General features: G+C 40.7%; 1 protein-coding gene, 1 long non-coding RNA gene and 1 other non-coding gene across 3 annotated transcripts; 2 read left to right on the top strand and 1 right to left on the bottom strand.

Moving 5' to 3' along the window:
* Window positions 1-42,831: 42,831 nt before the first annotated feature.
* On the bottom strand, window positions 42,832-43,761 carry LOC146717138 (uncharacterized). Its single transcript, XR_014921861.1, has 3 exons — window positions 43,362-43,761; window positions 43,158-43,275; window positions 42,832-43,032 (listed from the first exon to the last, which is right to left on the bottom strand). It is a non-coding gene; the product is annotated as an uncharacterized LOC146717138 (long non-coding RNA).
* Window positions 43,762-44,364: 603 nt separating this feature from the next.
* Window positions 44,365-61,535, top strand: hspa9 (heat shock protein family A (Hsp70) member 9). Its single transcript, XM_085472051.1, has 16 exons — window positions 44,365-44,689; window positions 45,438-45,496; window positions 45,775-45,862; window positions 46,407-46,588; window positions 47,033-47,157; window positions 47,240-47,313; window positions 54,091-54,197; window positions 54,346-54,508; window positions 54,586-54,678; window positions 55,107-55,316; window positions 58,450-58,677; window positions 58,755-58,977; window positions 59,320-59,414; window positions 59,795-59,887; window positions 59,984-60,124; window positions 60,456-61,535. Exons 1-16 carry the CDS (start codon window positions 44,609-44,611, stop codon window positions 60,525-60,527), a joined length of 2,034 nt encoding a protein of 677 aa, XP_085328177.1. The 5' UTR covers window positions 44,365-44,608; the 3' UTR covers window positions 60,528-61,535.
* Window positions 54,830-55,033, top strand: LOC146717137 (small nucleolar RNA SNORA74). Its single transcript, XR_014915850.1, has one exon. It is a non-coding gene; the product is annotated as a small nucleolar RNA SNORA74 (small nucleolar RNA).
* Window positions 61,536-72,089: the final 10,554 nt, after the last annotated feature.

Here is a 72,089-nt window from a genome sequence, read left to right as displayed (position 1 = left end):
GTAACTTTTGATAGAAGACTCAGACAAACATGTTTATGGCTTTATCTTATAGAACTCAATATCCCCGTGCTGGGCAAACAGGTTTTGCAGCCGTTTGAGCTAAGATTTTAAAATTATTCACATAATGAAAACCTATACTTTGTTTCAGACGAGTTTCCCATTCAAATGCATGTAACAGTGAGAAATACACTGTCTTGGCGAAATAAAGCGTTTTTCAACCACTTCATATAAATCGCTGTAACTTTTGATAGAAGACTCAGACAAACATATTTATGGCTTTATCTTATAGAACTCAATATCCCCGTGCTGGGCAAACAGGTTTTGCAGCCGTTTGAGCTAAGATTTTAAAATTATTCACATAATGAAAACCTATACTTTGTTTCAGGCGAGTTTCCCATTCAAATGCATGTAACAGTGAGAAACGCATTGTCTTGGCGAAATAAAGCGTTTTTGAACAACTTCATATAAATCGCTGTAACTTTTGATAGAAGACTCAGACAAACATGTTTATGGCTTTATCTTATAGAACTCAATATCCCCGTGCTGGGCAAACAGAACAGGTTTTGCAGCCGTTTGAGCTAAGATTTTAAAATTATTCACATAATGAAAACCTATACTTTGTTTCAGGCGAGTTTCCCATTCAAATGCATGTAACAGTGAGAAACGCATTGTCTTGGCGAAATAAAGCGTTTTTGAACAACTTCATATAAATCGCTGTAACTTTTGATAGAAGACTCAGACAAACATGTTTATGGCTTTATCTTATAGAACTCAATATCCCCGTGCTGGGCAAACAGGTTTTGCAGCCGTTTGAGCTAAGATTTTAAAATTATTCACATAATGAAAACCTATACTTTGTTTCAGGCGAGTTTCCCATTCAAATGCATGTAACAGTGAGAAATACACTGTCTTGGCGAAATAAAGCGTTTTTCAACCACTTCATATAAATCGCTGTAACTTTTGATAGAAGACTCAGACAAACATATTTATGGCTTTATCTTATAGAACTCAATATCCCCGTGCTGGGCAAACAGGTTTTGCAGCCGTTTGAGCTAAGATTTTAAAATTATTCACATAATGAAAACCTATACTTTGTCTCGGGTGAGTTTCCCATTCAAATGCATGTAACAGTGAGAAACACACTGTCTTGGCGAAATAAAGCGTTTTTGTACAACTTCATATAAATCGCTGTAACTTTTGATAGAAGACTCAGACAAACATGTTTATGGCTTTATCTTATAGAACTCAATATCCCCGTGCTGGGCAAACAGAACAGGTTTTGCAGCCGTTTGAGCTAAGATTTTAAAATTATTCACATAATGAAAACCTATACTTTGTCTCGGGTGAGTTTCCCATTCAAATGCATGTAACAGTGAGAAACACACTGTCTTGGCGAAATAAAGCGTTTTCGTACAACTTCATATAAATCGCTGTAACTTTTGATAGAAGACTCAGACAAACATGTTTATGGCTTTATCTTATAGAACTCAATATCCCCGTGCTGGGCAAACAGGTTTTGCAGCCGTTTGAGCTAAGATTTTAAAATTATTCACATAATGAAAACCTATACTTTGTCTCGGGTGAGTTTCCCATTCAAATGCATGTAACAGTGAGAAACACACTGTCTTGGCGAAATAAAGCGTTTTTGTACAACTTCATATAAATCGCTGTAACTTTTGATAGAAGACTCAGACAAACATGTTTATGGCTTTATCTTATAGAACTCAATATCCCCGTGCTGGGCAAACAGAACAGGTTTTGCAGCCGTTTGAGCTAAGATTTTAAAATTATTCACATAATGAAAACCTATACTTTGTTTCAGGCGAGTTTCCCATTCAAATGCATGTAACAGTGAGAAATACACTGTCTTGGCGAAATAAAGCGTTTTTGTACAACCACTTCATATAAATCGCTGTAACTTTTGATAGAAGACTCAGACAAACATATTTATGGCTTTATCTTATAGAACTCAATATCCCCGTGCTGGGCAAACAGGTTTTGCAGCCGTTTGAGCTAAGATTTTAAAATTATTCACATAATGAAAACCTATACTTTGTCTCGGGTGAGTTTCCCATTCAAATGCATGTAACAGTGAGAAACACACTGTCTTGGCGAAATAAAGCGTTTTTGTACAACTTCATATAAATCGCTGTAACTTTTGATAGAAGACTCAGACAAAGATGTTTATGGCTTTATCTTATAGAACTCAATATCCCCGTGCTGGGCAAACAGAACAGGTTTTGCAGCCGTTTGAGCTAAGATTTTAAAATTATTCACATAATGAAAACCTATACTTTGTTTCAGGCGAGTTTCCCATTCAAATGCATGTAACAGTGAGAAATACACTGTCTTGGCGAAATAAAGCGTTTTCGTACAACCACTTCATATAAATCGCTGTAACTTTTGATAGAAGACTCAGACAAACATGTTTATGGCTTTATCTTATAGAACTCAATATCCCCGTGCTGGGCAAACAGGTTTTGCAGCCGTTTGAGCTAAGATTTTAAAATTATTCACATAATGAAAACCTATACTTTGTTTCAGTCGAGTTTCCCATTCAAATGCATGTAACAGTGAGAAATACACTGTCTTGGCGAAATAAAGCGTTTTTCAACCACTTCATATAAATCGCTGTAACTTTTGATAGAAGACTCAGACAAACATGTTTATGGCTTTATCTTATAGAACTCAATATCCCCGTGCTGGGCAAACAGGTTTTGCAGCCGTTTGAGCTAAGATTTTAAAATTATTCACATAATGAAAACCTATACTTTGTCTCGGGTGAGTTTCCCATTCAAATGCATGTAACAGTGAGAAACACACTGTCTTGGCGAAATAAAGCGTTTTTGTACAACTTCACATAAATCGCTGTAACTTTTGATAGAAGACTCAGACAAACATGTTTATGGCTTTATCTTATAGAACTCAATATCCCCGTGCTGGGCAAACAGAACAGGTTTTGCAGCCGTTTGAGCTAAGATTTTAAAATTATTCACATAATGAAAACCTATACTTTGTCTCGGGTGAGTTTCCCATTCAAATGCATGTAACAGTGAGAAACGCATTGTCTTGGCGAAATAAAGCGTTTTTGAACAACTTCATATAAATCGCTGTAACTTTTGATAGAAGACTCAGACAAACATGTTTATGGCTTTATCTTATAGAACTCAATATCCCCGTGCTGGGCAAACAGAACAGGTTTTGCAGCCGTTTGAGCTAAGATTTTAAAATTATTCACATAATGAAAACCTATACTTTGTTTCAGTCGAGTTTCCCATTCAAATGCATGTAACAGTGAGAAATACACTGTCTTGGCGAAATAAAGCGTTTTTCAACCACTTCATATAAATCGCTGTAACGTTTGATAGAAGACTCAGACAAACATATTTATGGCTTTATCTTATAGAACTTAATATCCCCGTGCTAGGCAAACAGGTTTTGCAGCCGTTTGAGCTAAGATTTTAAAATTATTCACATAATGAAAACCTATACTTTGTTTCAGGCGAGTTTCCCATTCAAATGCATGTAACAGTGAGAAACGCATTGTCTTGGCGAAATAAAGCGTTTTTGAACAACTTCATATAAATCGCTGTAACTTTTGATAGAAGACTCAGACAAACATGTTTATGGCTTTATCTTATAGAACTCAATATCCCCGTGCTGGGCAAACAGAACAGGTTTTGCAGCCGTTTGAGCTAAGATTTTAAAATTATTCACATAATGAAAACCTATACTTTGTTTCAGTCGAGTTTCCCATTCAAATGCATGTAACAGTGAGAAATACACTGTCTTGGCGAAATAAAGCGTTTTTCAACCACTTCATATAAATCGCTGTAACGTTTGATAGAAGACTCAGACAAACATATTTATGGCTTTATCTTATAGAACTTAATATCCCCGTGCTAGGCAAACAGGTTTTGCAGCCGTTTGAGCTAAGATTTTAAAATTATTCACATAATGAAAACCTATACTTTGTTTCAGGCGAGTTTCCCATTCAAATGCATGTAACAGTGAGAAACGCATTGTCTTGGCGAAATAAAGCGTTTTCGTACAACTTCATATAAATCGCTGTAACTTTTGATAGAAGACTCAGACAAACATGTTTATGGCTTTATCTTATAGAACTCAATATCCCCGTGCTAGGCAAACAGAACAGGTTTTGCAGCCGTTTGAGCTAAGATTTTAAAATTATTCACATAATGAAAACCTATACTTTGTTTCAGGCGAGTTTCCCATTCAAATGCATGTAACAGTGAGAAACGCATTGTCTTGGCGAAATAAAGCGTTTTCGTACAACTTCATATAAATCGCTGTAACTTTTGATAGAAGACTCAGACAAACATGTTTATGGCTTTATCTTATAGAACTCAATATCCCCGTGCTGGGCAAACAGGTTTTGCAGCCGTTTGAGCTAAGATTTTAAAATTATTCACATAATGAAAACCTATACTTTGTCTCGGGTGAGTTTCCCATTCAAATGCATGTAACAGTGAGAAACGCATTGTCTTGGCGAAATAAAGCGTTTTCGTACAACTTCATATAAATCGCTGTAACTTTTGATAGAAGACTCAGACAAACATGTTTATGGCTTTATCTTATAGAACTCAATATCCCCGTGCTGGGCAAACAGAACAGGTTTTGCAGCCGTTTGAGCTAAGATTTTAAAATTATTCACATAATGAAAACCTATACTTTGTTTCAGTCGAGTTTCCCATTCAAATGCATGTAACAGTGAGAAATACACTGTCTTGGCGAAATAAAGCGTTTTTCAACCACTTCATATAAATCGCTGTAACGTTTGATAGAAGACTCAGACAAACATATTTATGGCTTTATCTTATAGAACTTAATATCCCCGTGCTGGGCAAACAGGTTTTGCAGCCGTTTGAGCTAAGATTTTAAAATTATTCACATAATGAAAACCTATACTTTGTTTCAGGCGAGTTTCCCATTCAAATGCATGTAACAGTGAGAAACGCATTGTCTTGGCGAAATAAAGCGTTTTCGTACAACTTCATATAAATCGCTGTAACTTTTGATAGAAGACTCAGACAAACATGTTTATGGCTTTATCTTATAGAACTCAATATCCCCGTGCTGGGCAAACAGAACAGGTTTTGCAGCCGTTTGAGCTAAGATTTTAAAATTATTCACATAATGAAAACCTATACTTTGTTTCAGGCGAGTTTCCCATTCAAATGCATGTAACAGTGAGAAACGCATTGTCTTGGCGAAATAAAGCGTTTTCGTACAACTTCATATAAATCGCTGTAACTTTTGATAGAAGACTCAGACAAACATGTTTATGGCTTTATCTTATAGAACTCAATATCCCCGTGCTGGGCAAACAGAACAGGTTTTGCAGCCGTTTGAGCTAAGATTTTAAAATTATTCACATAATGAAAACCTATACTTTGTTTCAGGCGAGTTTCCCATTCAAATGCATGTAACAGTGAGAAATACACTGTCTTGGCGAAATAAAGCGTTTTTCAACCACTTCATATAAATCGCTGTAACTTTTGATAGAAGACTCAGACAAACATGTTTATGGCTTTATCTTATAGAACTCAATATCCCCGTGCTGGGCAAACAGGTTTTGCAGCCGTTTGAGCTAAGATTTTAAAATTATTCACATAATGAAAACCTATACTTTGTTTCAGGCGAGTTTCCCATTCAAATGCATGTAACAGTGAGAAATACACTGTCTTGGCGAAATAAAGCGTTTTTCAACCACTTCATATAAATCGCTGTAACTTTTGATAGAAGACTCAGACAAACATGTTTATGGCTTTATCTTATAGAACTCAATATCCCCGTGCTGGGCAAACAGGTTTTGCAGCCGTTTGAGCTAAGATTTTAAAATTTTTCACATAATGAAAACCTATACTTTGTTTCAGGCGAGTTTCCCATTCAAATGCATGTAACAGTGAGAAATACACTGTCTTGGCGAAATAAAGCGTTTTTCAACCACTTCATATAAATCGCTGTAACTTTTGATAGAAGACTCAGACAAACATGTTTATGGCTTTATCTTATAGAACTCAATATCCCCGTGCTGGGCAAACAGGTTTTGCAGCCGTTTGAGCTAAGATTTTAAAATTATTCACATAATGAAAACCTATACTTTGTTTCAGGCGAGTTTCCCATTCAAATGCATGTAACAGTGAGAAACGCATTGTCTTGGCGAAATAAAGCGTTTTTCAACAACTTCATATAAATCGCTGTAACTTTTGATAGAAGACTCAGACAAACATATTTATGGCTTTATCTTATAGAACTCAATATCCCCGTGCTGGGCAAACAGGTTTTGCAGCCGTTTGAGCTAAGATTTTAAAATTATTCACATAATGAAAACCTATACTTTGTCTCGGGTGAGTTTCCCATTCAAATGCATGTAACATTGAGAAACACACTGTCTTGGCGAAATAAAGCGTTTTTGTACAACTTCATATAAATCGCTGTAACTTTTGATAGAAGACTCAGACAAACATGTTTATGGCTTTATCTTATAGAACTCAATATCCCCGTGCTGGGCAAACAGAACAGGTTTTGCAGCCGTTTGAGCTAAGATTTTAAAATTATTCACATAATGAAAACCTATACTTTGTTTCAGGCGAGTTTCCCATTCAAATGCATGTAACAGTGAGAAACGCATTGTCTTGGCGAAATAAAGCGTTTTTGAACAACTTCATATAAATCGCTGTAACTTTTGATAGAAGACTCAGACAAACATGTTTATGGCTTTATCTTATAGAACTCAATATCCCCGTGCTGGGCATACAGGTTTTGCAGCCGTTTGAGCTAAGATTTTAAAATTATTCACATAATGAAAACCTATACTTTGTTTCAGGCGAGTTTCCCATTCAAATGCATGTAACAGTGAGAAACGCATTGTCTTGGCGAAATAAAGCGTTTTTGAACAACTTCATATAAATCGCTGTAACTTTTGATAGAAGACTCAGACAAACATGTTTATGGCTTTATCTTATAGAACTCAATATCCCCGTGCTGGGCAAACAGAACAGGTTTTGCAGCCGTTTGAGCTAAGATTTTAAAATTATTCACATAATGAAAACCTATACTTTGTTTCAGGCGAGTTTCCCATTCAAATGCATGTAACAGTGAGAAATACACTGTCTTGGCGAAATAAAGCGTTTTTGTACAACCACTTCATATAAATCGCTGTAACTTTTGATAGAAGACTCAGACAAACATATTTATGGCTTTATCTTATAGAACTCAATATCCCCGTGCTGGGCAAACAGGTTTTGCAGCCGTTTGAGCTAAGATTTTAAAATTATTCACATAATGAAAACCTATACTTTGTCTCGGGTGAGTTTCCCATTCAAATGCATGTAACAGTGAGAAACACACTGTCTTGGCGATATAAAGCGTTTTTGTACAACTTCATATAAATCGCTGTAACTTTTGATAGAAGACTCAGACAAAGATGTTTATGGCTTTATCTTATAGAACTCAATATCCCCGTGCTGGGCAAACAGAACAGGTTTTGCAGCCGTTTGAGCTAAGATTTTAAAATTATTCACATAATGAAAACCTATACTTTGTTTCAGGCGAGTTTCCCATTCAAATGCATGTAACAGTGAGAAATACACTGTCTTGGCGAAATAAAGCGTTTTCGTACAACCACTTCATATAAATCGCTGTAATTTTTGATAGAAGACTCAGACAAACATGTTTATGGCTTTATCTTATAGAACTCAATATCCCCGTGCTGGGCAAACAGGTTTTGCAGCCGTTTGAGCTAAGATTTTAAAATTATTCACATAATGAAAACCTATACTTTGTCTCGGGTGAGTTTCCCATTCAAATGCATGTAACAGTGAGAAACGCATTGTCTTGGCGAAATAAAGCGTTTTTGAACAACTTCATATAAATCGCTGTAACTTTTGATAGAAGACTCAGACAAACATGTTTATGGCTTTATCTTATAGAACTCAATATCCCCGTGCTGGGCAAACAGGTTTTGCAGCCGTTTGAGCTAAGATTTTAAAATTATTCACATAATGAAAACCTATACTTTGTTTCAGGCGAGTTTCCCATTCAAATGCATGTAACAGTGAGAAACACACTGTCTTGGCGAAATAAAGCGTTTTTGTACAACTTCATATAAATCGCTGTAACTTTTGATAGAAGACTCAGACAAACATGTTTATGGCTTTATCTTATAGAACTCAATATCCCCGTGCTGGGCAAACAGGTTTTGCAGCCGTTTGAGCTAAGATTTTAAAATTATTCACATAATGAAAACCTATACTTTGTTTCAGGCGAGTTTCCCATTCAAATGCATGTAACAGTGAGAAACGCATTGTCTTGGCGAAATAAAGCGTTTTTCAACAACTTCATATAAATCGCTGTAACTTTTGATAGAAGACTCAGACAAACATATTTATGGCTTTATCTTATAGAACTCAATATCCCCGTGCTGGGCAAACAGGTTTTGCAGTCGTTTGAGCTAAGATTTTAAAATTATTCACATAATGAAAACCTATACTTTGTCTCGGGTGAGTTTCCCATTCAAATGCATGTAACATTGAGAAACACACTGTCTTGGCGAAATAAAGCGTTTTTGTACAACTTCATATAAATCGCTGTAACTTTTGATAGAAGACTCAGACAAACATGTTTATGGCTTTATCTTATAGAACTCAATATCCCCGTGCTGGGCAAACAGAACAGGTTTTGCAGCCGTTTGAGCTAAGATTTTAAAATTATTCACATAATGAAAACCTATACTTTGTTTCAGGCGAGTTTCCCATTCAAATGCATGTAACAGTGAGAAACGCATTGTCTTGGCGAAATAAAGCGTTTTTGAACAACTTCATATAAATCGCTGTAACTTTTGATAGAAGACTCAGACAAACATGTTTATGGCTTTATCTTATAGAACTCAATATCCCCGTGCTGGGCATACAGGTTTTGCAGCCGTTTGAGCTAAGATTTTAAAATTATTCACATAATGAAAACCTATACTTTGTTTCAGGCGAGTTTCCCATTCAAATGCATGTAACAGTGAGAAACGCATTGTCCTGGCGAAATAAAGCGTTTTTGAACAACTTCATATAAATCGCTGTAACTTTTGATAGAAGACTCAGACAAACATGTTTATGGCTTTATCTTATAGAACTCAATATCCCCGTGCTGGGCAAACAGAACAGGTTTTGCAGCCGTTTGAGCTAAGATTTTAAAATTATTCACATAATGAAAACCTATACTTTGTCTCGGGTGAGTTTCCCATTCAAATGCATGTAACAGTGAGAAACGCATTGTCTTGGCGAAATAAAGCCTTTTTGAACAACTTCATATAAATCGCTGTAACTTTTGATAGAAGACTCAGACAAACATGTTTATGGCTTTATCTTATAGAACTCAATATCCCCGTGCTGGGCAAACAGGTTTTGCAGCCGTTTGAGCTAAGATTTTAAAATTATTCACATAATGAAAACCTATACTTTGTTTCAGTCGAGTTTCCCATTCAAATGCATGTAACAGTGAGAAACGCATTGTCTTGGCGAAATAAAGCGTTTTTCAACCACTTCATATAAATCGCTGTAACTTTTGATAGAAGACTCAGACAAACATATTTATGGCTTTATCTTATAGAACTCAATATCCCCGTGCTGGGCAAACAGGTTTTGCAGCCGTTTGAGCTAAGATTTTAAAATTATTCACATAATGAAAACCTATACTTTGTTTCAGGCGAGTTTCCCATTCAAATGCATGTAACAGTGAGAAACGCATTGTCTTGGCGAAATAAAGCGTTTTCGTACAACTTCATATAAATCACTGTAACTTTTGATAGAAGACTCAGACAAACATGTTTATGGCTTTATCTTATAGAACTCAATATCCCCGTGCTGGGCAAACAGAACAGGTTTTGCAGCCGTTTGAGCTAAGATTTTAAAATTATTCACATAATGAAAACCTATACTTTGTTTCAGGCGAGTTTCCCATTCAAATGCATGTAACAGTGAGAAATACACTGTCTTGGCGAAATAAAGCGTTTTTCAACCACTTCATATAAATCGCTGTAACTTTTGATAGAAGACTCAGACAAAGATGTTTATGGCTTTATCTTATAGAACTCAATATCCCCGTGCTGGGCAAACAGGTTTTGCAGCCGTTTGAGCTAAGATTTTAAAATTATTCACATAATGAAAACCTATACTTTGTTTCAGGCGAGTTTCCCATTCAAATGCATGTAACAGTGAGAAATACACTGTCTTGGCGAAATAAAGCGTTTTTCAACCACTTCATATAAATCGCTGTAACTTTTGATAGAAGACTCAGACAAACATGTTTATGGCTTTATCTTATAGAACTCAATATCCCCGTGCTGGGCAAACAGGTTTTGCAGCCGTTTGAGCTAAGATTTTAAAATTATTCACATAATGAAAACCTATACTTTGTTTCAGGCGAGTTTCCCATTCAAATGCATGTAACAGTGAGAAACGCATTGTCTTGGGCGAAATAAAGCGTTTTCGTACAACTTCATATAAATCGCTGTAACTTTTGATAGAAGACTCAGACAAACATGTTTATGGCTTTATCTTATAGAACTCAATATCCCCGTGCTGGGCAAACAGAACAGGTTTTGCAGCCGTTTGAGCTAAGATTTTAAAATTATTCACATAATGAAAACCTATACTTTGTTTCAGGCGAGTTTCCCATTCAAATGCATGTAACAGTGAGAAATACATTGTCTTGGCGAAATAAAGCGTTTTTCAACCACTTCATATAAATCGCTGTAACTTTTGATAGAAGACTCAGACAAACATATTTATGGCTTTATCTTATAGAACTCAATATCCCCATGCTGGGCAAACAGGTTTTGCAGCCGTTTGAGCTAAGATTTTAAAATTATTCACATAATGAAAACCTATACTTTGTCTCGGGTGAGTTTCCCATTCAAATGCATGTAACAGTGAGAAACACACTGTCTTGGCGAAATAAAGCTTTTTTGTACAACTTCATATAAATCGCTGTAACTTTTGATAGAAGACTCAGACAAACATGTTTATGGCTTTATCTTATAGAACTCAATATCCCCGTGCTGGGCAAACAGAACAGGTTTTGCAGCCGTTTGAGCTAAGATTTTAAAATTATTCACATAATGAAAACCTATACTTTGTTTCAGGCGAGTTTCCCATTCAAATGCATGTAACAGTGAGAAACGCATTGTCTTGGCGAAATAAAGCGTTTTCGTACAACTTCATATAAATCGCTGTAACTTTTGATAGAAGACTCAGACAAACATGTTTATGGCTTTATCTTATAGAACTCAATATCCCCGTGCTGGGCAAACAGAACAGGTTTTGCAGCCGTTTGAGCTAAGATTTTAAAATTATTCACATAATGAAAACCTATACTTTGTTTCAGGCGAGTTTCCCATTCAAATGCATGTAACAGTGAGAAATACACTGTCTTGGCGAAATAAAGCGTTTTTCAACCACTTCATATAAATCGCTGTAACTTTTGATAGAAGACTCAGACAAACATGTTTATGGCTTTATCTTATAGAACTCAATATCCCCGTGCTGGGCAAACAGAACAGGTTTTGCAGCCGTTTGAGCTAAGATTTTAAAATTATTCACATAATGAAAACCTATACTTTGTTTCAGGCGAGTTTCCCATTCAAATGCATGTAACAGTGAGAAACGCATTGTCTTGGCGAAATAAAGCGTTTTTGAACAACTTCATATAAATCGCTGTAACTTTTGATAGAAGACTCAGACAAACATATTTATGGCTTTATCTTATAGAACTCAATATCCCCGTGCTGGGCAAACAGGTTTTGCAGCCGTTTGAGCTAAGATTTTAAAATTATTCACATAATGAAAACCTATACTTTGTCTCGGGTGAGTTTCCCATTCAAATGCATGTAACAGTGAGAAACACACTGTCTTGGCGAAATAAAGCTTTTTTGTACAACTTCATATAAATCGCTGTAACTTTTGATAGAAGACTCAGACAAACATGTTTATGGCTTTATCTTATAGAACTCAATATCCCCGTGCTGGGCAAACAGAACAGGTTTTGCAGCCGTTTGAGCTAAGATTTTAAAATTATTCACATAATGAAAACCTATACTTTGTTTCAGGCGAGTTTCCCATTCAAATGCATGTAACAGTGAGAAACGCATTGTCTTGGCGAAATAAAGCGTTTTTGAACAACTTCATATAAATCGCTGTAACTTTTGATAGAAGACTCAGACAAACATGTTTATGGCTTTATCTTATAGAACTCAATATCCCCGTGCTTGGCATACAGGTTTTGCAGCCGTTTGAGCTAAGATTTTAAAATTATTCACATAATGAAAACCTATACTTTGTTTCAGGCGAGTTTCCCATTCAAATGCATGTAACAGTGAGAAACGCATTGTCTTGGCGAAATAAAGCGTTTTTGAACAACTTCATATAAATCGCTGTAACTTTTGATAGAAGACTCAGACAAACATGTTTATGGCTTTATCTTATAGAACTCAATATCCCCGTGCTGGGCAAACAGGTTTTGCAGCCGTTTGAGCTAAGATTTTAAAATTATTCACATAATGAAAACCTATACTTTGTCTCGGGTGAGTTCCCCATTCAAATGCATGTAACAGTGAGAAACACACTGTCTTGGCGAAATAAAGCGTTTTTGTACAACTTCATATGAATCGCTGTAACTTTTGATAGAAGACTCAGACAAACATGTTTATGGCTTTATCTTATAGAACTCAATATCCCCGTGCTGGGCAAACAGGTTTTGCAGCCGTTTGAGCTAAGATTTTAAAATTATTCACATAATGAAAACCTATACTTTGTCTCGGGTGAGTTTCCCATTCAAATGCATGTAACAGTGAGAAACACACTGTCTTGGCGAAATAAAGCGTTTTTGTACAACTTCATATGAATCGCTGTAACTTTTGATAGAAGACTCAGACAAACATGTTTATGGCTTTATCTTATAGAACTCAATATCCCCGTGCTGGGCAAACAGAACAGGTTTTGCAGCCGTTTGAGCTAAGATTTTAAAATTATTCACATAATGAAAACCTATACTTTGTCTCGGGTGAGTTTCCCATTCAAATGCGTGTAACAGTGAGAAACACACTGTCTTGGCGAAATAAAGCGTTTTTGTACAACTTCATATGAATCGCTGTAACTTTTGATAGAAGACTCAGACAAACATGTTTATGGCTTTATCTTATAGAACTCAATATCCCCGTGCTGGGCAAACATGTTTTGCAGCCGTTTGAGCTAAGATTTTAAAATTATTCACATAATGAAAACCTATACTTTGTTTCAGGCGAGTTTCCCATTCAAATGCATGTAACAGTGAGAAACGCATTGTCTTGGCGAAATAAAGCGTTTTCGTACAACTTCATATAAATCGCTGTAACTTTTGATAGAAGACTCAGACAAACATGTTTATGGCTTTATCTTATAGAACTCAATATCCCCGTGCTGGGCAAACATGTTTTGCAGCCGTTTGAGCTAAGATTTTAAAATTATTCACATAATGAAAACCTATACTTTGTTTCAGGCGAGTTTCCCATTCAAATGCATGTAACAGTGAGAAACACACTGTCTTGGCGAAATAAAGCGTTTTTGTACAACTTCATATAAATCGCTGTAACTTTTGATAGAAGACTCAGACAAACATATTTATGGCTTTATCTTATAGAACTCAATATCCCCGTGCTGGGCAAACAGAATAGGTTTTGCAGCCGTTTGAGCTTAGATTTTAAAATTATTCACATAATGAAAACCTATACTTTGTTTCAGGCGAGTTTCCCATTCAAATGCATGTAACAGTGAGAAACGCACTAAATGGTGAAATAAAGCGTTTTTAATGGTCTTCATAAAGACAGCTGTAACTTTTGATAGAAGACTCAGAAATACATATTTTTGGCTTTATCTTATAGAATTCAATATCCCCGTGCTGGGCAAACGAGTTTTGCAGCTGTGTGAGCTAAGATTTCCAAGTTATTCACATAATGAAAACCTATACTTTGTTTCGGTCGAGTTCCCCTTTCAAATGCATGTAACAGTGAGAAACGCACTGTCTTGGCGAAAGAAAGCGTTTTTGTACAACTTCATATAAATAGCTGTAACTTTTGATAGAAGACTCAGACAAACATGTTTATGGCTTTATCTTATAGAACTCAATATCCCCGTGCTGGGCAAACAGGTTTTGCAGCCGTTTGAGCTAAGATTTTAAAATTATTCACATAATGAAAACCTATACTTTGTCTCGGGTGAGTTTCCCATTCAAATGCATGTAACAGTGAGAAACACACTGTCTTGGCGAAATAAAGCGTTTTTGTACAACTTCATATGAATCGCTGTAACTTTTGATAGAAGACTCAGACAAACATGTTTATGGCTTTATCTTATAGAACTCAATATCCCCGTGCTGGGCAAACAGGTTTTGCAGCCGTTTGAGCTAAGATTTTAAAATTATTCACATAATGAAAACCTATACTTTGTCTCGGGTGAGTTTCCCATTCAAATGCATGTAACAGTGAGAAACACACTGTCTTGGCGAAATAAAGCGTTTTTGTACAACTTCATATGAATCGCTGTAACTTTTGATAGAAGACTCAGACAAACATGTTTATGGCTTTATCTTATAGAACTCAATATCCCCGTGCTGGGCAAACAGGTTTTGCAGCCGTTTGAGCTAAGATTTTAAAATTATTCACATAATGAAAACCTATACTTTGTCTCCGGTGAGTTTCCCATTCAAATGCATGTAACAGTGAGAAACACACTGTCTTGGCGAAATAAAGCGTTTTTGTACAACTTCATATGAATCGCTGTAACTTTTGATAGAAGACTCAGACAAACATGTTTATGGCTTTATCTTATAGAACTCAATATCCCCATGCTGGGCAAACAGGTTTTGCAGCCGTTTGAGCTAAGATTTTAAAATTATTCACATAATGAAAACCTATACTTTGTTTCAGGCGAGTTTCCCATTCAAATGCATGTAACAGTGAGAAACGCATTGTCTTGGCGAAATAAAGCGTTTTCGAACAACTTCATATAAATCACTGTAACTTTTGATAGAAGACTCAGACAAACATATTTATGGCTTTATCTTATAGAACTCAATATCCCCGTGCTGGGAAAACAGAACAGGTTTTGCAGCCGTTTGAGCTAAGATTTTAAAATTATTCACATAATGAAAACCTATACTTTGTTTCAGGCGAGTTTCCCATTCAAATGCATGTAACAGTGAGAAACGCACTAACTGGTGAAATAAAGCGTTTTAATGGTCTTCATAAAAACAGCTGTAACTTTTGATAGAAGACTCAGAAATATATATTTTTGGCTTTATCTTATAGAATTCAATATCACCGTGCTGGGCAAACAGGTTTTGCAGCTGTTTGAGCTAAGATTTTCAAGTTATTCACATAATGAAAACCTATACTTTGTTTCAGTCGAGTTCCCCATTCAAATGCATGTAACAGTGAGAAACGCACTGTCTTGGCGAAAGAAAGCGTTTTTGTACAACTTCATATAAATAGCTGTAACTTTTGATAGACGTTTCAGATATACGTATTCCTGGATTTATCGTATAGAATTCAATATCACCGTGCTGGGCAAACAGGTTTTGCAGCTGTGTGAGCTAAGATTTTCAAGTTATTCACATAATGAAAACCTATACTTTGTTTCGTGCGAGAACTCCATTCAAATGCATGTAATAGCGAGAAACGCACTAACTGGTGAAATAAAGCGTTTTAATGGTCTTCATAAAAACAGCTGTAACTTTTGATAGAAGACTCAGAAATACATATTTATGGCTTTATCTTATAGAATTCAATATCCCCGTGCTGGGCAAACAGAACAGGTTTTGCAGCCGTTTGAGCTAAGATTTTAAAATTATTCACATAATGAAAACCTATACTTTGTTTCAGGCGAGTTTCCCATTCAAATGCATGTAACAGTGAGAAACGCACTAACTGGTGAAATAAAGCGTTTTAATGGTCTTCATAAAAACAGCTGTAACTTTTGATAGAAGACTCAGAAATCTATATTTATGGCTTTATCTTATAGAATTCAATATCCCCGTGCTGGGCAAACAGGTTTTGCAGCTGTTTGAGCTAAGATTTTCAAGTTATTCACATAATGAAAACCTATACTTTGTTTCGTGCGAGAACTCCATTCAAATGCATGTAATAGCGAGACGCACTAACTGGTGAAATAAAGCGTTTTTAATGGTCTTCATAAAGACAGCTGTAACTTTTGATAGAAGACTCAGAAATACATATTTTTGGCTTTATCTTATAGAATTCAATATCCCTGTGCTGGGCAAACGGGTTTTGCAGCTGTGTGAGCTAAGATTTCCAAGTTATTCACATAATGAAAACCTATACTTTGTTTCGGTCGAGGTCCCCTTTCAAATGCATGTAACAGTGAGAAACGCACTGTCTTGGCGAAAGAAAGCGTTTTTGTACAACTTCATATAAATAGCTGTAACTTTTGATAGACGATTCAGATATACGTATTCCTGGATTTATCGTATAGAATTCAATATCACCGTGCTGGGCAAACAGGTTTTGCAGCTGTGTGAGCTAAGATTTTCAAGTTATTCACATAATGAAAACCTATACTTTGTTTCGTGCGAGAACTCCATTCAAATGCATGTAATAGCGAGAAACGCACTAACTGGTGAAATAAAGCGTTTTTAATGGTCTTCATAAAGACAGCTGTAACTTTTGATAGAAGACTCAGAAATACATATTTATGGCTTCATCTTATAGAATTCAATATCCCCGTGCTGGGCAAACAGGTTTTGCAGCTGTTTGAGCTAAGATTTTCAAGTTATTCACATAATGAAAACCTATACTTTGTGTCGGGTGAGAACTCCATTCAAATGCATGTAATAGCGAGAAACGCACTAACTGGTGAAATAAAGCGTTTTTAATGGTCTTCATAAAGACAGCTGTAACTTTTGATAGAAGACTCAGAAATACATATTTATGGCTTTATCTTATAGAATTCAATATCCCCGTGCTGGGCAAACAGGCTTTGCAGCTGTTTGAGCTAAGATTTTCAAGTTATTCACATAATGAAAACCTATACTTTGTTTCGGACGAGTTCCCCATTCAAATGCATGGAATAGCGAGAAACGCACTAACGTGGTGAAATAAAGCCTTTTTGTACACCTTCATATAAATAGCTGTAACTTTTGATAGACGACTCAGACTCACATATTTATGGCTTTATCTTAAAGAATTCAATATCCCCGTGCTGGGCAAAAAGGTTTTGCAGCTTTTTGAGCTAAGATTTTCAAGTTATTCACATAAAGAAAACCTATACTTTGTTTCAGGCGAGTTCCCCATTCAAATGAATTGAAATCGGCAGAAACGCACTGTCTTGACGAAATAAAGCCTTTTTGTACAACTTCATATAAATAGCTGTAACTTTTGATAGACGACTCAGACTCACATATTTATGGCTTTATCTTATAGAATTCAATATCCCTGTGCTGGGCAAACAGGTTTTTCAGCTGTTTGAGCTAAGATTTTCAAGTTATTAACATAATAAAAACTTGTACTTTGTTTCGTGCGAGTTCCCCATTCAAATGAATTGAAATCGGCAGAAACGCACTGTCCTGACGAAATAAAGCCTTTTTGTACAACTTCATATAAATAGCTGTAACTTTTGATAGACGACTCAGAGTCACATATTTATGGCTTTATCTTATAGAATTCAATATCCCCGTGCTGGGCAAACAGGTTTTGCAGCTGTTTGAGCTAAGATTTTCAAGTTATTCACATAATGAAAACCTATACTTTGTTTTGGACGAGTTCCCCATTCAAATGCATGTAATAGCGAGAAACGCACTAACGTGGTGAAATAAAGCGTTTTCGTACACCTTCATATAAATAGCTGTAACTTTTGATAGACGCCTCAGACTCACATATTTATGGCTTTATCTTATAGAATTCAATATCCCCGTTTTGAGCAAACAGGTTTTGCAGCTGTTTGAGCTAAGATTTTCAAGTTATTCAAAAGATGAAAACTTATACTCTTTTTTTAGTGCGAGAAAAGCACAGGCCGCGGTGTAATGTTGATGGAATCAGCCGGCAACGCAGACCCTGGTGTGGTGAAGATGGCCTCACAGGGAGCAGTGGCCCTGGTGCAATGTGGAAGGCCTAAGCCAGCAACGCAGGCCCTGGTGTGGTGAAGCTGGCCTCACAGGGAGCTCTGGCCCTGGTGTAATGTTTATGGCTTCAGCCATGAACACAGGCCCTGGTGAAATGTAGATGGCCTCATTTAACAACACTGGCGCTAGTGAAACATGGATGGTATTGGTCAGCACCACACACCCTGGTGTAATGTGGATGGCATCAACGAGCAGCACAAGCCCTGGTGTGGTGATTATGGACTCCCAGGAATCAATTGCCGTGATGTAATGTGGATGGTATAAGCCAGCATCACAGGCTCTGGTGTAATGTACATGGCATCAACGAGTAGCACAGGCCCTGGTGAAATGTAGTTGGCCTAAACCAGAAAGACAGGGCCCTGGTGAAATGTGGATGGCCTCAGCCAGCAACGCAGGCCCTGGTGTAATGTGGATGGCATGAGCCAGCAAAGCAGGCCCTGGTGAAATGTGGATGGTATCAGCCAGCAGCACAGGCCCTGGTGTGGTGTATTGAATATGGCCTCACAGGAAGCACTGGCCCTGGTGTATTGTGGATGGCATCAGCCAGCACCACAGGCCCTGGTGAAATGTAGATGGCCTTAGCCAACACCACAGGCCCTGGTGTAATGTGGATGGCCTCAGCCAACACAACTGGCCCTGGTGTGGTGAAGTTGGCCTCACAGGGAGCACTAGCCCTGCTGCAATGTGTATTACATCAGCCAGTACCACACTCCGTTGTGTATTGTGGATGGCCTCAGCCAGCAATACAGGCCCTGATGAAATGTGGAGGGCCTAAGCTAAAACCACTGTCCCTGGTGAAAATGTGCATGATATCGGTCAGCACAACAGGCCCTATAGCAGATGGCATCAACAAGCAGCAGAGGACCTGTTGGGGTGAAGATGGCCTAACAGGAAGCACTGTCCCTGGTGTAATGTGGATGGTAGAAGCCAGCATCACAGTCCCTGGTGAAATGTGGCCTCAGACAGCAGCACTGGCCCTGGTGTAATGTGTATGGGCTTAGCCAACAACAAAGGCCCTGGTGTAATGTGGATGGCATCAGCCAGTAGCACAGGTTCTTGTGTATTGTGGATCACATCAGCCAGTAACACAAGCCCTGGTGAAATGTGGATGTTTTCCGCCAGCACCACAGGCCCTGGTGAAATGTGGATGGAATCAGCCAGCAGCACAAGCCCTGGTCTTTTGAAGCCCTGGTGTGGTGAAGATGGCCTCCCAAGGAGTACTGGCCGTGGTGAAATACGGATGACATCAGCAAGTAGCAGAGGCCCTTGTGTATTGTAGTGTGCCTCAGGCAGCAACACAGGCCCTAGTGAAATGTAGATGGCCTCAGCCAGCAACACAGGCCTTTGTGTATTGTGGATCGCATCAGCCACCAACACAGGCCCTGGTGAAAAGTAGTTGGACTCAAACTGCAACATACGCCCTGGTGAAATTAATTATCCCCGTGCTGGGCAAACAGGTTTTGCAGTTGTTTAAGCTAAGATTTTCAAGTTATTCACATAATGAAAACCTATACTTTGTTTCAGGCGAATTCCCCATTCAAATGCATGTAATCATGTCTTGACGAAATAAAGCGTTTTTGTACAACTTCATATAAATAGCTGTAACTTTTGATAGAAGACTCAGGCACACATATTTATGGCTTTATCTTATAGAATTCAATATCCCCGTGCTGGGCAAACAGGTTTTGATTTTCAAGTTATTCACAAGATGAAAACTGATACTCTTTTTTTCGTGCAAGAAAAGCTGTGGCCATGGTGTATTGTTGATGGAATCAGCCAGTAACGCAGGCCCTGGTGAAATGCAGATGACCTTAGCTAGCAACATACGCCCTGGTGAAATGTAGTTGGCCTCAGCCAGTAGCACAGGCCCTGGTGTATTGTGGATCGCATCAGCCAGCAACACTGGCTCTGTTGAAATGTGCATGATATCGGTGCATGTAACAGTGAGAAACGCACTGTCTTGACGAAATAAAGCGTTTTTGTACAACTTCATATGGTGAAATGTAGTGGGCCTAAGCCATGAACACAGGCGCTGGTGAAGCTGGCATCACAGTCCCTATTGTAATGTGAATGGCCTCAGACAGCAGTACAGGCCCTGGTGAAATGTGGATGGCATCAAGCAGCAACGCAGGCCCTGGTGAAATGTAGAGGGTGTCAGCAAGCAACACAGGCCCTGGTTTGGTGAAGATGGCCTCACAGGGAGAACTGGCCCTGGTGTAATGTGGAAGGCATCAGCCAGTAGCACAGGCCCTGTTATAATGTCGATGGCCTCATCTACCAACACTGGCTCTGGTGAAATGTGCATGATATCGGTGCATGTAACAGTGAGAAACGCATTGTCTTGAATAAAGTGTTTTTGTACAACTTCATATAAATAGCTTGTGAAATGTAGTGGGACTAAGCCATGAACACAGGCGCTGGTGAGATGTAGATGGCCTCAATTGGCAACATACGCCCTGGTGAAATTCAATATCTCTGTGCTGGGCAAACAGGTTTTGCAGTTTTTTGAGTTAAGATTTTCAAGTTATTCACATAATGAAAACCTATACTTTGTGTTGGGCGAGAACTCAATTCAAATACATGGGATCGTATGAAACGCACTGTCTTGGCGAATTAAAGTGTTTTTCATCAACTTCATAAGGATAGCTGTAACTTTTGATAGAAGACTCAGACACACATATTTATGGCTTTGCCTTATAGAATTCAGCATCTCAGTGCTGGGTAAACAGGTTTTGCAGCTGTTTGAGCTAAGATTTTTAAGTTATTCACATAATGAAAACCTGTACCTTGTGTCAGGCGAATTCCCAATTCAAATGCATGTAATCATGTCTTGACGAAATAAAGCGTTTTTGTACAACTTCATATAAATAGCTGTAACTTTTGATAGAAGACTCAGGCACACATATTTATGGCTTTATCTTATAGAATTCAATATCCCCGTGCTGGGCAAACAGGTTTTGATTTTCAAGTTATTCACAAGATGAAAACTGATACTCTTTTTTTCGTGCAAGAAAAGCTGTGGCCATGGTGTATTGTTGATGGAATCAGCCAGTAACGCAGGCCCTGGTGAAATGCAGATGACCTTAGCTAGCAACATACGCCCTGGTGAAATGTAGTTGGCCTCAGCCAGTAGCACAGGCCCTGGTGTATTGTGGATCGCATCAGCCAGCAACACTGGCTCTGTTGAAATGTGCATGATATCGGTGCATGTAACAGTGAGAAACGCACTGTCTTGACGAAATAAAGCGTTTTTGTACAACTTCATATGGTGAAATGTAGTGGGCCTAAGCCATGAACACAGGCGCTGGTGAAGCTGGCATCACAGTCCCTATTGTAATGTGAATGGCCTCAGACAGCAGTACAGGCCCTGGTGAAATGTGGATGGCATCAAGCAGCAACGCAGGCCCTGGTGAAATGTAGAGGGTGTCAGCAAGCAACACAGGCCCTGGTTTGGTGAAGATGGCCTCACAGGGAGAACTGGCCCTGGTGTAATGTGGAAGGCATCAGCCAGTAGCACAGGCCCTGTTATAATGTCGATGGCCTCATCTACCAACACTGGCTCTGGTGAAATGTGCATGATATCGGTGCATGTAACAGTGAGAAACGCATTGTCTTGAATAAAGTGTTTTTGTACAACTTCATATAAATAGCTTGTGAAATGTAGTGGGACTAAGCCATGAACACAGGCGCTGGTGAGATGTAGATGGCCTCAATTGGCAACATACGCCCTGGTGAAATTCAATATCTCTGTGCTGGGCAAACAGGTTTTGCAGTTTTTTGAGTTAAGATTTTCAAGTTATTCACATAATGAAAACCTATACTTTGTGTTGGGCGAGAACTCAATTCAAATACATGGGATCGTAAGAAACGCACTGTCTTGGCGAATTAAAGTGTTTTTCATCAACTTCATAAGGATAGCTGTAACTTTTGATAGAAGACTCAGACACACATATTTATGGCTTTGCCTTATAGAATTCAGCATCTCAGTGCTGGGTAAACAGGTTTTGCAGCTGTTTGAGCTATGATTTTTAAGTTATTCACATAATGAAAACCTGTACCTTGTGTCAGGCGAGAACTCCATTCAAATGCATGGGATCATAACGGTGTGTTCACACCGAACGTGATAGAGTCGGCCAGAGCGTCAGGTTTACATGTAAAGTCAATGGAAAAACGTGATGACACGCGATTGCGGGAATTCGGAATTCGGAAGCAGATTTGCGTCGCGAAAACGCCAAAATGCGGGAAACGCGCGTCAGTGTACCGCGTCTGGCGGGTTTGACTCGCGAAAAAAACCATGTCAGTTTTTGTGTTGCATTTTGTGCAACACAAAAAGTGACCGGCAGCCTCGCCTCTGTCAGTGCGCCCCAGGGCAGCTGTGGCTACAATGTAGCTTGCCATTGCCTGTGTGTGAATGTGTGTGTGAATGGGTGAATGACTGAATGTAGTGTAATGGCGCTTTGGGGTCCTTAGGGACTGAGTCAAGCCCTATACAAAGGCAGGCCATTTACCTTTTCTTTTTTTTTACGGGCGTTTCGGGTCTACCTCTTGAGTTGGAAAAATCTGAACTCCAGCGTCAAATCACGCCACCACAACCAATCAGGAGCGTGGTAACGTGGCTGTGACCTAGGTCAAAGGGGCAGATCCAGCTAAAGCCCTTCATTCTTCAATGGAGGGATGGCTAATCAACGCCGTGGTACGCAGTGTCTATGACTTTTATCATTTTTGAAATATTAATATTTTAGTGAAAAATTTCCCGCGCTTATGTGCCGCACAGTTTTGAGACAAGGGTTACATGTGTTATATCATTTTGTGCATCTGGGTCTGGACTAGAATGCTATGACTTTTGGTGTTTATGACTTTTATAGTTTTTTAAATATTTAGATTTTAGTGCAAATTTTGGCCCATTTCTAGGCCCATGAGAAAGATTCAACTTTTGGCCCCATAGAAACAGATTTCAAACTTCATTTGTGGTGTGTTGGCTCTCTCTAGTGGTATGTCGGGAGTGGTACGGCCTGTCTACCCGTATTTGGATTACCATAATGACGAGAATATCAACGGCGCGCACAGCGTCGCTGCTTTCAGGAACCATTGGAAGTTTTAAGGTTGCGCGAACCATTGAATAGTTACGGTAACCGCAAGGGTGTATGCTTGGTGGAAAACTCCATATCCCACAATTCATAGCACGCCTCTACAGAGTCAAACAATGGCGGCCACCACTTCGTTTTATGTCTTTTATTAGTGTTTCTAGGTCACAAAATAAACTTTTAAGATATTTTCAGGTGAGAAAGTAGGTGTGTAAACTTCAAATATATGCTCGTTTTATCAAGAACTCCCAAATTAGCAACCGTTCTCTTACGTGTTGCTGCTAGCCGGCTAGCTACCTAGCGCGGCTAGTGACCCTTCGCTAAAAAGCACATGGGCTTGGCTTTCAATGAGGCAACTCCTTTCACCCCCGATCGCTCGCAAACAGTCTTTGTCTTAGCTGGACTTATTTTTCGTTTATATGGGCCGATGATGCTGGTCGATGTGGAAAAAATAACTGAGTTGTTTGGTGGTGGCTAACGCAGAGCTACAACAGAGGGCAGCTATTCACCGATGTATGACAGAAAGGTCATCCGGGGAAAGAGACATAAGAGGCGGCCGTCGATCGACCGGTGGTGGCTAACGCGGAGCTCAATCGTGGATAAGGGAAACCGAAGGCAGGAGAAGCAGGCGGTGTTCCAGATCTACTGGCGTTTAGATCAACTGGCGTTAGTCGAACAGATGTGTGGCAGACTTGCGTTTCAGGAGCTGCTACCGACAAACCAGCAAAAAAACGCCAAATGTGTCATCTGTGACACATGTGAGGTTATCTCAAACACACTCCGTCAGTCTTGATGCTGTTGAACAACAAAATGTTTAAAAATGTGGTGAGTTTACCTGGTGATATCCTCACGCGTGACGCGATCGCGAAAACAGCAAACAATTAACACCACGCCGATGTTGTTCACGGGACAGCAAGAGTAAACGATCGGGAGACTCTTGTCGTCGTTATCGTTCCCCTCGCACGTTTTATTTGTCCGGTTTCAGCGTTTTTGCTTCACAACTAAAGCGAGCAGTTTACTTTGTGCACTAACATGGACTCGAGTCAACCAGCGCCACCTCTGGCCAAGTGCCACAGCCTACAGCCAGATCAACTTGTGACACACATCTGCAGCACGTTTGAATTCGTGTCATGCACATTTGTACCTTTCAATTGTGTCTGTTTGTGCGTCATGCAAATAAACCTTTGAAATGAATGAAATGACACTAATATTTCACTAGTGTTGTAACATCACATGTCGTTAGCGTAGTCTGTCTGTGTCTTTACTCTGCGAACAAACATTTTAGAGTTGGCTGTTATATACAGTCTGTTTAAGTGTGGTTAATCCAATGAACATTTGTAAGGAGATGGCAGTTACTGTGAATGTACAGCATTTACACAGTGATTAGTAATAAACAGTCAGACAATGACTCTGACAATCTCATTCAATCTTGCAGACTGAATGCACCTTCTGTGGAAAGTGGTACCACACAGTGTATGTGGACTTTCCCTGTGCAGAAGGCGACTACAAATGTTGTGGGTGCTAAATAAACAGAAACAAATAATCCCTGTTGTCTTTGCTTACTGATTGTTTTCAGTGTTGACAATCCACATTGCTGGCATTGCATCTTTCAACATGTTTGTGGGTAGATTTGGATGTACCAGGGGTTAGTGCAGCCACTCAGCCTCTACTCAATGTGATCATAGCAGCAGGTGCAGATGTGTCACAAGTTAATCTAGTAGTAGGCTATGGTAGTAGTGGACTGACCTCCATTTGAAACTGCTCCAGCTGCTGTGTGATAGTGGATCTGCTACAAATTGAAGATCATATGGAAGTTTTGGAAATTAACCCTTGTATTATGTTGAAAAACAAAAAAGTGACATTGATTTTGTTGCGGGTCATTTTGACCCGTACTGTGTAAATCCACTCAGAATTGTCAAGAAACTGCAATAAACTGCAATAAAACAATAGCAACTTTATTTTCCATTAGATAAACATGTAGTACACAGACATACAACAGTGACTTTCCATAACTATTTTAGGAACAATTTGGTTTTTCGTTCTTACAAACACGTATTTTGAACTTGCCCAACGTTCTCAGTTTTCCAATGCTCAACATTTTCTATTTTGTCCACATGATGGACAGAATGTAACTGTGTGCTTTCTGCAGATGTACTTCTTGCATTTCTCACAAAAAGTGCTTGTTTTCAAACAGGAATCTTCCTAACTAAGATTTAAAACAAAAGATTTCTACGTCTCCTCCAGTCTCACAAACAGATGACAAACCAAGCGACACACCTGAGTCACTGACTTTCTTAAATCCACTCACTCTCACTGGCTGTTTATTACTAATCACTGTGTAACTGCTGTGAATTCAAAGTAACTGCCGTCTCCTTACAAATCTTCATTGGATTAACCACACTTATGCAGACTGTATATAACTACCAACTCTCCAGCCATGTTGATGGATTGCCTATATTGGCTGGAAATATTCATTTCCAGGGAAAAGACACAGACAGACGATGCTTACAGGATGTGATGTGACAACACTAATGAAATATTGATGTGTCATATTTGTCCAAGGTGTATTTCATTGTTATGGAAAAAGAGAATATCAAAATCATGTTCACCAATTGGAGTGGTGATTTCTATGACTTTGTGTATATAATTTGGAATTTTGTACAAATGTAGGCCAATAAGGAATATATGATATCATTTCATTCTTTTCAAAGTTTTATTTGCATGACGCACAAACAGACACAATTGAAAGGTACAAATGTGCATGAAACTAATTCAAACGTGGTGCAGATGTGTGTCACAGGTTGATCTGGCTGTAGGCTGTGGCACTTGGCCAGAGGTGGCGCTGGTTGACTCGAGTCCATGTTAGTGCACAAAGCAAACTGCTCGCTTTAGTTGTGAAGCAAAAACGCTGAATTCAGAGAAACAAACCGTGCGAGGGGGACGATAACGACGACAAGAGTCTCCCGATCGTTTACTCTTGCTGTCCTGTGAACAACATCGGCGTGGTGTTACTTGTTTGCTGTTTTCGCGATCGCGTCGCGCATGAGGATATCACCAGGTAAACTCGCCACATTTTTAAACATTTTGTTGTTCACCAGCATCAAGACTGACGGAGTGTGTTTGAGATAACCTCACAAGTGTCACAGATGACACATTTGGCGTTTTTTTGCTGGTTTGTCGGTAGGAGCTACTGAAACGCAAGACGGTCGAACAGATGTGTGGCAAACGCCAGTTGATCTAAACGCCAGTAGATCTGGAACACCGGCTGCCGATCGGAGCGTGAGGTGAACTGAATTTCAGGTAAGAAGTTATGAACTGCACTCTATTTGGGTCAGATATAAACCGAGTTTAGGTGTCGTTTATTCTCGTTGTGCTGACTTTCTACAATAACTCGTACTGCGTGCTAGCTAGCACGATGCAGTTTCTTTACAGCTGTGTGCGTGCTAAGTTACTGATGTTGAACTTTATGACAGCCTCCCCTGTCATTCTCTCGCCTGTTGCAACTTCAATCATGAAACTGATCAATGATCGGCTTTTCTCTCTTGTTTGTTTATCGCGCTAAACAACAACAGCAGCAGCAGTTTAAGCTTGATCAGCTGCTGTTAGCATTTATTTGATATTAATTTCTAGTATCAGCTGATGTTTGCTGGAGTCACAGCTGTAAAGGCGGGTGGTCGGAACCAGGAGATGTCCTTACTGAATCATTAGAGCTGAACTGGTGATGGAGAAACAGGTGACATGAATGAGTTGAAGGAAAGTTATGAACTGTTTCTGAGAGACAACTGGTAACTGTGCAGGGGCAGATCTAGCAAAGCTTTTGCCAGGGGGCCAGGTAGGGCATTAACAGGAAAAGTGGGGCACAAAGATATACTTTTCTTTCTTACTCTCATATAAAATATTTAGCTTTTATTAAATAGTTATCTGAATCTTATGACCAAAGTTTGTATAATAATACACAAGATTGGCTGTAGACCATTGTTAATCATTCAGAACACTGTGTAAAAATAACAAAAAACAAAAAGTGAATGCAAAAGTGCACAAATATTTATTTTACGTGTTTGATGTGTGTGGCAGGGCGTGGTCTGCAGTGCCGCTGCAGGGGAGGTGGACTCACCTCAGCGACATCTGCAATCACGCCTCTCAGGCGTGCTCTCGGCTGTTTTTTTTGGTATGTGTTGGGCTGTGAGATGAAAAGCTACAGCCGGCTGTGTGGGTACAGCAACCATGTGTGAAAAGTGGTCAATAAAGTAATGCTACAAAGCGTGTTCATGCAAACATTGTCGGGTCTGCCGTGGTACAATGGGACTTCTGCTCATGAAGCTCTGCGCACAGCGTCTGCAAATCGGGGCTGTAAAAAGTCACCTCATCTTTACGCAAAACTGTAAGCTGTCATCTGTGAGGCGTGAGCTGTGTTTGGTTTTACCATAGTTCATGGTGGAGAATGGCTGCTCTGCTGAGTTTTGCTCTCTGTAGCCGTATGAATGGCAAACTACACTGATTAGCAGCGGCATAGGCACACTTAAAATTTCTTCTGAAATTTTCACTTTCTAGTTCATCATATACTTTCTTTTTATACTTTCTTTATTTTTCCACCCCCCCCCCCTTTTTTTTTTTTTTTTTTTAAAACTGTTCGAAGTTTTTGATAAGACTAATCTACCTCAGTCTCAGAGCAGTTAAGGTGATATGTAGATGTCGGATAATTAGTTTCTGTGTCCTTGTTGCTGCTCCCAGTCTGAGAATCCATTCTCAGACTGGAAGGCCCGGGTTCAAATCCCGCTTATGGCAACATTTCTTTCAGTTAACAGTTATACTTTTTAAACTCTTTTCAACACAAATTTGAGCTTTTTCACCCGTTTTCAGCAGAATTTTCTTTTTTTTTCACCACTTTTCAGCACAAATCCAAGCTTTTTCAGCTGTTTTCAGCAAAAAACCTCTTTTCAGCAGAAATTCTGCTGATTGAACTCTTTTCAGCAGATTTTTCAGAATTTTCACCTCTTTTCTGCCCAAATTCTGCTTTTTCACCTCTTCTGAAAAATTTTCAGCCATCTCACCTCTTATCAGCACAATTCTCAGGAGCTTCTGCTCATTTCAGCAGAATTGTCAGTCTCTCCCCCTCTTCTTTGTGAGAATGAGTTTGGCTCAGTGAGATGAGTAGCCGCCTTGAGAGCAGAAGGGCCAGGTTCGAATCCTGCTCAGGGCAACAGCTTTTTTCAGCAGAAATCTTCAGCGTTAAGGTATCCACACAGCATTTTCGCAGGAAATGCAAATTTTTCTAGTCTTTTCTTCATCTTCAAGTTGCTTCCGTACGTTTTTCAGCACTTAACTGCTTCCTCAGTTTTGTACAAAAGTTAAATTGTTATAGCGGTTGTGTTGTTAAGCTTTGGGCATCTGCATAGACATGTTTCTTTTATTTAAAATAACCGTAAACCAGCTTGTATCGCGGGTCCCGCGGTTCTTCATGTACAGGGAGTGCAGAATTATTAGGCAAATGAGTATTTTGTCCACATCATCCTCTTCATGCATGTTGTCTTACTCCAAGCTGTATAGGCTCGAAAGCCTACTACCAATTAAGCATATTAGGTGATGTGCATCTCTGTAATGAGAAGGGGTGTGGTCTAATGACATCAACACCCTATGTCAGGTGTGCATAATTATTAGGCAACGTCCTTTCCTTTGGCAAAATGGGTCAAAAGAAGGACTTGACAGGCTCAGAAAAGTCAAAAATAGTGAGATATCTTGCAGAGGGATGCAGCAGTCTCAAAATTGCAAAGCTTCTGAAGCGTGATCATCCAACAATCAAGCATTTCATTCAAAATAGTCAACAGGGTCGCAAGAAGCGTGTGGGAAAACCAAGGTGCAAAATAACTGCCCATGAACTGAGAAAAGTCAAGCGTGCAGCTGCCAAGATGCCACTTGCCACCAGTTTGGCCATATTTCAGAGCTGCAACATCACTGGAGTGCCCAAGAGCACAAGGTGTGCAATACTCAGAGACATGGCCAAGGTAAGAAAGGCCGAAAGACGACCACCACTGAACAAGACACACAAGCTGAAACGTCAAGACTGGGCCAAGAAATATCTCAAGACTGATTTTTCTAAGGTTTTATGGACTGATGAAATGAGAGTGAGTCTTGATGGGCCAGATGGATGGGCCCGTGGCTGGATTGGTAAAGGGCAGAGAGCTCCAGTCCGACTCAGACGCCAGCAAGGTGGAGGTGGAGTACTGGTTTGGGCTGGTATCATCAAAGATGAGCTTGTGGGGCCTTTTCGGGTTGAGGATGGAGTCAAGCTCAACTCCCAGTCCTACTGCCAGTTTCTGGAAGACACCTTCTTCAAGCAGTGGTACAGGAAGAAGTCTGCATCCTTCAAGAAAAACATGATTTTCATGCAGGACAATGCTCCATCACACGCGTCCAATTACTCCACAGCATGGCTGACAAGAAAGGGTATAAAAGAAGAAAAACTAATGACATGGCCACCTTGTTCACCTGATCTGAACCCCATTGAGAACCTGTGGTCCATCATCAAATGTGAGATTTACAAGCAGGGAAAACAGTACACCTCTCTGAACAGTGTCTGGGAGGCTGTGGTTGCTGCTGCACGCAATGTTGATGGTGAACAGATCAAAACACTTACAGAATCCATGGATGGCAGGCTTTTGAGCAGGGCTGCCCAATCCCAGTCCTCGAGAGCTACTATCCTGCAGCTTTTAGATGCATCCCTACTCCAACACAGCTGAATCAAATGGTTTGATTACCTCTTCAGCATGCCATCATGTTTGGCAAAGGCCTGATAACAAGCCATTCATTTGATTCAGGTGTGTGGGAACAAGGATGCATCTAAAAGCTGCAGGACGGTAGCTCTCGAGAACCGGGATTGGGCACCCCTGCTTTTGAGTGTCCTTGCAAAGAAAGGTGGCTATATTGGTCGCTGATTTGTTTTTGTTTTGTTTTTGAATGTCAGAAATGTATATTTGTGAATGTGGAGGTGTTATATTGGTTTCACTGGTAAAAATAAATAATTGAAATGGGTATATATTTGTTTTTTGTTAAGTTGCCTAATAATTATGCACAGTAATAGTCACCTGCACACACAGATATCCCCCTAAAATAGCTAAAACTAAAAACAAACTAAAAACTACTTCCAAAAACATTAAGCTTTGATATTAATGAGTTTTTTAGGTTCATTGAGAACATGGTTGTTGTTCAATAATAAAGTTATTCCTCAAAAATACAACTTGCCTAATAATTCTGCACTCCCTGTATTGCCGCTTACATACAGCTAATTTAGATTTTTTCGAATTGGTGATATGTTGCGGGGAACAAAGACCAAACGACTTAATTTATTAAAACGCAGAGAAAACGATCACCTCTTCACTGGGGTGAAGAATTGGGCCGCTACGGCCTGGATGTACAAGAATAAATAAATTTACACATCATATTCATATGAGTGCAGTCCTATTAACCCTCATGCTGTACAGCAGCAGTCCCCAACCTTTTTTGCGCCACAGACATATTATGTCAGACACAGAGCGACCTTTAAGGTATCGCGGATGAATACAACCACATAAAATGATCCGACCAAGACAAAAACTGTGGTACTTTGTAAATATAATAATAAACGTGAATGTACTGTGTAATTGTGTAACTTTATTAGCAGCGTCCTCCTGAAAATGCGCCAACATTGACAGTAACATTCTCCTCTCTGCCGCTTCATGCTCTCTGGTCGCTATGGTAACGTGTAAATATTTCTTTCAAAATAAGACACACAGCTACAACAAGGGAAAAGACCCAGGGAAACCGCGTCAACAATAATAACCCAGAAAACCATAAATTTCACAGGCTCGAGCCTCAACTCTCGTGGCCCGGTACCAAACAACTCACGGACCGCTGCTGTACAGAACCTGTGATGTCCAGATGATGTTCTGCTGTAAAAACCTTTGGGTTTAGGGATTAACATAGTTGCCATGGTTTCCTTTCTTCTCTTATTTGTTGTGTGTGATCAGGACAATTCTGGAGAAGATGGGCCTGCAGGGGTAAGTCACCCCCTTGCAGGCCAGAAGACATGAGATAACTTTAAAGAATACAAAGTACGTATTAGAGATGGCACGATACCACTTTTTTATGTCCGATACCGATACCGATATCATAAATTTGGATATCTGCCGATACCGACATGAATCCGATATAGTGTGTTTTAATCAACAAAACTGTTTTTTAAATATCTTGCTGCATTTTGTATAACTTCATACTCAAGTTTAAAACAACAACTACACTTAAGCTATTCTGTTATACCTGTATGCAAAAAAAATTATTTCATAGTTCAGCAATACTGATCAATCTAATAAACTTAAACCTACACCATCCTCCCTATTCTGGTATTTTAAAGAGTACTTAGCATAAATATTAAGCAACCTAACTAATAGGGTTCCAACTCCCAGCAACAACAAAAATAAATAAATAAAAAATAGGGAACCACCCCTCACGCTCCACCTCATGATGCTTAATCGACGTAATCAACCTTAATTTGATGCAGTGTGAAAAAAAATGCACAGAAATCAATTATTTTTCAAGAAATATTAAATAGATTCAACATCTTTCTTCAACAAAATTGCAGACTGCACAGATGGTACCTTCCCAAAGGAAAAAGTACTATAGCTTACTAGGGTATATATATTAGACTTAATAGTTACTATATACAATAATGGACTTCTATTCATTTTGCATCAAATTAAAACTTTGGGTGTCAGATAATTATTTATTAAAAGCTAGACATTTTAAATGAGAATAAGAAAGAAAAGTATGTCTTTGTGCCCCCTTTTCCCTGTTAATGCCCTATCGGCCCCCCTGGCTAAACTTTGCTAGATCCGCCCCTGCACAGTTACCAGCGTCAGCTACGTAGAAAAAGATCCTGGTGTAGGAAGTAATATTAAATAAATTCTAACAACAGATTATCAAGCTTCAACGTGCTGCTGTTGTTCAGCCGCTGGTTTCCTCTTTCTGGTGCAAAGTGGGCCAAAAGCAAACTAGAGACACGGACTCGCACAGAAAAGCCGATCAGCTGATCGTTAAGCAGTTTCATGATTGAAGTAGCAGCAAGAAGACGCAGTCGTTTGTTAAGCTTAACGCAGGAATGCTTTACAAACATTCAGAGATGGACTTACACACTTGCTTTACTTCTCTCGGGATAACTTTGTCAGAGATGAAATGCCGGGTTGGTAGCGAAGCTCCACATGCTATCCAGACCACCAACAGGTCCTGCATGCCACAGCCGCTCTATCACGTGATGCATACTGCTCCGACGTGCTAACGTTCTGAGGTGAGTTACGGCGTGTTGCAAGTTTTGTGAGGTGCTTTCGTGATATTTAATGGATCGGCTTACATTTTTTATTTTTCTCCGATATCCGATCCAGTAATTTAGGTCAGCATCGGACCGATACCGATACGTAATATCGGATCGGTCCATCTCTAGTACGTATGTGTGTTATCAAGAAGATAATTCTTAAGAACACAAGTTATGAAATGTGCAATTACTAAGAGTTGTTGTGGTGTTTTTATTTGCCTGCTGTCATTTTTGATTTCCTCTGCCTTTAGAATTGCAAGTATCCAGGCTCAGGAGAGGCCCTGGTTTGCCCTCATCGATGACCTCATCGATGAGGACAGATGTCTTCCATTAAGCCTCCTGTCCTAATGTTCTCTCTCCCTGAGGACACCCCAGGGCCAAGCACAGCAGTGGGTGACCAAAACAACAGCGATGACGAAGCGGCTCAGCCACCTACGACAGGGAGAAAGAGGAAGAGACAGGGATGATGAGCTGCTAGACCTCATCAGAGAGGACATGAGGCAGCAAAGAGAGGCTGAGGAGAGGAGAGCAGGGAGAGGATGGACAGACTGTTTTCACTTCTAGAAAGATTTGTTCCAAAATGAGTTATGTATGGAGGAATTTATTTATTTGAATATATTTGTTACATTGTTATATGTGTTGCATTAGTTTAAAGGTTTTATGTTATTAATAAATTGATTCAAACAAACAGTAATTGTCACTGAACTCAATTTGATTTACAGGCATTTTTAACATGTATGAACATGACGCTAACTTTGAACAATATTACTTGTATATTTATTTGATAGCAATAAAGTAAATAACAATAACAATTAAACAAGAATATTTCAAATACACAGTATGTAAAGATGGAAAAACAATATTTTCAGTTGTTCACACAGGATTAAGATGAGTGACCTGTTCCTGGACCGTTTCTTTTACAACTGTAATAGATTACAGGAAGTCTCTGGCAGTGTTGTTGAATCTGCCCGAGCAAAATTAGACATGGATGGGGTGCTGCAACTGAGACCTGCGGTTTGTCTTTTCTGGTTGGCGAGTGGAGAATCACACAGGGTGATCTGCAAGGAGAGCTGTAGGATGCTTCCTCCCACTGTCCACTGCATCGTCCATCCACAGAGTTTGCAGGGCTGGCTCAATCACGGCTGCCACACCACTAAGATGTTTTCAGAAATATGCAAGCAAGAGATGGTGGATGCTATATTATATATATATATTATATATATGTATAATACTTGTAACTCTGTAGCAGACAACCGTTTGATAAAGTGCTATGTAAAAAAACAAACGAACAAAAGATTAGATTCTATACGTTTCTAAGATATTTAGTTTATATATGTTATATGATACAGTACGTGTGTAAGAATGACTAATGTTGTGCCAAAAAATGATCGTCTGCCAAAAACTGATTTTTGGTTTTTGCCCTAAACTGATTGCTCATATTTAACCTGCTATAAATAACTTGTTGTTCTATAATACGTGAAACATGTGTCAAATGTTTCCCTCACTAATGGTATCAAGTTACTTTGAGCCACCAGCAACATTCCTGTAACAAGGTAGAAGCTGCAATCAGTTTTTGGCAGTGACTTTTGTATATCCTTTATTTATCCAGTTCAAAAACAATCTTGTTGACATTACAAATTTATTTTTTAAGAGTAATCTGGTAAAGAGGACAGCAGACATCGCAACAGATATATCAATTGTACCTACATTAGAACCAGAGTTATGAAGACACTTGAACAACAGGTAATTATTGTATATATAAAACTCCTTTGTAAACCATGTTCACCGAAGTCTATTTACCAACATACATGAAGATGTTACACACAGAAACATTGGAAATCAGTTTTGGCAGGCGAACACTTTTTGGCACTACGCTGGCAATAATTCAATTATCCATGTAATTAGCTAAGTAATTCCTAAATGCGTGTAGATTAAAGGAAATTATTTTACCTGGATATGATTGTCTCTGACGAGCCTAAGGTACAAAACGTGCAGGCGACAACGATAAGGTTTTTCTAGCTCCTCAAGAAATGAAATTGTCCACACAACGGAGCAACATTTGTGGGTCCATTTTAAAGTTTTCGCGCTGTGGCGCTAGCGACGGAAAAACATGCAAGTAAGGGCGGAGTTGAAGACTAGGAGGCTGTCCACAGCCCGTCTGTTATGTTGGATACTCATTGTTTGTTCAATAAAGTTTCTATGGTGTTGTGAAATCTGTTTATGTTGTCCTAGTAAGGCTACCATGGGGGCAGCCACTAGAGGTCGCTAGAATACTGGTGTGTATATGTGTTTTCCAGAAATTGATGTAGCCACGTACACTGCTGCTACAATTCAATAAAAAGCGGTTCGTGCTTGAGAACCCTGCGTCTTATTGCCTCCGATCATGACATGGTGTCAGAATTGAGGACTTCATGCCAAGTTACACGAAGAAATGGTTAAATTTGGACCTCCGGAGCCGTTCGACTTTACACAGAGTGGCCGATATGGCGGCAGAGATTCTCCCGTTTTCGAGTGGCGTCCAAGCTAGGGATGGAGAGCGGCGAAGTGCAGGTGAACTCGCTTCTTTACTCCATGGGGAGAGATGCCGAACCAATATAAGGCTCATTTGTGTTTCCCACTGCTACGGAGGCCAGGCCAACTCTGCAGTTTGAGTATGATCTGGTTATACAAAAGTTCGATGAGCACTTTGTCCCAAAGAGAAACGTTACGGAGCCAGAGGGCCGGGGAGACGGTCGAGGCTTTCGTGCGGAGCCTGTACGAGCTCACGCAGCACTGCGAGTTTGCCAGCAGTAAAGACGAGCAGATCCAGGATCGTATCGTCATTGGATTAATTGACAAAGATTTTTCACAAAAACTCGAGGCGCACTTAACTCTGGATAGAGCCATTCAACTAGCACGCCAGAGTGAACAAGTCAAACAGCAAAGTGCAGACCGAGTGGAAAGCACAGTGAATGAGGTGAAACAGAGGCATTATAACAGCATGAGAAGGAGTTACTACCAACCTCATCAGGTACGTGAGCAACAACATGGAGTAACAACATGGAGAGTAAACCAAAATGCCAAAGATGCAACAGGGTGCATGACAAAAGAGAAAACTGCCCAGCCCGCAATAAAAGATGCAGAAAGTGCAATAAGTTGGGACACTTTGAAGTTGTATGCAAAACCAAAATGCTAAAAGAGGTCAGGGCTGAGGCTGTAGAGGACTCAGATGAGGATTCATTCTTCATAGGGGAGCTTTTCCTGGGAGCAGTAACTGAGCCTAAAACAACAGTCATCGAGGAGTCAGGCTCAGATGCCGACTGGGACATTGAGCTACTGGTGTAGCTGGCAGTCCAGTTGATTTCAAAATTGATACAGGCGCAGACACCACTGTAATGACAGAAGCGACCCTTAATAAGCTACAGCAGAGACCCAAACTTATCCAGTGTAAGCCAACTGTGTACAGCCCTGGTGGAAAAGTCAAGTGCATGGGTAAATTCCTTGCTACTACAGTGTACAAAGGCCAAAAGTACCACTACTGGATTACAGTTATAAAAGGGCAATATGCAAGTAACCTACTGGGGAAGACAGTGGCAAAGCGCATGGGGTGAGGTCAGGGTGTGTGTGGACTTAAAACGTCTGAATAAGGGAATAAAGCGTGAACGGTACATCTTGCCCACATTGGATGACATAACTCCCAAGTTAGCAGGGGCTAAAGTTTTCTCCACTTTGGATGCCTCCAGTGGGTTCTGGCAAATACCACTGGATCCCAGCTGCCAAAAACTAACCACGTTCATAACTCCCATGGGCAGGTTTTGCTTCAGATGCCTGCCATTTGGCATAACTTCAGCACCCGAGATCTTCCAGCGGCTCATGAGCACCTTGCTCAAGGGCCTAGATGGGACTGTCGTCGTGATGGACGACATATTGGTTTTCAGGGCTAACAAAGAGGAGCATGACCAATGCTTAGATGCAATATTACAGACTATCAAAGCATCAGGACTTAAGCTCAACAGATCCAAGTGCCACTTTGGAAAAAACGAACTACAGTTCTTCAGTCACATCATCAGTGCGGATGGTGTGAAACCTGATGATGGCAAGGTGGAGGCAATTGCCAGGATGCCCAGCACCACCAATGTAGAACAACTCAGGCAGGTACTTGGATTAATAAACTATGTCGGAAAATTCCTGCCAGGCCTGTCCACGGTGCTGCACCCCCTCTCCAACCTACTCAAAAAAGAGACTGTATGGGTGTGGGGCGAGCCTCAGGAGCAAGCATTCAATAAAGCAAAAGCAATGCTCGTGGCTGCACCAGCACTTTGTTATTATGATGCAGGCCAATCAACAGTTGTCAGTGCGGACGCCAGCAGCTATGGCCTGGGTGCTGCACTGTTATAGGACAATGACGGGGAGTTACGGCCCATTGCTTTTTGTTCTTGCACGCTCACAGACGCAGAGAAAAGATATTCGCAGATCGAAAAAGAGTGTTTAGCATCTGTCTGGGCCTGCAAACGTTTTACCCGCTACATCCAAGGCATGGGTCATGTACGTCTACAAACTGACCATAAGCCCTTGGTGCCTTTGATCAACTCATATGACCTTGATAAAACGCCACTGAGATGTCAGAGACTGCTGATGCGACTGATGCGATTCAATGTCACTGCTGAGCATGTTCCCGGTAAACAGTTAGTGGTGGCGGACGCACTCTCCAGACATCCACTGCACGGATGCTACCCGTCCGAGACAGACAGCCAGGTCAAGGCATATGTGAGCAACGCAGTGACAAGCAAACCTATCAAGTCACATAAGTTGGAGGAAATTCGTAGAGCTACACAGAGGGACCCAGAGCTTCAAAAAGCAATCATCTTCATCAGACAAGGGTGGCCTCGGAGAATGGCAAAGAGCTCACCACTGCAAGGCTTTTATGCAGCCAGAAGCCACCTTTCAGAATCAGATGGTCTAGTGCTCTACCACGATCGCATTGTAATTCCCACAGCACTCAGACCCAGTGTCCTTGACCAATTACATGAAGGCCACCAAGGACTAACTAAATGTAGAGAGCGAGCAAGATCAACAGTGTGGTGGTCCAACATTAGACTTCAAATAACACATAAGGTAAGGTCATGCAACTTTTGCAGAGAGCACAAGCCTACACAGCGACGGGAACCTCTCGTGACTACTCCTCTGCCCAATGGCCCCTGGCAAAAGATTGCGAGTGATCTTTGTGGGCTTGAGGGTAAGAACTTTCTTGTCGTTGTTGACTATTTTTCAAGAGACGTTGAGATTGCTTCCCTCACTACAACAACCAGCAGACAGGTCATTAACAAGCTTAAACACATGTTCGTTAGATGGGGCATCCCGTTAGAACTGGTCAGTGATAATGGGACGCAGTTCACATCATCAGAGTTCCAAGACTTCAAACTGAGTTATGGCTTCACCCACACTACGTCGAGCCCTTATTACCCCCAGTCAAATGGAGCTGCTGAAAGAGCTGTCCAAATGGCCAAGTACATTCTCAAGCAGCCTGACCCCTGTTTAGCCTTAATGAGTTTCCGCTCTACACCAATTGCAGCAACCGGTGCAACTTATGACAGGACGTCAAATCCGCACCACCGTCCCAGTACTCGAAAAGACATTGCTGCCCAGTCCAGTCAATAGGGACACGGTGTGCCAAAGAGATGTTGCAGCTAAGGACTCTTACAGATTCTTCTACAACCGCAGACATTCAGCTCGTCCACTTCCTGAGCCAGGATGTTGTAGTGAAGCTTGACGGGGAAAAGGGGTGGACGACTCCAGCCAGGGTCATCAGTAAGTCTAAGGAGCCGAGATCCTACTTGGTGGAGATGGCGAATGGGAACGTGACTCGTCGCAACAGACGACACCTTCAGCCTGTCCCAGGCACCGCTGATCCTGAGGAGCAGCAGCAGAGCACTGTTCCAGCTACACCGACTACTCCAACTAAAGGGGCGGCTGCTTCCCAAGAACCACCAGTAAGGCAGGCATTGCCAATCCCTGTCCTGGGGTCTCCTCTCCACCCTACCACACCTGTGAGAGTGACTTCCAGGGGGCGGGAGATTAAAGTACCTCTCAGATTCAGAGACTGAGGACTATCTCCTTTCTATGTTCTAAGGGCAGAATAATCCCTTATCAGGACTGAGGGTAGTCTACCCCCGTGATTTCCTGCGTTCTGACAACACTCAATGGTCAATGGTCAATGGTAACTTTATTGTCCCTGATGGGAAATTGATTCGCAGTATGTCAAAACAAACAACAAACATACAACCAACACATCACGTACACTCATTAAAAAAATACTATAATATAATATAAGCCTGATAAAACAACCTAGATATTCCATCGAAAAAAGTGCAATGTGCAATGGCAACAACACTTACAATTTAGTGTTGTTAATTAAGATAATAGCACTAGGTACAAACGACAATTTGTGTCGCTTTGTCTTCACTGCAGTCATTTTATAATGACGACCTGATGGAAGCAGTTGAAAATCGTTAAAGAGAGGATGATCTGAACACAACAGGACAGAAGTTGCCTTCCTCAGCACCTGCCTGTTATAAAAGTCCACAAGCTGGACCTGAGACCTCCCTGAAATCTTGCCCGCCACTTTAACCAGATTGTTAAGTCTGGTCTTATTATCCATGGACATACTACCGTACCAAGCAATGATACAGAAAGTTAAAACAGATTCAATAAAACATTTATAAAAGAGAGTCATCATTTCAGATGAAACATTAAAACCTCTCAACCTCCTTAAAAAGTACAGTCTTTGTTGGGCCTTTTTCACTGTAGCAGCAAGATGTGACTCAAAGGACAGGGTCTTATCAAGAACAACCCCCAAGTACTTGTAACTATCCACCATTTCAATGACTGCACCATTTACCACTGTAAGCGCAGGATGAGGGGATGACTTCCTGAAATCAATAACCATGTCCTTGGTTTTCAAGGTGTTAATCATTAAGAAGGACTGATCACACCATGAAACAAACTCCTCCACAACAGGCCCATGGGAATCCTCTTCACCATGAAGGAGGCTTACAATGACTGTGTCATCTGCGTATTTGATGAAATGCCTATTGGCCTGTGTGCTGCGACAGTCATTAGTGTGCAAAATATACAAAAGAGGAGAGAGACAACAACCTTGTGGTGAGCCAGTAGAAGAGTTCAGCTGTTTGGAAAAACAGCCGTTTATTCTCACACACTGTGATCTATCAGTTAAGAAGTCTAAGATCCAACCAACGAGATTAAAATTAAGTTTAAATTGGTTAAGAAGCTTGTCCACTAAAAGATGTGGCTGGATAGTATTAAAAGCAGAAGAAAAATCGATAAATAAAAGCCGAGCATGAGCTTTGGCGCCATCAAGATGGCGATAAAGGAAGTTCAACAGAGTGACCACTGCATCATCCACACCTCTACAAGGCCTGTATGCAAATTGTAGTGGATCTATCAGCTTCTCTACTTGCTGCAGGATCTCCTTCCTGACAAGTTTTTCGAAGGACTTCAACACTAAAGATGTAAGAGCAACAGGCCTAAAATCCTTTAATGATGTAGGTTTTGTGGTCTTAGCAAATGGAGAAATAATTGATTTTTTCCATACCTCTGGAACCTTCTGTTGCTGAAGAGATAAAAGAAAGATGTGATAAAAAATACCACATAATTGCTCAGCGCATGTTCTAAGCACCTGGCCACATATATTATCAGGACCTGGACTTTTATTAGTCTTACTCATTTTAAAAAGATTTCCCACCCTTCTTTCATCAAAGAACAAAACTGGGGGGCCTCTGGTGCTCTCTATTAAGGAATCAAGTGTATTCCTTGGAATATAGTTATCATTAAATCTCGAATAAAATCTGTTCAGCTCATTGGCTAACTGAAAATCTGAACTAAAACCAGGGAGACTTATCTTATTACAGTCACTGAGACAGTGACCAGTCATGTGTTTCATGCCAGCCCAAGCCACCCTTAAGTTATTGCTACCCATCTCCGCCTCTACCTTATCCTTGTATTTTATTTTAGCTTTTTTAATTTCTGATCTAATCTCCTTCCTAATTTCTCTGACTTTCAAGGTATTCCCTTCAGTAAAAGCTTTATTCCTTTCGTAAATCAGCCTCGTAAGAACTTTAGAGGACCATGGTTTGTTATTAGGGAAAGAATTCACAACCTTTGAGGGAATAATCATGTCTCTACAAAAGGATATATATCCGCAGACAACGTCAGTGAGTTCATTAATGTCTCTACATGATTCTATAAACACCGACCAGTCTGTACAGTCAAAGCAGCCCTGCAGGGCTAAAGAGGCATCATCACTCCAAACCTTTATGCGGTGTTTCCTCACTTTCTCTCTTCTCAGTACAGTCTTGTAAACTGGCAGAAGATGCACCGTGTTGTGATCCGAGGATCCGAGGGCGGGGCCAGCCACAGATGTATACGCACCTTTTATGGAGCCATAACATAAATCCAGAGTCTTATTGAAGCGAGTGGGACAGTGCACATACTGATAAAAACTGCTCAGTGTTTTCTTCAAGTCGCAGCGATTAAAGTCCCCAAGAACAATATTAGGGGCTTCAGGACAGAGAGATTGTAGAGAGTGGATAGCATTGGAGATGGTGTCAGTCGCATTCTTAGGATTCGCTTTGGGGTGGATGTAAACGACGGTGACGTTGATCTGTGGGAATTCCCTCGGCAGATAAAACGGCCTCAAAGACACAGAGAGGAGCTCAATGTCAGGCAGACACACTTGTCTACGAACGGTCACGTTTTTACACCATTTCTGATTTATATACAAACACACCCCTCCTCCTTGCGATTTCTGGGTAGCTCCGGGGTCTCGATCCAAACGTATGGGAACCCCGAAGCCATTTAATTCCAGAGAACAATCAGAGTCAGAATCCTTGAGCCAAGTCTCTGTGAATGCCATTAGACATGCATCCCTGTAGTCACGTAAATGTGCAACATTCAAATGCAGTTCATCTAATTTACTCCTCAGAGACTGCACATTAGCCAGGATTATTGATGGTAAAGGAATACGGTTGTACCGTATTTGCTTCCGCAATCGCTGACGTAGGCCTCCCTTCTTACCCCGCTTCCTTGCTTTGACTCTGTTAAAAACAAAAGTGCCCCTGTGATTACTGGATAATCCAGAGCTGGAAAACACTGGAGGGTGAAAAGAGTCCAAAGACGGGCCTGTCCACCGAAGATCCAGAAGAAACTCCCGTGAGTATGTAATTGTGTGGGAGTAGCACTGACTCCAAACAACCGTCAGGATTGCCAATAAAACCAAGCGAAATAAAAAACCCATCTTCAACAAAAGAAGTTCCACAAAGCACAAGCCGATGCTGTAGGATTTCCTCAGGCAAAAGAAAGAAAGAAAAATAAGATAAAATAAAGGAATAAAAAATAAGTTAAGACACTGACACTGACAGACAGAGACAAGAGCAAGAGCAGCGCCACTGTTTTATGTTTAAAGTACTTTTGTTAAAGGGGGAGATGTTGTGAAATCTGTTTATGTTGTCCTAGTAAGGCTACCATGGGGGCAGCCACTAGAGGTCACTAGAATACTGGTTTGTATATGTGTTTTCCAGAAATTGATGTAGCCACGTACACTGCTGCTACAATTCAATAAAAAGCGGTTCGTGCTTGAGAACCCTGCGTCTTATTGCCTCCGATCATGACATATGGAGAATAGAAGGGGGCTGTCCACAGCTGCTCCCTTCCTGACTACCCGTCCGTCTAAGGACACCTTGTGACGTAGGTAGGTAGTGTCCTTATGAGCATCCTTCCCCTGAATTTGGACACAGCCTTTTATTCCTCTACTCTCTAGAGAAGAGTGAACTCCACCTCACTAGGTCCTCTAACTAGTGATGGGCAGATGAAGCTTCATGAAGCACTGAAGCTTTTCATCCAATTGGTTCACCCCAGCGCAAAGCTTCTTGAAGCTTCATTTGCTCTAGTAGGACATCTACTGGACGTAAAAATATTAGTTGGCATGAATTTGAAGAGTGTGGCATTTTGCACACAGCCTGTAAATGTCAACAACAAAAGGAGTGTGTAAAACATGTATATTGTAGTGATAGCAGTATACTGTGTATATTTATACTGGCAGTATGGAAAATGATCATTTGGAAATGCTTAAAATGGAAATGATCATTTACTGTGAGGTGAGGTGTGGTTGGGGTGCGGACAGTGGTTGTGCTTTTGTAACGTTCAGGTATGGACAGCTACACACTGAGGCTTTGAGCCACAGTCCTGCCCACATTTTATTCTGTAAAAACTAAATTTTCACTGCTTTTATGACCTTTTTAGTGGGGAGAACATAGCTAGGATTTAATGATTTAACAAATCTTTTAAATTCTTTGTCCTCCACAATGCTAAATGGCTGGGAGTCCTCAATCACCATGCTGACCAGGTCTTCATCTATTTGAGATTGTTCTCCTGAGGAAAGACAATAAAAACAAAGCACAAATATCACACACGTAACTTATAACAGTCGTATAATATTGTTATATCATTTAGTAACATTACTGCATGCTATATTATCATGGCATTTGATGGCTCACCTGGTCTTGCTCCACAATCAGTGTTCCCCTTATTCTCATGCAAAGCTCTGTAGTGCCTAAGCATGGATGAGGCGTTGTTGTTATATCCCAGCTCCCTGGCACATAGCAAACACTTCACCTTGTACAAAAGTAACGACAGCTTAACATAAATTGTATTGCACCATCAGTATTATGAAAATACATCTTCTGTAGAAATTTACATACCTTGTTGGGAGGAAAAAAAACAACGTTCCCACACAGGGGAGGACATCCTCCTCTTCTTAGGTGGCTCCATTCTCTCCTGACTTTCTCTCCTCACTCTCATAAACCTCCAAACTCTCTCCAAATTGTCTCCAAAGTCTCACTAACCGCAACTCTCCATCAAACACCCACATTTTGAATGAAGTCTGAGGGGTTTATATCGCTGTCATAGCTCGCGGCAAAGTTCGAACCACTTCATGAACCAGTCACGTGGTACAGCCGGGCAGCGAGGCTTCGGACGTCATCATTTTCAGCTCCTCCCATAAATAAAGCAAGCCTCGATACGCGCATCGCGGAAACGCCCCCTCCATTACTCGACACAAGCTTTGAAGGCTCCACAAAGAGTCCTGTCTGACCTCATCTGTTAACCTGTCTGTCACAAGATGGGGATCAGAGCCGATCACTGATGTAACCTCGCCCCGGCCTTGAGCCTGTTACTCCTACCACACAGCTCAGTACCACTCTAGCTGTTCTCGTCCCACCTAACACCAAACTCACATACTTCTCTGCCACGCCTGACTTCCTCACACAGTGCGACACTTATTACCCTATCACATTGTTGGCAAATGTGTGTATGGATACATATCTAAATGCTGCTCGTGTCATATCGGCGAATAAACTAACAGAGCAGTGAGAATAGCTAAATTACAGCTGATAAATTCTTCCAGCATCCGTGATGTAACACACGTGAAACTCTTCAATACCCCACGTTACATCATGACCTTCACAGGCTCACTAAATGCGTCTGCCCTACCCGTGCCAAAACCGCGAACATCCAAAAACCACCGGTATATATTTGATCTTTATATCAGACAGCTTTATTCTTTAATTAATGTCAGTTTTTCCAATTGATTTGCATATTCGATTTTAAACTGTTGTTTTAGGCATTTTACTATCGATGAAAAAAAAACAGGCAGTCATTGTAGAGCCCATTTTTGGGGTCCTTGAGCGGTGCATGGTGCAACATGTGTTGGATAATTCGAGAAGAAGCTTCGCAGGTCTTTTGCCGTTGCAGTCCAGAGGCGAGCAGTCTTGTCGCAGCTGAGCTCTATGCGGTTTTCTGAGGAGACGCTGCGTTAAAGTCTGAAGAGGCTCGGAAAGCTGAAATATTTTAGCATTCCTTCGCTGCCGAACTATCTGAAGAGTGTGCTTTTACTTAAAAGCTGTAGTTTAAAATCGAAGTTAGCAAGCCTGTTAGCTGAGTTGTGAAAATGTTGAGCGTCGCCCGAAGCGTTTCAAGGACTCTTCCCACGAGGAGTAATATCAGAAGCGTTTCGTCCTTGATTAAAAAGGTAAATGTCAAACAGTTAAGTAGATGCATTACGATGTGGCCATTAGCTTCCTAGCTTTAGATGCTAACAGCGTAAGCTTGAGGACAGCATATTTAGTCGTGGTTAGATCATTACTGTGTCACTAACAATGAGCACAGTCCAGCAGACACTGTAATAAATGTGTGTCACGAGAAGAGATGTGCAATAACAACATAGTATTGAGCCGCCGCTCTAGCATTCGATGTGCTGGTGTGTTTCATATCTGTGGGGCTAAGCTAACGCGTGCTAGCTCACTTCATTTGATACCGGACCTACCTGGCAGCTGTTTTTCAAAGTGCGGTCATTAGAGAAGCAAGTACTACTTGCTTCGTCATCTACTGAAATATTTTACTTTGGTGTGTGAGTTTTAATGTTCGTTTTGAGCTAGTTCCAAGGCTGTAGCAGAGCTGTGGGTCTGTGATCTTCGGTGAGGCGTCCCCTCCTCCAGCACGCTGCTCCACAGTTTAAGTAACACATTTAGAGCTCGATCTTCTACAGGCTTCGCTTAGCTGGATCCCACTATTAAGAATGGTTTCTTGTCACATGTGCTTGTTTGTGACTCCGATAAGGTTATCTATGCTTTGGTTCTTCCAATTTTCATCCTGTTTTATTTTTTTTAAATATACTTGGATCTTTCCTTTTGAGGTTCAAAATGTCGAATTTTGTGAGTTCATCGCAAATATTTTGTCTGAGTTAACAGCTGTGTAACTGCGTTGTTCTGTATTATCAGGCATGCTGGACCGGCTTCCAACCAGATGCTCTTAGAGCCCTCTCCAGGAGAGACTATGCGTGAGTATCAACATTAAAGTGCCTGCGTTATATGAACGTGCACTAACAGCATGACGTTGGTGCTGGTTTAGCAATTTTTGTTTGTCGTTTAGAGGTAAAACTATACATTCACTTCCTAATGGCTGTGATTCATATTCACAATTTAAAATACTTTTTTGTCACCGAACAGAATGCCATATTCTGTATTGGTATTTCTAAATAGAAGTCTGAGAAATTTGGATCTTTTGGTGTAAACATGAGGTCTGCTGAGTTTGTCACTATCATTGTATGTGCTGCAGGTCTGAAGCCGTCAAAGGTGCAGTCATTGGGATTGACCTGGGAACCACAAACTCATGTGTTGCAGTCATGGAGGGCAAACAGGCCAAGGTGATGCTTTAGATGATTCACATGTTTGTTTGTTTGTTTAATCCCCTATCTTTAATCTAGCAGTATCTATGGAAATGGAACCCATCCTGAGTGCTGATACTAGAGAACTTCTAAGCGGGTAAACTAAATGTTGTGTTAATTAACTTAATGGAAGTTTGTTACTGTATGTGTAAGTAAACCAGAACAGGAAAAATCAGACTGGCCAAATAGATGGGATCGTAGACACTGATGCAGCATTACTCAAAAGCCTCACTGCCCCAGGATATGATTAATAACAAAAGTTAAACATCACATCAGTGCATCCCTGGTAAAGAAATGGGTAACTTTGTGTAAACCGAATCCAAAGTTTTGTTTTGTTTTTCTCTGTAGTTTTTCTACCGTTTTGAGAAAAAAACTGAAAAATGTTAACACTCATTAATTGAGGTTTTTGGTTCTTGGTCTTTTTTTTTTCTCTTCTACCTCCAACTTTAAAAACTGGGGTTGATTGATGAATCTGATGAAACAATGATTCCTCCAATCTAAATGTTTTCTTATTTATGTTCAGGTGCTGGAGAACGCAGAGGGAGCGAGGACAACTCCTTCAGTCATTGCTTTCACAGCAGATGGTGAGCGTCTGGTGGGCATGCCTGCTAAACGCCAGGCTGTTACCAACCCTCAGAACACATTGTATGCTACCAAAAGACTGATTGGACGGCGCTTTGAAGACCCAGAGGTCCAGAAAGATCTGTGAGTTCATTTCTGGCCTTTAAAAAGATTCCGGGGTGGCTGTAGCTCAGGAGGTAGAGCAGGTCACCTACTGATCGGAAGGTTGGAGATTTGATCCCAGGCTCCTCCAGTCTGCATGCAAAGTATCCTTGGGCAAGATACTAACACCAAGTTGCTCTCCGATGCATCCATCGGAGTATGAATGTGTGTGAGTGTAGTTAGGAAGCACTCAGTATAGAGGTAGTGCTTGTGAGAATGGGTGTGACTGGGTGAATGTGGCGTGTTGTATAGAGCGCTTTGAGTACTCCGGGAGAGTAGAAAAGCGCTATATAAGAATCGGTCCATTTACCATTCTCAGTTATTGCATTTAAATCTCAAATCCGAGGTTTATTTTTTTAAATGTTGGATATAATGAAAGAAATAAACTTAGCTGGGTAAAAAAAACTACCTTTTTTCCATCAACAGGAAGAATGTTCCCTACAAAATTGTGCGTGCATCAAATGGTGATGCTTGGGTTGAGGCTCATGGCAAAATGTACTCCCCTAGCCAGGCAGGAGCCTTTGTTCTTATGAAGATGAAAGAGACTGCAGGTATAGTTGTGCAGACAGTCAAAAGATAATTTAAATGTTTTGCACATGTGAGCATTAGTTTTGCTTCATATTCATGTTGTAGAGAGCTACCTGGGAAGCACGGTGAAGAATGCTGTGGTCACTGTTCCAGCCTACTTCAATGACTCTCAGAGACAGGTATGCACACACAGGCTTTCTATTGAAGGAAACGTTGCTAAACGTTTTCGCACGAGCACCAAGATATGAATGTTTAAAAGCAGATGTCAGGCCTCCACCAGGGTCTTTTAAGAAAAGCTCAGCTTTTGAGAAGTGAATTATTGTTTTCCTGCTGTGACACTGAGAAGATTCAGAGGTTACTAACTGTAGCAGACTGTATCATGTTTCCACTAGAGTGGAGCAACTTGCAATACATTCAACTGCTTTAAAGACATTTTACTTAAATCTATTTAAACCTCCAAAAACATGTTTAACTGATGCATACATAAAGTATAGTTTTAAATTCAGTTAGAATGTGATTTATAAATTGTATTGTCCCTATGATACTGATATTTTATCCCCTCCACAGATTTGTATTATGCACTATGCCTTCATTGTTTAACTGATGCTATTTTTGGAACATAAAAATGATTCAGACATCCAGACAGGAGAGCACCGAATCACTGTTAACCCAATTCACACAGGATAGAATAATTTGGCCAAGTTCATGTACAAATCGCCAACCTGATTTATAATCAATATATATATTTTAAGGTATAGTGTAATTAAGTGTGCCTATGCCAAGAGGCACACTTATTACTATTCATTGGATTTATTGTGTGGATGCCCTCAAGGGCATCCACACTATTGAGTTCCTGTTTCTCTTTCTTCTTTATTGTGTGGATGCCTTAATAGGCATCCACACTATTGAGTTCCTGTTTCTCTTTATTCTTTATTATTCCGGGTGTTTCCGTACACTTTTCGCCGTGGATCTACTTCCACAATTTTTGTGCTATTTTCACCGTTCAAACTCTAAACTGTTCTGCTCTTTCTGCTAATGCCGGCTATGACTTTTGGTGTTTATTACTATTATACTTTTTAAAATATTACACTTTTTTCCTTTAATTTGTCCCATTGAAATGAATGGGAAACTTCTGCAATTCTGCTAAAATTTGCTTGTTTTTGAAACTTAACTACTTCCTCATATTTTCACGTAGAACAACCATTCAAACTTTAAAATGTTCTCAAATTATTGGGCTATTCAGGTATGATTCAGCTTTTTCAAATCTTTTACTGTTTTACTTTTATGCCTCTTAAAGTTTTGAGTTGCAAAATTGTGATTTTTCACAAAATACATGCGTTGTTATGGTTGCTATGCTCTTGGCTTCCAGTGTGCCACTGAAGCTTTTGCAGTCTTCTCTTCATGTCCGAACAACTGTTTGCTACTTGCTCAATTTTCACTCAACTTCCACAAATTATACATCAAAACGTAGGTATTTTTGCTGGCTTTCAGAAAATGTCGCTATCATTGTGGGATTTATAGAATTTTGGCAAATCTCCTCAGACCAACACAAGGTCAGAAAACTCTCCATATAAACTCAATGGAGAGTTTGTTCAAAATCACCGCTGGATTTCTCTAATGAGAGGCATTTTCAAATTGTCATATCTCCTTAACGAAGCGAAGTTAAGACATAAGGCTTGTCCCGATATATCTTCAGACACTCCTGATGCTCACAATTCAAGAATTTTTTTTCCTCACCTATTACCGTTCTGAGATGAGTTAGACTTGTTTGAGGGTAGGAAATTCGTCCCTTGCTCAGATTTCATCAGATTTCAAATTCTGGAAATGAGGCACTTTTTTTCTCTCATCATATCTTTCTGATGGATTTCCACAGAGCCCTGAAAAATTCCATGACTGTTCACCAAAGGCTGCTGTTTCTTACGGTGAAAGAATGATTTTGATGCTCCATATAGATTTAGAGTTACCAAAGGTTGTTTGAGAGCAAGTCAAGGCAGTTTTTGCTTCGCCTCTACTCGGTTACAGTGTATTACAAGTCATATATCTTTAATAATTTATATTTTATCTCTGAATTATGAAGACCTGAAGATTCCCCCCTCTCTTCTGAACAAAACGATGTCTGAATGACCGTTCTAGCCTCTACGGTTAGGAAATTATGGCCATTTGTTCGAGGGGAATCCTGAATGTCAGAAATACACTGAAGAAAACTCACACCTCTCTCTGTGTCTGTAAGGGCTGACTACAGCAGGTGCAGCTAATTTAACTGACCTACATATACCAAGCCCAGACTCTCAACAGCTCCTGTTCCTTTTACTCTCTGTGTATGTGTGTCTGTGTATCAATATTTCTCCTATGTTTAAGTATTACTCCTCAATCATAGTATTTCTGCTAAAGCAAAGTACTTCTACTACATCTTAGTACTTCTGAGTGCTGGTCTGATCTGAATTTTCTCTTCATGTCTGAACAACTTCTTGCTACTCACTCAATTTCCACTCACCCCCCACAAATTATACATCAAAATGTAGGTATTTTTGCTGGCTTTAAGACAGTGTCACTATAATTATTGTGCGAGTTACGGTTTTTTCACAATTTGCCTCGAAGTGACACAAGGTCTCAAAACTCCCCATTCAAAGTCTATGGGGAGGTTGTGAAACTCAGAGCTGAAATACTGAAACTGAAGGCATTTTCAAATCGTCATATCTACTTAACGAAGCGAAGTTAAGACATGAGGCTTGTGCCAATTCATCTTCAGACACTGCTGACACTCGCGGTCGAAGCAGTTTTTACAGTCATCTTACCATTGAGCCATAAATTACATTTGTTTGAGGGGTGGAAATCTGTCCTCCTCTCATTTTTCAAACTCCAAAAATGAAGCCGTTTCTTCTCTCGTCATATCTCCGCGACGGAGGTACAAAGAGCTATGTAAATCGCAGTCAAAGTTCACCAAAGTCCGCTGATTCACCCAGTGTAAGAATGCTTCTATCCCACCTAGTTTTTGAGTTACACGACGTTTTGTAACTCCAAAAAACTGAGTTTTTTTTCGCCTCTCACCGCGATCTAATTCTGACTGCTCATCACCCTGTTTTCCAGGCGCCCGCTCTCTTTGCCAGTGGCGCGATTGGTAAGGAAACGGCTCTTCAGACCAAAGTTCATGGGTTCAGTTCCACCTTGGCCCACATGTTTGTTTGTATGTTTGTTTGTCTGTTTGTTTTTCACTACAAATTCATATTGATAATTTATTACAATTCGGCAACGTTTTATGATTTTTGGCAGCTTTTCTAATATGGACCTCAGATTCTTGTTAATGCTCCATGGCAGAAATACATACAAGTACACAGCCTGATGAAGCAGACAGAAGCAGTACCTCTGATTGGTTCAGCATTTTCACCTCTTATCAGCACAAATCTCTGCCTCTTCTGCTGTTTTCATTAGAATTGTAAGCTTTTTCACCTTTTTTCAGTTACGTGAGAACCAGTTTGGCTCAATGAGTAGCTGAAAAATATCAGCCTCTTCTGCTGTTTTAGCAGGATTTCAGAGTTCAGCTTTTTCACTTGTTTTAAGCACAAATTTCAGTTTCTTTACCTCATTTCAGAACAAAATTCTTCCTCTTCACCTCTTTTCTGCTAATTTGAGCTTCTGCTCCACAGTGCACATTTTCCCTCTCATCATATCTTTGTTTGTGACCAGAACTCATTTGGCTCAGAGGGTTGAGCAGCTGCCGTGAGACCCGGTGGCAGAGGTTCGAATCCTGCCTGTGACAGTTGCTACACATGTTCCCTGCTTGCATGCGCTCTGCTTTCTTGACACTCCCCAGTGTATCATTACACATACAGCCATCTTCAGCAAGCACCTCTGCTTCCACACCTCTTTTCAGCAGATAATTCTGCTTTTTCAGCTTTTTTTTCAGCAGACATCTTCAGCGTTAAGCCATCCACACAGCATTTTCGCAGGAAATGCAAATTTTTTTTCTAGTTATTCTTCAAGTTGCCACTTTCTTTGCCGCTTAACTACTCCGTCAGTTTTCAGCCGATTTTCTCAGTTCAAACTCTAAACTGTTCTGCTCTTTCTGCTAATTCCTGCTATGACTTTTGGTACTTATAACTATTATACTTTTTAAAATATTACACTTTTTTCCTTTAATTTGTCCCATTGAAATGAATGGGAAACTTCCACAATTCTGCTAAAACTTGCTTGTTGTTGAAACTTAACTACTTCCTCATACTTTCACCTAGAAACTCCATTCAAACTTTAAAATGTTCTCAGATCATTGGGCTATTCCTGTGTGATTCAGCTTTTTTATTTTTATTTTTTTTAAATATCTTTTACCATTTTAATTAAATCCTCTTTAAGTTTTCAGTTGCAGCTTTGTGATTTTTGAGAAAATACATGCGTTGTTATGGTTGCTATGCAATTAAACTCAGAGTGAGCACTTGTCCTTTTTCAGTTTTCTCTTCATGTCTGAACAACTTCTTGCTACTCACTCAATTTTCACTCAACCTCCACAAATTATACATCAAAACGTAGGTATTTTTGCTGGCTTTCAGAAAATGTCACTATCACTGTTGTGGAAGTTACAGATTTTTATCAAATCGCCTCAGAGCAACACAATGTTTGAAATATGAATGTCTCCATAGAAAGTGAATGGGGACTTTGTTCAAAATCACCGCTGGAACTCTCTGAGAGGCATTTTCAAATCATCATATCTCTTTAACAAAGCAAAGTTAAGACATGAGGCTTGTGCCAATTCATCTTCAGACCCTGCTGACACTCACGGTCGACGCAGTTTTTACAGTCATCTTACCGTTGAGCCATAAATTAGCTTCAACAAAGGGCAGCTAGCCACCGGTGTATTTACATGCGGGAAAAAGACACATGCGAGGCGGCCGCCGATCGACCGGTGGTGGCTAACGCGGAGCTCAAACAGATGGCAGCCATGGATCAGGGAAATTGAAGGCAGGAGAAGCAGGTTAACTGAATTTCAGGTAAGAAGTTATGAACTGCACTCTATTTGGGTCGGATATAAACAGAGTTTAGGTGTAGTTTATTTTCGTTGTGTTAACTTTTTACAATCAGTTACAATAAGTCGTACTGCGTGCTAGCTGGCATGACACAGTTTCTATACAGCTGTGTGCGCGCTAAGTTACTGATGAATTGAATTGAATTTTATTTTATTCATAAGGGTTAGTTCGTAGAGTTGCAAACAGTTCCGTACAAACTGAATCGTCCCGCATTCAGAGAAAATATTACGCGTTTCGTATTGAGCTGAAAAGGAACACAGTTTGTCCCGTACTTCAGGTAGAACGGAAGAAGACACAAAGCTGGATTTATTCTGTCGTTACGCAGCCTCCCCTGTCATTTTCTCGCCTGTTGCAACTTCAATCATGAAACTGATCAATGATCGGCTTTTCTCTCTTGTTTGTTTATCGCGCTAAACAACAGCAGCACGTTTAAGCTTGATCAGCTGTTGTTAAATTCATTTGATTTTAATTTCTAGTATCAGCTGATGTTTGCTGGAGCCACAGCTGTAAAAACGGCTGGTCCAAACCAGGAGATGTCCTTACTGAATCATCAGAGCTGAACTGGTGATGGAGAAACGGGTTTACCTTTTAGGTGACATGAATGAGTTGAAGGGAAGTCATGAACTGTTTCTGACAGACAAATAACACCAATATCCTTTTTTGTGTAGCTGACAACTGGTAACTGTGCAGGGGCGGATTTAGCAAAGCTTTTGCCAGGGAGCCAGGTAGGGCATTAACAGGGAAAGGGGGACACAAAGATATACTTTTCTTTCTTACTCTCATATAAAATATTTAGCTTTTATTAAATAGTTATCTGAATCTTATAACCAAAGTTTGTATAATAATACACAAGATTGGCTGTAGATCATTGTTAATCATTCAGAACACTGTAAAAATAACAAAAAACAAAAAGTGAATGCAAAAGTGCATAAATATTTATTTTACGTGTTTGATGTGTGTGGCAGGGCGTGGTATGCAGTGCCGCTGCAGGGGAGGTGGACCCACGGGCGTAAAGTCTGTGATCTCTCGGCTGTTTTTTGGGTGTGTGTTGGGCTGTGAGATGAAAAGCTACAGCCGGCTGTGTGGGTACACCAACCATGTGTAAAAAGTGGTCCATAACGTAATGCTTCCTGTAAAATAGTCAGATGTCTATTCATATTAATGTACAGAATTCACCTGCTTACTGCTACTACTGCACATTCACTCAGTGTGTGTGTGTGTGTGTGTGTGTGTGTGTGTGTGTATATGTATATACACAGATATATGTGTGTGCTTCCTCTACACCCCCCCCTCAATTTTTTTGCACATGTCGAGGAGCGTGTCAGGCTACATTTCACTGTGTGTTATACTTGTATAACTTTGCATGTGACAAATAAAGAACCTTGAACTTAAACTTCAAAGCGTGTTTATGCAAACATTGTCGGGTCTGCCGTGGTACAATGGGACTTCTGCTCATGAACCTCTGTGCACAGCGTCTGCAAATCGGGGCTGTACGAAGTCACCTCATCTTTACACAAAACTGTAAGCTGTCATCTGTGAGGCGCGAGTGGTGTTTGTTTTTTACCATAGTTCATGGTGGAGAATGGCTGCTCTGCTGAGTTTTGCTCTCTGTAGCCGTATGAATGGCAAACTACACTGATTAGCAGCGGCATAGGCACACTTAAAATTTCTTCCGAAATTTTCGCTTTCTAGTTCATCATATACTTTCTTTTTATACTTTCTTTTTCTTCCAACCCCCCCCCCCCCCCCTTTTTTTTTTTTTTTTTTTTTTTTAAAACTGTTCAGTTTTTGATAAGACTAATCTACCTCAGTCTCAGAGCAGTTAAGGTGATATGTAGATGTCGGATAATTAGCTTCTGTGTCCTTGTTGCTGCTTTGGAATGCACTTGATTGAAGTAACGATTCATCTTCGATACTTGTGTCAACTTGTTTCTTTGACAGGCCACCAAAGATGCTGGGCAGATCGCTGGTCTGAGCGTCCTGCGTGTGATTAACGAGCCAACTGCTGCTGCTCTGGCCTATGGCCTGGACAAGACCCAAGATAAGATGTGTGTAGATGACAAAAAACCACCTGATGTTTACTGCTATGCTTAGGAGTATCAGTACTTGCTAAGAAAGATGATAGATGATCCTGTACATAGAAGAATACAACTACTCGCTCTGTTGTTGTGTTAACCTCTATGAATGTGTTTCCAGTATTGCTGTGTATGATCTAGGTGGAGGTACGTTTGACATCTCAATCCTGGAGATCCAGAAGGGAGTTTTTGAGGTGAAGTCCACCAATGGTGACACCTTCCTTGGAGGAGAGGACTTTGATCAGCACCTCCTCAGACACATTGTCAAGGAGTTCAAGAGAGAGGTGGGTATTCTAACAGTCTTTAAGCCTTGATCTATTTGTGAAGTTTTGCGTTTTCAACCTGCGCTGTTTCTTTTCAGTCCGGTGTAGACCTGACGAAGGACAACATGGCTCTTCAGAGAGTCAGAGAGGCTGCGGAGAAGGCAAAGTGTGAGCTGTCCTCTTCACTGCAGGTACTCCTAGCTTTTATCCTCATGGGAAGCTAATGAGTTTGTGTAGTTGTATAAAAAGGTGACACTGAATGGCTGATGTATCACAGATGCTTTAGGGTGTTTTGATTTTGGTTGTACTGCTTGTCATCACATGTCTCAGTGCATGTTGTGTGCCAGCTCTCAGTCAGCTGTCCAGATAATCTGTGTCTGGCTCAGTGTTACAGTGCTGGTAGACGAAGCTCCTGTTTTTTTTGCTTCAGTGCAGCAGGTTCTGTTTTAGAATCCGCTGCTGCTGTGCTGCTACAGGACTTGGCCCAGTGAGAGTGGACTGTCCTGATTCTGACCGCAGGCCAGGCCTAGTACAGGGTCACACAAAATGAACCACAGTGCTGAGTTAAAAGCATTTTGTAACTGTTTAAATACTCAGTGATTGTCCTTCTGTTTTACAGACTGACATCAACCTCCCCTACCTGACTATGGATGCCTCCGGTCCCAAACATCTTAACATGAAGCTAACCCGTGCTCAGTTTGAAGGTATTGTTGCTGACCTTATCCGCCGCACCGTGTCTCCTTGCCAGAAGGCCATGCAGGATGCTGAAGTGTCCAAGGGAGACATCGGAGAGGTGCTGCTGGTGGGAGGCATGACACGCATGCCCAAGGTACACAAGACAGATGTTTAAAACCACCAAAGTGCATGAAATAACTCAGGGTGCACATACTTTATACTTGTGGGACTAGATGGAGTAAACGAGTAAGTTCTGCAGCTTCCATGGCAACGAATAGTTAACAGTAGACAAAGTGGTACACACCACAAATGTGTGGTCTGGTTTGGGGACATAATGACATTTACAGTGGCTTGCAAAAGTATTCGGCCCCCTTGAACCTTTCCATATTTTGTCACATTACAGCCTCAAACATCAATCAATTTTATTAGAATTCCACATGAAAGACCAATACAAAGTGATGTACACGTGAGAAGTGGAACAAAAATCATACATGATTCCAAACATTTTTTTTACAAATAAATAACTGAAAAGTGGGGTGTGCATAATTATTCAGCCCCCTGAGTCAATACTTTGTAGAACCACCTTTTGCTTCAATTACAGCTGCCAGTCTTTTAGGGTATGTTTCTACCAGCTTTACACATCTAGAGACTGAAATCCTTGCCCATTCTTCTTTGCAAAACAGCTCCAGCTCAGTCAGATTAGATGGACAGTGTTTGTGAACAGCAGTTTTTGAGATCTTGCCACAGATTCTCAATTGGATTTAGATGTGGACTTTGACAGGGCCATTCTAACACATGGATATGTTTTTTTTTTTTTGTTTTTTTTTTTTTTTTTTTAAACCATTCCATTGTTGCCCTGGCTTTATGTTTAGGGTTGTTGTCCTGCTGGAAGGTGAACGTCCACCCCAGTCTCAAGTCTTTTGCAGACTCCAAGAGGTTTTCTTCCAAGATTGCCCTGTATTTGGCTCCATCCATCTTCCCATCAACTCTGACCAGCTTCCCTGTCCCTGCTGAAGAGAAGCACCCCCAGAGGATGATGCTGCCACCACCATATTTGACAGTGGGATGGTGTGTTCAGGGTGATGTGCAGTGTTAGTTTTCCGCCACACATAGCATTTTACATTTTGGACAGAAAGTTCCATTTTGGTCTCATCTGACCAGAGCAGCTTCTTCCACATGTTTGCCGTGTCCCCCACATGGCTTGTCGCAAACTGCAAAGTGGACTTCTTATGGTTTTCTGTTAACAATGGCTTTCTTCTTGCCACTCTTCCATAAAGGCCAACTTTGTGCAGTGCACGACTAATAGTTGTCCTATGGACAGATTCCCCCACCTGAGCTGTAGATCTCTGCAGCTCGTCCAGAGTCACCATGGGCCTCTTGGCTGCATTTCTGATCAGCGATCTCCTTGTTCGGCCTGTGAGTTTGGATGGACGGCCTTGTCTTGGTAGGTTTACAGTTGTGCCATACTCCTTCCATTTCTTAATGATCGCTTGAACAGTGCTCCATGGGATGTTCAAGGCTTGGGAAATCTTTTTGTAACCTAAGCCTGCTTTAAATTTCTTAATAACTTTATCCCTGACCTGTCTGGTGTGTTCTTTGGACTTCATGGTGTTGTTGCTCCCAATATTCTCTTAGACAGCCTCTGAGGCCGTCAAAGAGCAGCTGTATTTGTACTAGGGCTGCCACAAACGATTATTTTGATAGTTGACTAGTCACCGATTATTTTTGCGATTAGTCGACTAATCAGATCATGCATCCATTGGAGTAAAACGTACATCTTATTGCACCAGCATGCATCTACTCTTATGTAACTATCATTAGCTTACAGCTTTAAGTGTTTAAGGTATGTGCTAACTAAAAATAAAGACAAGGTGATAGTTTATTAAATTTTAATGAAATTTGCAGATTGTTTCGGTGAAGTTTAAACTCCTTGCTATCTAAAATATAACAGGACACCGGAGTATATTCTCGAGCATTTCACACTTTTGATAATCAGTTGTCTTCTTGACATTTATTCAGCTGTGTAAAAACTAAAACTTCAATCTCAGCCAAACCGATTTACTCAGGAACAAATAAAATACTAAAAAAAAGCAAAACAATAACATTTTGAAGTTATCTAAGTGACTTATATATGTTTTACCTGAGTAGCGAAAGACGGCAGTGGGTTTGAAAACGATTTGCCGGGAGTCCGGTGTTCTCACGGGCTCTAGTGAGCCTTGCCCCCGACTAGCTATCAAGCTAGTGGGTAACAGACGTCTCCGAAAACGTCAGAACGCCTTTGAAAATATGTGGTGTCTTGATAAACTGAGCAGATATTTGAGGTTTATACAGCTACATTCTCACCTGAAAATATGTTAAACGTTTATTTTGTGACCCAGAAAGAATAATAAGAGTAATATTAAAACTAACTAGCTGCCGCCATTGTTGTAAACTGAACTGAGCTGCGCTATGAATTCTGGGACACAGCTTCTTCTTCGGGTTTAACGGCAGCTGGCATCTATGTACATGCAGTGCTGCAATCTTTTGTTTCAGTCTGTTATTACACTCTTAAATCCTACTACTTATTCCTGCGTCTTTTGTGATCTTACAAAGCTTCGAACGACGCGTCGACTATTAAATCAGTCATCGACGATTTTGATAGTCGACGTAATCGTGACTAGTCGACTAATCGTGGCAGCCCTAATTTGTACTGACATTAGATTACACATAGGTACACTCTATTTAGTCATTAGCACTCATCAGGCAATGTCTATGGGCAACTGACTGCACTCAGACCAAAGGGGGCTGAATAATTACACACACACACACCACTTTTCAGTTATTTATTTGTAAAAAATGTTTGGAATCATGTATGATTTTTGTTCCACTTCTCAAGTGTACACCACTTTGTGTTGGTCTTTCACGTGGAATTCCAATAAAATTGATTCATGTTTGAGGCTGTAATGTGACAAAATGTGGAAAAGTTCAAGGGCGCCGAATACTTTTGCAAACCACTGTATACATTGCAAACAGGTGTATTTTTTTCGTAGTTGAGCTAACATGCAGTGCACTTTAGTTTTCGGCAGCTTGACAGTTGAATTGTTGGCTCATTACTGGCTCATTAACTTTGACGTGATCTCTATCTGCACAACCCTAGTGCACAGACAATAAGAAGAACATAGATTTGTACAGTGCTTTTACAAAAGAGTAAAACAATGTTTTCTGCATTTTGAATATGATTTTTATAATGCTGATTTTAATGCATGCATAACTCGTAATTAACACCCCCCACCACATCCGCACTGCAGGTTCAGCAGACAGTCCAGGATCTGTTTGGCCGAGCCCCCAGCAAGTCTGTGAACCCTGATGAAGCTGTCGCTATTGGGGCAGCCATCCAGGGTGGCGTTCTGGCTGGCGATGTAACCGATGTGCTGCTTTTGGATGTGACTCCACTGTCGCTGGGTATCGAGACTCTGGGTGGTGTCTTTACCAAACTCATCAATAGGAACACCACAATTCCCACCAAGAAGAGCCAGGTATTTAAAGCAGGACTGCAGTCCCACAGTCTCAGTGAAGCCCCATGTGATCTACAGTGTCACATGTTCCCCTCCAGGTGTTCTCCACAGCAGCTGATGGACAGACTCAGGTGGAGATCAAAGTGTGCCAGGGTGAGAGAGAGATGGCGACAGACAACAAGTTGCTGGGTCAGTTTACTCTGGTAGGAATCCCTCCAGCCCCTCGTGGAGTCCCTCAGATCGAGGTCACATTCGACATCGACGCCAATGGCATCGTCCATGTGTCGGCCAAGGACAAAGGCACAGGCCGCGAGCAGCAGAGTCAGTGCACACAGTAAACCAGTCTGAAAGCTGAGAACTTTGTTTTTTTTTCCCACTTCGTGTGTTAGCAAGTCAAGCTAAAAGACATTTCAAACTGCTGAAAATAATCTGCATTTTTAGATAAATGTTAACACTTAACTTGGTTGACTTTTACAGTTGTTGTTAAGACAGACTAGATAGGGAGGTTAATATTTATGCATGTTGCTGTAATCACTTGGCCCTTACTCAGTCTTGTTTCAGACAACTGTTTTTTGTTTTTTTTCCCTGCATTACGACTCTGTTTGAATTGGTATCTGTAAAAGTCAAAGTGCACATATAAATATCTCATTTCCTCCTTTACAGTTGTGATCCAGTCATCAGGAGGTCTCAGTAAAGATGACATTGAGAATATGATCAAGAATGCTGAGAAGTATGCAGAGGAGGACCGGAGGAGGAAGGTAACAGTCAAACTGTAAAGACAAAAGTCGGGGGTGAAATCTCACCGTCTTGATTGATGGGCACTTTATTGTCATCATAACTCAGTGCAACACAGAAAATGTTCATCTTAAAACACAGAAATCAGTTCACATTTATTTATACAAGGCGCATTCCTAATGGGTCATCTCAAGACACTTTATGTTGAACAGACTTGAAACTAGCTGCAAACAAAGGACTCAATGCCGTTTCACCCACAGTTACATCTGTTCAGTTGGTTTACAGGCATTTCCACATTGGCTTTTTAGGCCTAGAAGTTGCACGTCTTACACACAGATGATGGTTCACCACTGTGTTGTCTGTGGTTTTAGTATCTGGTAAATACTGAGTTGTCTTGCTGCAGGACCGTGTGGAAGCTGTCAACATGGCTGAGGGCATCATCCATGACACAGAATCCAAGATGGAAGAGTTTAAAGACCAGCTCCCTGCTGATGAGGTAATGCTCTAAACTTTGTTGTAATTTACTGAGATTAAATTAATGTTTTGTGCTTGATTTTTGTCTTATTTTTCCCCCCTATTTTTGTGAAATCAGTGCACCAAGCTGAAGGAGGAGATTTCAAAGGTCAGGAATCTGTTGACCAATAAGGACTCTGAGACAGGCGAGAACATCAAGCAGGCCGCAACCAACTTGCAGCAGGCATCACTCAAACTGTTTGAAATGGCCTACAAGAAGGTAGGCCTTGAAACTGTGTATATCAGTGTGTGCTGTACTGTAAAAGTTTTGACCAGGCCCTCATTTTATTACATTTTGCTTCCAAGAATCTTTTGAATCAGAAAAATGCTAACTGTAAAAGGAATAAGAATATTTTTGTACAAACAAGTTGACTACCAAAGAGCTATTTGCTGAAAACGAGGCATATCTTAGAATGTGCAATTTCCATAAAAATTAGGGAAAACTAGAGGTGAACAAACCCAAAAGAAGTAAAAGGTCACACAGATTAAAGCGGTTTTGTAAAATTCTGCTCAGTGTTTGTGAAAGTCTTTAATTCCTTTTGTTCCTGCAGATGGCAGCAGAGCGGGATAGCAGCAGCAGTTCCAGTTCTTCAGAAGGAGAGAAGAAAGAAGGCCAACAGTAGATCTTATTAGTACTTGGCTGTCATGAGATGACCATGACAGCAGAGGACTGTTGGGCTTGTGTGGTGGACTAGGCGGAAGGATGATCGCCAGAGTCATTCTTGCATAACACAACATTCTACTGTGTTTTGGCAGTAAAATAGAAAAGATAAATGTCAGTGTATGTTCCTCCATGTCCCATGATATCCTATTTCTAATTTAACTGTCTGGAACAAAAAGTTGTTTATTTTTACAAAGATGTTAATTTCCATTCTGAGGTAGTGAAACATTTTCTTGTTGAAGATATCACATTTCTTTTGTTCAGTTTCGGAAAGCGGGATGCTCGTTCATAGCACTTATTTGTACCGGTTCACTCTGAGAGGTGTGGTACAGAGGATGTACAACTGCAGAGTGCTGAATAAGAAAAGTCTCCTTTTGGTGTACTCTATTAACATCTCGGAGGCTGCCAGTCCCCCTCTCTGTTATCCTGAGTGCACTCCATTGACTTGCATTCATTTAGTCTCTTGTAAGAACTGGTTTGTGATCATGTGGTCACATTTTCTGGCATCACGCCAATTCCTTAAACAGTAAATTCAAAGTATGTCTGTGAGATGAGAATTTTAAGAATATAATAAGTATGTGAGAAACTCCCTTTTGGCTCTTAAAAATGCACTTCTTTGGTCACCTTAAACCGAGCATGGGTTGAACACAACACATGATGGGACAGCTAACTAGATGACATCATGGTTCACTTCTGACAGACAACAGGAGAAAGAAGAGTCATGCATGAGGAGTGTGGAGCAACTGTGTCATTCATTGACGGCCAGAAACTACTCTGTGTACAGTGACTTGCTGTGTTGAGCACTCTACTTTAAAAAGAAGCATGAAGTAGTGTATTGAATTGAAAGTTCTGTTTATTGTGAGAGTATGGGATGGGTGATTATATTAATGAAGTGAAAACTGAGAATCATAGTAACTTGCCTTTTTCTTTTTTTTTTCTTTTTTTTTAAAATAAAAAAATATGAAATATGTGAGTGTTGTGGGTTTTTTTTTTTTTCTTTTCTTCATGTGTTTTATTCTTTCTAGTATTTCAAAAACTTCCTGATTTTATTTTCTTGTACATTTGTGATACTTGCTTGTTTCAGATAATGAAACTTTAATATTGGACAAAGACGGTGTGAGCAAAGAAATCAGTTTTTGAAAAAACCGTGCCATTAAGGGAGAAAAGAGAGCCAGGTAGGCTTGGTTCTATGCGTTAAAGTTGTTGCTCCAGAAAGTTCCCTGCTTACCAGCAAAAACCGCAATCAAGCATTAGTGATGACTATCAATGAGCCTTTCATACCACTGTGAAGGAATTTTGGACCACCCTTCTTTACAGAATTGTTTTAATTCAGCATGAGTTGCCTGTTTAAGGGATGCGTCCCAATAGGCTTTAAGTTCAGACTTTTGAGTAGGCTCAAAACTAAGAATCCTTTGTGTTCTTTTTTTTTTTTTTTTTTTTTTAAGCCTTTCAGAAATGGACTTGTTTGGTGTATTTGAGATCATTGTATTTCTGTATAATCCAAGCGTTCTGGAATCATAACCCGGTCTGTGGCGCACAAAAGGTTGGGGACTGCTGCACTAAAGGATGTTGGACCTTTATGCCAACCTCTTAGTTCTTGGTGAGAAATATGCCTGAGTAGCTCACTGGAGGTCATTTTATAGGGCTCTGACAGTGTTTCCCATGTTCCTACTTGCACAAGAAATCATCTACAGGACTAGGTTGATGCCCTTCTGCAACCCTGTTGCAGAAGGCCCTTCTGCAACAGGGTTGTTATGGCCCATCTTTCTGTATCTCCTCCACACTCCTGAGACTGTGCTAGGAAACACTGCGAACCTTCTCGTGATGGCTTGTATTGATGTGCCATCCTGGAGGAGCTGGACTACTTATGCAACTGGAATGGGATGCACTGGCAAAAAAAAAAAGTAAAACTAGTGAAAAATCAGCCCTTGACCACCACTTTATTCCCACAGCATTACAACTGAATGCACAATTGTGAGAATACGTGTATTTGCTTAGGAAATACATATTTAACTAATTTCACTTGGTCAACCCAGTGAAAAGTCATGTTTTCAAGCTTTTTTCCATGATGTTGGATGAAATAACTGAGACATTTACAATAAATTAGTTACCATTTTGTGTTTGATGAGCTAACGTGTTCAAAAAATAATTCTTTGTGCATAATCCCCTAACATGTTTTAATACGCAAGTAAATTTGAGTTGTGCATGCTTAGAACATCCAGATGCGTTATTTTTAAAACATGTTAAAAATGCATCTCAAACCTCTGTGCTGTTGTACCTCTATGGTTTCACTAGCATATGTTGTTAAATTCCAGAAACTTACCACTGCTCTAAAAAAAATAAATCAACCACATATAAAGGGGATATTATATCTTTAATATTGTCATCTCAGGCACAAAGTGTTGGCTGTTAGCATAAAGCTTGTTTTAAGCAAAAGATGAGCTGTGGGGCTGTGGTAAAGGATAAAAAATAATTGTTTTGAATTGTGTCTCAAGCAAAGCTCCTGTAGTAGTACACAAGAATCAAAACACAAAGCAGAATGTTTCTATGAAACTGATGCAGCCCTGACATATCACCTTTGATTGCTGATTGGAATGAAAGAGGGGATTAATAGTAGTCCTTATTCTACAGGGTGGGCCATTTATATGAATACACTGTAATAAGCACCTGAAACTACGGACATTGGATGCCTGTGCTGGCATTTCTCCTGCGGTGTTGCTATCAGTATGTGAAGAGTGGGAGAAGAGGGTTGGATTGATAATCCAACACAATGGGCAGAACATTGAACACATTTTATAAGTGGTCAGAAACTTGTAAATAACTCATGAAAAAATAGTTACGTTGAAACCAAGCACACCATTGTTTTTCTTGTGACATTACCAATAAGTTTGATGTGTCACATGGCCCTCTTCCTATTGAAAAAACAAAAGTTGTATCCAAGATGGCCAACTTCTAAATGGCCACCATGGTCACCACCCATCTTGAGGAGTTTGCCCCCTCACATATACTAATGTGCCACAAACAGGACTTTAATATCACCAACCATTCCCATTTTATTACAGTGTATTCATATAAATGGCCCACCCTGTACATTCAGTGTAATCAGAGTTAGACTAAAAGCGACTTCTTCATGTTGTCCAAACAGCTCTGTGACTCATCAATTCACACTGGAATCCAGCAGGGGGAAGCAGTGCATCATGAAGCAGGCAGACTGCCTCAGCATGCTTGAGGTCACTAAGGCTGTATCCCAATTCAGGGTCTGCAGCCTTAAAGGCCGCATTTTAAGGCCGATTACGTCACAGCGACGCGACGAAGGCTGTCCCAATTCGAAGGCTGCTCGAAATGCGGCCCTCAAATGCGTCCTTCATTCCCCTGAATTTTAAGGACGTGGCGGTGTAGACTTCATGGCCCAATATATCCCAGAATGCATAGGGTGGATATTGGTAGGTGTGGATAATTTTGCTGAAAAAAAACGGCGGATGAGGGGCGCCCGAAGAGTAAACTTTAAGTAAGTACTGAATATGATGCCACTTATTTATGTGCAAATGTTTAATAACGAAGAACATTAAAACATTACTGTTGGCCACATGTCGGCAAAGTTATGTGACATTAGTGATGTTTGTACTAACTTGGTTTTAAAGCCTTTGCTTTAAAATATACGCCGTTCAATAGCTGACCTTAATCTTACAGAGAATGATCAAAGCTCATGTAGAAACAAACAAACAAATGAACAAATGATTTTCTCTTTCATTTCTGTCAAACAAAGCTGTATGAAACATTTCCAGCTGTTAGTATCATGGTTGCTAGGCAACCTGGGCAGCGCAACCGAGGCTAGACCATCCCATTTCACAAGCCTCGCACTTCCGGCCTTAGCGGTCTTTAAGTACGCGGCCCTTGAGGATCGTTGAGACTGCGTACTTTAAGGCTGCAGACCCTGAATTGGGATACAGCCTAAGTCACGCTGCAGGTTTTATGATTTGAATGATATAGCTGGTTCTATGAAGTATTAGAAAATTGGAGGTAAATTTTAGGTGTTATATATATATATATATATATATATATCATAATAATCTGACAATACTATAATATTGGCCATATTATATTTACATTACCACAGTGAGATGACTTTAGTCTCATGAACAACATTAGCTAATTTTTATTTACTAACTGATCTTGAAATGACTGTTCAGTACAGAAATGAAGCCCAACAATCATGTTTTACAGTCCTGTGGTCTCAGCCTCAGATACTCAACTAATCAAAGTGATGTCATGACAAAAATGAATGACCAACAAAACATTTTTTCTCCTTCATTTATGTCACACAATCTCGCATTTCTCGCGGTTAGTATCGTGGTTGCTAGGCAACCTGAACAGCGCAACGAAGGCTAGACCGTCCCATTTCACAAGCCTCTCACTTCCGCACTTCTCGTACTTATAGTACGCACCATACGTAGTGCGGGTAGTCCGGGTACTTTAAACGTGCAGACCCTGAATTGGGACACAGCCAGAGACTGTCACTTCCCGGGAGGATCTAAGATGGTGGAGTGAGAAGCACCCTTTTTGCAGGCTCTGTTAATAATAAGACTATTTTGTCCCTAGTTGGGGTATTTATACGCAGCAATCTACAAATTCCACTAGGATTAAACTGCATTAATCCTTTTTCCTTTTGCCGGAATTTTTTTTTCTCGTTTTTTGAGGCTTTTTTTTCCCCTGAGAACGAAGTGGTTTACAACATGGCTGACCATGACTACAACTTAACTGCCCTCCGCGAGGCTTGTGAAGACAGCGACATGGAAGACATCGAGGTGGACGAGAGTTCTTCCAAAGAAAGTAAAATCGACCCGAATCATACACCTACTAAAAGCCCGAACCCAAAGAAAATGAGGGGTAAGGACAACAGAAAATGATGATAATATCGGCTCAATTCAGGTTCAGTTCAATTCAATTCAATTTTATTTATATAGTGCCAAATCACAACAAAAGTCGCCTCAAGGCGCTTCATAGATACAGAGAAAAACCCAACAATCATATGACCCCCTATGAGCAAGCACTTTGGCGACAGTGGGAAGGAAAAACTCCCTTTTATAACAGGAAGAAACCTCCGGCAGAACCAGGCGGCGGCCTGGGAGGGGGCGGCCATCTGCTGCGACCGGTTGAGGTGAGAGAAGGAAGACAGGATAAAAGACATGCTGTGGAAGAGAGACAGAGGTTAATAACAGACATGATTCAATGCAGAGAGGTCTATTAATACATAGTGAGTGAGAAAGGTGACTGGAAAGGAAAAACTCAATGCATCATGGGAATCCCCCGGCAGCCTACGTCTATTGCAGCATAACTAAGGGAGGATTCAGGGTCACCTGGTCCAGCCCTAACTATATGCTTTAGCAAAAAGGAAAGTTTTAAGCCTAATCTTAAAAGTAGAGATAGTGTCTGTCTCCCGAATCCAAACTGGAAGCTGGTTCCACAGAAGAGGGGCCTGAAAACTGAAGGCTCTCCCTCCCATTCTACTTTTAAATACTCTAGGAACAACAAGTAGGCCTGCAGAGCGAGAGCAAAGTGCTCTAATAGGGTGATATGGTACTACAAGGACATTAAGATAAGATGGGGCCTGATTATTTAAGACCTTATACAGTGGGGCAAAAAAGTATTTAGTCAGCCACCGATTGTGCAAGTTCCCCCACCTAAAATGATGACAGGGGTCGGTAATTTGCACCAGAGGTACACTTCAACTGTGAGAGACAGAATGTGAAAAAAAAATCCATGAATCCACATGGTAGGATTTGTAAAGAATTTATTCGTAAATCAGGGTGGAAAATAAGTATTTGGTCAATAACAAAAATACAACTCAATACTTTGTAACATAACCTTTGTTGGCAATAACAGAGGTCAAACGTTTACTATAGGTCTTTACCAGGTTTGCACACACAGTAGCTGGTATTTTGGCCCATTCCTCCATGCAGATCTTCTCGAGAGCAGTGATGTTTTGGGGCTGTCGCCGAGCAACACGGACTTTCAACTCCCGCCACAGATTTTCTATGGGGTTGAGGTCTGGAGACTGGCTAGGCCACTCCAGGACTTTCAAATGCTTCTTATGGAGCCACTCCTTTGTTGCCCGGGCGGTGTGTTTTGGATCATTGTCATGTTGGAAGACCCAGCCTCGTTTCATCTTCAAAGTTCTCACTGATGGAAGGAGGTTTTGGCTCAAAATCTCACGATACATGGCCCCATTCATTCTGTCCTTAACACGGATCAGTCGTCCTGTCCCCTTGGCAGAAAAACAGCCCTATAGCATGATGTTTCCACCCCCATGCTTCACAGTAGGTATGGTGTTCTTGGGATGCAACTCAGTATTCTTCTTCCTCCAAACACGACGAGTTGAGTTTATACCAAAAAGTTCTACTTTGGTTTCATCTGACCACATGACATTCTCCCAATCCTCTGCTGTATCATCCATGTGCTCTCTGGCAAACTTCAGACGGGCCTGGACATGCACTGGCTTCAGCAGCGGAACACGTTTGGCACTGCGGGATTTGATTCCCTGCCGTTGTAGTGTGTTACTGATGGTGACCTTTGTTACTTTGGTCCCAGCTCTCTGCAGGTCATTCACCAGGTCCCCCCGTGTGGTTCTGGGATCTTTGCTCACCGTTCTCATGAGATCTTGCGTGGAGCCCCAGATCGAGGGAGATTATCAGTGGTCTTGTATGTCTTCCATTTTCTGATGATTGCTCCCACAGTTGATTTTTTCACACCAAGCTGCTTGCCTATTGTAGATTCACTCTTCCCAGTCTGGTGCAGGTCTACAATACTTTTCCTGGTGTCCTTCGAAAGCTCTTTGGTCTTGGCCATGGCGGAGTTTGGAGTCTGACTGTTTGAGGCTGTGGACAGGTGTCTTTTATACAGATGATGAGTTCAAACAGGTGCCATTCATACAGGTAACGAGTGGGGGACAGAAAAGCTTCTTACAGAAGACGTTACAGGTCTGTGGGAAATGAGGAAATAGAACATTTCTATAAGAAATTATATGAATCTAACTTTTCAATCGATGATCGATGTGCCTATACCGCCGCTAATCAGTATAGTTTGCCATTCAAACGGCTACAGAGAGCAAAACTCAGCAGAGCAGCCATTCTCCACCATGAACTATGGTAAAACCAAACACCGCTCGCGCCTCACAGATGACAGCTTACAGTTTTGTGTAAAGATGAGGTGACTTCGTACAGCCCCGATTTGTAGACGCTGTGCGCAGAGGTTCATAAGCATGAACACGCTTCAAAGCGTGTTCATTCAAAGCATTACGTTATGGACAACTTTTCACACATAGTTGCTGTACCCACAGAGCCGGCTGTAGCTTTTCATCTCACGGCCCGACACATAGATTGATTACAGATGTCGCTGAGGTGGGTCCACCTCCCCTGCAGCGGCACTGCAGACCACGCCCTGCCACACACATCAAACACGTAAAATAAATATTTATGCACTTTTGCATTCACTTTTTGTTTTTTGTTATTTTTACACAGTGTTCTGAATGATTAACAATGGTCTACAGCCAATCTTGTGTATTATTATACAAACTTTGGTTGTAAGATTCAGATAACTATTTAATAAAAGCTAAATATTTTATATGAGAGTAAGAAAGAAAAGTATATCTTTGTGTCCCCCTCTCCCTGTTAATGCCCTACCTGGCCCCCTGGCAAAAGCTGTGCTAGATCTGCCCCTGCACAGTTACCAGCTGTCAGCTACACAAAAAAAGGAGCTTGGTGTTAGTTGTCTCTCAGAAATAGTTCATAACTTCCCTTCAACTCATTCATGTCACCTCAAAGGTAAACCTGTTTCTCCATCACCAGTTCAGCTCTGATGACTCAGTAAGGACATCTCATGGTTAGGACCAGCCCTTTTTTTTCAGCTGTGGCTCCATCAAACATCAGCTGATACTAGAAATTAAAATCAAATGAATTTAACAACAGCTGATCAAGCTTAAACGTGCTGCTGTTGTTTAGCGCAATAAACAAACAAGAGAGAAAATCCGATCATTGATCAGTTTCATGATTGAAGTTGCAACAGGCGAGAGAATGACAGGGGAGGCTGCGTAACGACAGAATAAATCCAGCTTTGTGTCTTCTTCCATTCTACCTGAAGTATGGGACAAACTGTGTTCCTTTTCAGCTCAATACGAAACGCGTAATATTTTCTCTGAATGCGGGACGATTTCGTTTGCACGGGGCGGTTGACAACCCAATAACTAACCTTATGAATACAATAAAGTTCACCATCAGTAACACAGCACCCACCCAGCTGTATGACTTATTGGTCGTGTCCAAATTCATGGGCTGCATCCTCCTGAGGCCCCATTTGTAGACCGATTACGTCATGGCGCGGCCCAGCCAAACTCCAGTTTCCAGCAATGGCGGCCGCTACTAAGTTTTAAAATTACTCTTACTAATCTTTCTGGGTCACAAAATAAACTTTTAACATATTTTCAGGCGAGAAAGTAGCTGTGTAAACATCAAATATCTGCTCGGTTTATCAAGATATCGCATATTTGCCAAAGTGCTTCGACGTTTTCGGAGACGTCTGCTACCCACCAGCTCGACAGCTAGCCAGGAGCTCGAGGGTTACTGATGCGGCCAAGAACGGCACAACATTTTCAGATCATCGCGGACTTTCGCTACTTGGGTTAAACGTAATATATAATTCACTTAGACAACCTACAAATGTTATTGTTGGGCTTTTTTCAGTGTTTTGTTTGTTCGTGAGTAAATCGGTTTGGCTGAGATTAAAGTTATTAGATTAGATTAGATAAAATAAAACTTTATTAATCCCCCTCCTCCTTGGTTTTTACACAGCTGACTAAACGTCAAACAGAAACCTGATTAAACATAAGTATGAGCCAGTCGAGAATTTACGCCAGTGTCCTGTTATATTTTAGATAGCAAGGAGCAGACGGCTGAGTTTATTAAACTCCACCGAGACAGCGGCGACGCTAATCTGAAGGCTAGACCGTCCAATTTCCCCAGTCGTTTACTTCCAGCCTACCCGACCTTCTGAGGAGGATGCAGCCCATGAATTTGGACACGACCAGTGTAACTGATTGTAAAAAGTCAGCACAACGAAAATATACATAACGTCTTACCTGACATTCAGTTCACCGGACACTCGTACCGGCGGCGTGAGGGGGGGGTGAGGGGGGTGAAACCAGACAGAGAACCGCTCTCGGTGTAAGCCAGGGCCAGTCGCTTGGCGGCCGCCTCGCATCTCTCTTTTTCCCCATCTCCTTTCTGTCATACACCGCTGCCCTCCGTTGTAGCTCCGCGTTAGCCACCACCAAACAACCGAGTTATTTTTTCCACATCGAACAGCATCTGGACAATCCACCACCTTTCACTGTTTTTACCGTTACTAAAATGAATAAATGAATCACCAGCCCATATAAATGAAAAATAAATCCAGCAGCCAACCAAGAGTCATCAAGAAAGACTAGGGGATGGAACGAGAGCGTGAGCCGGCCTATGTGTGAGCCAGCCCGGCCTGAGTGTCACACAAGCCGCGCTAGCCAGCTAGCCGGCTAGCTGCCATGCGGCGCTAGCAGTAACATCGTGAGAAATATGGGACTTCTTGATAAAATATGGAACTTCTTGATAAAACGAGCAGATATTTGAAGTTTACACACCTACATTCTCGCCTGAAAACCGGTCGATCAGCGGCCGCCTCGCATGTTTCTTTCCCCACATACGAGGGGAAAGAGACACATACCGGTGGCTAGCTAGCTCCGCGTTAGCCACCACCAAACAACTCAGTTAGTTTTTCCTCATCGACCAGCATCATCGGCCCATATAAACGAAAAATAAGTCCAGCTAAGACAAAGACTGTTTGAGGAGCGATCGGGGATGAAAGGAGTTAGAGACGCCTCACTGAAAGCCAAGCCTGGGTGCTTTTGAGTGAAGCGGCGCTAGCCGGCTAGCTAGACAACATCGTGAAAAATCTGTTGCCAATATGGGATGTTTTGACAAAACGAGCAGATATTTGACGTTTACACACCTGAAAATATCTTAAAAGTTTACTTTGTGACCTAGAAACACGAATAAGAGGAATATATTAAACGAAGTGGCAGCCGCCATTGTTTGACTGGGTAGAGGAGTGCTATGAATTGTGGGATATGCAGTTTTCCACCAAGCATACACCCTTGCCGTAACTATTCAATGCTTTGCGCAACCTTAAGAATTCCAATGGTTCCTGAAAGCACCGACGCTGTGCGCGCCGTTGATATTGTCGTCATTATGGTAATCCAAATACGGGGACATACCACTAGAGTGAGCCAACACACCAAAAATTAAGTTTCACTTAAGTTTCACTTTACTTCCCATTCATTTCAATGGGCAAAAACTTGCATTAAAATATTCATATTTAAAAAACTATAGAAGTAATAAACACCAAAAGTCATAGCACACTATTCCTGATGATATAGCTTGTGTCAAAACTGTGGGATGAGTTACGCGCGAAAATTTCAGGCTGAAAAAGGAAAATAATAAGAATAAGAATAAGAATAAGAATAATAAATCCGAGCAATAGTAATAAGTGTGCCTTTTGGCATAGGCACACTTAATAATAATAATAAGAATAATAAATCCGAGCAATAGTAATAAGTATGCCTTTTGGTATAGGCACACTTAATAATAAGAATAAGAATAATAAATCTGAGCAATAGTAATAAGTGTGCCTTTTGGCATAGGCACACTTAATAAATCCGAGCAATAGTAATAAGTGTGCCTTTTGGCATAGGCACACTTAATAAGAATAAGTATAATAAATCCGAGCAATAGTAATAAGTGTGCCTTTTGGCATAGGCACACTTAATTAGTCTCTTTAAAGATAAAATATTCCATAGTTATGATAGAATGGTTACTTGGAATGGTTCAAGTTTAATTACTTCAAATATATTAGATAAAGCTTACTCGAAATTTATGAAATGGCCTATTCTACCTAAATTTAAAGAAACACACTTTAAAATCATAAATAAAATTATCCTGTGGCAGAATCTCTAAAAAAGAGATTTGGCTTTGAGGTGGATCAGTGTTCCTTTTGTACTGTCGAAAATGAAACTTTAGAACATCCTTTTTTTACATGCCCTATCACACAACGTTTTTGGTGTGATATAATAAATTGGATTTCTTTAAAAATTCATGATGTGCCACCATTTGAACTATATCATATTATTTTTTATATGGAACATCTAGCTTTGGATGTCTCTGACATTATTAACATCATCATACTATTGGGTAAATATCATATCCATTGTGCTAAATGGAAGAACTCTAACGGTGTGTTCACACCGAACAGGCTTACATGTAAAGTCAATGGAAAGGCGCGATGACCCGCGATTGCGGCTCCCGCGAAAATTCGGAAGCAGATTTGCATCGCGAAAACGCGAAAACGCCTGAAACGCGCGTGAGTGTAGCGCGTTTCAGGCGTTTGACTCGCGAAAAAAGCCACGCGCGTGAGTTTTTGTGTTGCATTTTGTGCATACACG

This window comes from Copadichromis virginalis, linkage group LG2 (assembly GCF_057382275.1).
Source record: "Copadichromis virginalis isolate Kocher_CV1m ecotype Utaka linkage group LG2, C_Virginalis_male_GT1.1, whole genome shotgun sequence".
Classification (NCBI taxonomy): Eukaryota; Metazoa; Chordata; class Actinopteri; order Cichliformes; family Cichlidae; genus Copadichromis; species Copadichromis virginalis.
The sequence above is the reverse complement of the archived record's forward strand: the minus strand, read 5'-3'. Positions and strand labels throughout refer to the sequence as shown.

What these genes read in the sequence shown, in the direction of transcription:
- hspa9 (XM_085472051.1), top strand. Translation starts at nt 44,609, where the DNA reads ATGTTGAGCGTCGCCCGAAGCGTTTCAAGGACTCTTCCCACGAGGAGT. An exon ending in CTCTCCAGGAGAGACTATGC is followed by an intron (nt 45,497 to 45,774) that starts GTGAGTATCAAC and finishes TATGTGCTGCAG; the next exon opens with GTCTGAAGCCGTCAAAGGTG. An exon ending in TCAATGACTCTCAGAGACAG is followed by an intron (nt 47,314 to 54,090) that starts GTATGCACACAC and finishes TTTCTTTGACAG; the next exon opens with GCCACCAAAGATGCTGGGCA.